We start from the raw sequence: 66,802 nt of genomic DNA on the forward strand, positions 1-66,802 counted from the left end.
GTCCCTTGCAGCACTGCAGAGAAATGGAAGAAACAAGGCACTGATGGGGAAACATCAGCTGTCTCGGATTCCAGCTGAAGCCAAGGGGAACGTCTCAGCTCTCAAACAAGATCCAACATTGCACTTCATCAGGCTGGAGCAGGAATCTAGACTTCTGATTTTGTAAACTTATTTTTAAAATTGCAAAAAACGTCCCTGTTCTGCTTAATTAAGGACTGGAAATGTTCACCTTTATTTTATTATTTTATTTTATTTTATTTTATTTTTTATTTTATTTTATTTATTTTATTTTATTTTATTTTATTTTATTTTATTTTATTTTTATTTTTTATTTTATTTTATTTTTTTTTATTTTTTTCCCATGGGAAATGAAGGAGAGATACAATACCTCAAGCATGTTAATCACCTGCTAGAAGAGGAGTGCTTTTCTAATGATCTAACATTCAAAATCCTCTTTTTATATATATATATAAAATAAATATATATATATAATAAATATTATAATATAATATATATATTATATATTATATATTATATATTATATAATATTATGATATAATATATTATAATATATAATAAATATTATATTTATATTAAATTAATTTTGGTAAATGATGAATAAGCTGAATTTCCAGCCTGGCCTGGGGAAGGATGCTCCTTCACTGAGCAAAAAGCATCTCTTGCCTGGCTCTGCGGCTGGTGGAGCCATGAGCTAGCTCATGGCTCCCTCTTGTGGGAGGCTTGAGTGGGAAGAGATAGAAAAGGTCTTGTGGGGCAGGGCTTGCTCAGGCTGACAGGGAGCTGCCCGCCTCCTTTCTCTGTCTTTTGCATTGCTAATTTAGAGGAAACATCTGATGATCTTTAATAGGTCTGGAGAGCAGGGAAGAGGTTTGGTTTCAGACACCGAGCTTGATGGAGTGAGTGCCCCACGTTCAGGACAAATATACAACTATAATCTTAACTTGTTATAGCTTTATATAACTTTATATAGCATATAATTACATAAAACCATGTAACTACAGTAATAATGGGAGCTCTGCTGCTCAGTGCACAGGTAGGCACCTTTCTTGCAGGCACATTCAGATGTCTAAGGCAGAATCCCACCCCAGCAGATGTTCCCCTAGCACTTCGTGCCTTGCCAATCAATTATACTTTTTACAGTTGGAAAATGGTCACCACATGATGCCAATTACTTCATTTAAAAATTAAGATCATTTTCAAAAACTTGTATAGGAAGGGTTTCGGACAGTGTTTTGCTCAGATTTATTTTTTTCATATAAGAGCATTTCCGTATAGACTTGCACCCTACCATTTGGACTAGATCTTGGAGGTCTTTTCCAACCCTAATGATTCTAGGATTAGCCCAGGTGAGAATACTGGGATTTGTTACCCCACAATTATCCGTTAATAGAAATCTGATAAAATTCAGCAGCACTCTTTTCCTCCTAATTAATATTATTTATCTACTGCATTTATACACAGTACATACAGACTATGGACAAGAAACTCATTGACTATACAAGTCAAGCAAACTGCTTTAAGCATAGTTAGATAACTATATCCATTGCAGAAAATTTATGTGTCTATTAAACTATCACTTATAACATTCCAGTAGCTTTGGGGTTAATTTTTATTTGCTTTTATGACCTTTCTCTCATTATTTTATCCTCATTCATCAAGGATTTACTGAAATGAGTCATTCTTAATAGCTGTGATAAATACTGCACTCAAAGAGTTTATTTTCTTTAGAAAGAAAAATAAATACTAGTAGCAGTGTCAGAGCTCTCATTCGAAGGTTGTTAACATGAGCTCATGGCAAGTAAGAACTGACTGCAAAGATGTCAGAATTTTTGACATTAGGCTGAAGGCAGAGTGATGGGAAATGATACAAGTGGAGCAAAACACAGATGGGTTGAACAGGAAACAGCACACTTTGAAAGAGAAAGGGTATGGGAATGGGAAAGACAGAGGTGCTGGTGCTGCTGCCCTGCCTCTATCCAGTCCTCAAGTAGGTTCAGATGAAAAAGGACATATAAAAAGGATGTCATACTTGTTATAATTGAGAAAAATGCCTGATGGATTTCTGATATAAAAAGGTCATATTGTTGGCAGAAGACATGACAAAGAAAAGGGAGGGGGGCAGAGCCAAGGCAAAGCCCAAGTTTGGTTACCCAACACTTCCAGAGGAACACCCGGGCAGCCTGATCCCCACCATTTCCACCATGGCAAGGCCATGGGCACGATATTAGGTCAAAATAGGCAAGAATCAGCCCTGCAGTCTCCTGATCCCAGCCAGGTGTTGTCCATCACACCACCAGACCACTCTGCCCATGGTCACCTCGGGGAGGACACCGGCACCACCCCGACCACATTACGTGCCAGGGAGCCCCAGACCAACACCCTGACCTCGTGGCGCAAGGGCAGCGCGTCTGACTCCAGATCAGAAGGTTGTGTGTTCGAATCACATCGGGGTCAGCCCTGGGCAATGCTCCTCACCCTCTCTATTGCCTCCGCTTTTAGGGACGCCTGCTCGTCCCAGGGGGGACGTCTCCCCTAACTCCTGGGCAACCCAGGAGCTGTGCTGGCCTGGCAGAGCAGCGTGGGGCAGCACCGGCAGGGCCGGGCAGGTCTGAGGGGCTGAGGGCGATGTCCCCAAGGAGGATCATGGCAGTGGGGAGAGGTGGTTTTATCCCAGTGTCTCCTCTTCACCAGGATTAAGGGGGAGGATGTGGGGAGCTCTAGGCTGCTCAGCTTTACCTCAGAGAGTCCATGAACAGTGTGGGGTCCCAAAAGCCATGTCCACATGCAGCAAGGGCATGAAGACAGCTATGAAGAGTCGCCATGGATTTCCCAAGGGCAGACCCATCCTGGCCAATGCGGCAGGTTTCTTTGAGAGGAGACTTCTGCAGCAGGCAAGAGGGGACAGGGGAAGCTCGGTTCATCCTCATCTCTCACAGGATGGCCCCATAGCGGCACAGCCTTGAAGCAGAACCATGAGGCGGCCGGACGGGGTCATGGGCAGTGCCTGGGGGCCCAGCAGACGTTCCTACGTGCCTGACACTCCTTGGAAAGCTGCTGAAGGGCCTGGTGACGGGCACCGAGGGGGTTTTACACCGTGAGGGACACTGGGCGGCCCAGCGGGAGCATGGCGCTGGTGAAAGGCCGGGGCCAGTGGCGCAATGGACAACGCGCCTGACTACGGATCAGGAGACTGCAGGTTCGACTCCTGCCTGGCTCGGCACTTTTACTCCGCTCGTGGTGCCCCCACTCCTTCCATCGGGGTCTTCCTCCCGCTGCCTCTCATCCAGCCTCGTGGGCTTCTTCTCTGCAGGGTAAAAGCAATGCAGCAGCCTCCTGCCCTGCAGGCCCTTATGGCAGAGCTGGGCATCCCAAAAGGAGAAGAGCTGGGTCCAACCTAGTGCAAGGGACGCCACAACAAATCCCACAGCAAAATGTAGATCCCTCCTTAACTCTTCCCCTTCAGGCTGAACTGATGCAGCACTCTGACCTGGTAGATGACATGCTCTAGGCCCTGTCTGCCTTTCCATCTCACCTCCATCTTGCTGCATTTGTCAGCACCTTGCCAAGTCCTGCCTGCAGCACAGATGGGGCCCGCAGGGAGCATGGGCAGGCCACCTGCCCACAGGGACACCCCAAGTCCAACCCTGGTGTGACTCAGCCACCAGCCTCACCTGGGTGCCAATGTGCTGCCCTTGTGCCACCAGGTCAGGATGCAAGGACCCAAGCATATCAGAGCCCTCACCCCTTGCCCACAGTTACTCGTTAGCCTTCAGCTAGCTTTTGCTCAGCAGTGCTCAGTGGGAGAGTGGAGCTCATGAGGAAAACAGACCCTCAGAGATCTCAGCAGAAATCCTACCATCCCACAGTACCAGTAAATTGCTTTTCCAGGCCTAAAGTGCCCTGAGGAGTGGTGGCTCTTGAAGCACGTGGCACACTCGCAGCTTTGACACGGTAAATTACAAGATGATGCTCCCATGGTACCAATGCCAGAGAGATGGGCAAAAGGCCTGAAGGAGGAAGGACCTCAGGAGGAGAGCTGCCCCCTTGCACCTCCAGGACAGCCAGGCCCTTTCAGGGTGAGCCAGGCAGGAGTCGAACCTGCAGTCTCCTGATCCGTAGTCAGGCGCGTTGTCCATTGCGCCACTGGCCCTTGTCCCCAGCCCAAACTGTGCCCCCACCGTGTTTTCTGCACTGCCTGTTGGTGGCTGGAGGGAACGGGGAAGACTAGCTCCTTCCATCTCCACCCATGATAGCCTTGCCTTACCCACCTATGAGGGTGAGGACAGCTCCCATCCTGCCATGGTGTCTGTGCTGAATCCTCCCCCTGGGAGGCCAGGCAGCAAGGGAAGATGGTGGCCCCAGCTCCTCAGCTGCTCTGGTGGGTCAGAGGGGACATCCCTGCTGCCCCATGGGAGGTCCGTCTGTGATTGCCAGTCAATGAAGCGCTTGGAGCATCCCAGGGCTCAGCAGAGCTGTGATTCCTAGCTGAGCCCAAAGCAGCATGGTCTGTCCTCCTCTTCCTCCTGCCTTGGAGCCTCCTGCCTCCTAGCCATGGGTAGTGAGATCTTACAGATGGCCAATTCATTTGCTTTTAGTTCTCACCACTCCAGTCTGTTAGCAATAGGTACTAAATTACATTAATCTCCCTTATGCTGAATCTGTTTTGCCTGGGATGGTAATGGATGAGTGATCTCCCTGTCCTTATCTCAACCCATGAACCTTTTATTTTCATTGCATTTTCTACCCTTGTTCTTGTGGCCCAGAGAAAAGAGCGAAAAGCCAGGAGAAGGCAGACCACAAAGGAGAAAGCAGTGCCTGTCACCATCATCACGGCCAGGATATGGAGAAAAGGAAAATGCCGAGCCAGGCAGGAGTCGAACCTGCAATCTCCTGATCCGTAGTCAGGCGCGTTGTCCATTGCGCCACTGGCCCTGGTCCTGCTGGGGTCCTGGGACCCCCATCCTTGCAGGGGCTCTGAAGGGGGCTGGGGATGGAACAGGGCTCAGGGAGAGCCAGTCAGCCCCTACTGAGCACCACTGAGTGAAAGCTAGCTGAAGGCTGATGAGTAACTGGGCAAGGGGTGCTTGGAAAACAGGCTGGGATGTGGTGCTTGAGGGGGTATGGTCAGGGACTGGGATGGGATAGTGCCATGCATACCACAGGCTGGGTGACTGTCCGAAATCCCCGGACATACAGGGTCCTGGAGAACAACCACTTGGACAGGAACCATCAGTGTGTCCTTCCACCTCTGAAGGCCAACTCCATGCTGGTCTGGGCTGTAAGGAGCAGTGCCCCAAGTTACCTCCATCCACCAACACACGCAGATGGTGCAGAAAACATAGTGGGGGCACAATTTGGGCTGGGGGCAAGGGCCAGTGGTGCAATGGACAACGCTCCTGACTACGGATCAGGAGACTGCAGGTTCGACTCCTGCCTGGCTCACCCTGAAAGGGCCTGGCTGTCCTGGAGGTGCAATGGGGCAGGTCTCCTCCTGAGGTCCTTCCTCCTTCAGGCCTTTTGCCCATCTCTCTGGCATTGGTACCATGGGAGCATCATCTTGTAACTTATCGTGTCAAAGCTGCGAGTGTGCCATGTGCTTCAAGAGCCATCACTCCTTGGGGAACTTTAGGCCTGGAAAAGTGAGTTCCTGGGACTGTGGGATGGCAGAATTTCCGCTGAGATCTCTGAGGGCCTGTTTTCCTCATAAGATCTGCTCTCCCACTGAGCATCACTGAGCGAAAGCTAGCTGAAGGCTAACGAGTAACTGTGGGCAAGGAGTGCTTGGAAAAAAGGCTGGGACATTGTGTTTGAGGGGTTATGGTCAGGGACTGGAAGTGCACAAGGTGGCTAATGGCTCCTACTGCTCCTCAGGGATCAGTGCTGACACTGATGCTGTTGAACATCTTCACTGACACAGAAACGGGGTGGGATGAGCTCATGACTGACACCAACAGGAACGACTGTCATTCAGAGTGACCTGGACAGGGAGAAGGAGTTCAGTAAAGGCAAATGAGATGTCCTGCACCTGGGATGGGATAATGCCATGCAGTATTGCAGGCTGGGTGACATACAGGGTCCTGGAGAACAACCACTTGAACAGGAGCCATCAGTGTGTCCCTTCACGTCTGAAGGGCAACTCCATGCTGGGCTGGCAGTTAAAAGCAGTGCCCCCAGCTCAAGATGAGGTGTTATTGATCCCTTCTAGCACTTCACAGACCAATTTCAGGGCGTTGTGTCCAAGACTGGCCTCCTCAGTCCAAGCAAGTACAAGGCACAGACAACAGGGAGCAAGTCTAGCTTTGTGCTTTCCCCTATTTTTCTGCACCTCTTTGAACTTTTCCCCTAACAAATGCTTTTTGAAGCCCCTATCACAGGGATTAACAATACCCTGCAGAGAACAAGCCCACGAGGCTGAACAAGAGGCAGCAGGAGGAAGACCCTCATGGAGGGAGTTGGGGCACCACGAGCAGAGTAAAAGTGCCGAGCCAGGCAGGAGTCGAACCTGCAGTCTCCTGATCCGTAGTCAGGCGCGTTGTCCATTGCGCCACTGGCTCCAGCCCTTCACCAGCCCTGTGCCCCCACTGGGCCGCCCGTGTCCCTCATGGTGTAAAAGCCCCTTCAGCAGCATCCCAAGCAGGGAGGAACATCCACTGGGCCTCCAGGCACTGCCTGTGGCCCCATCCGACCCCACCTCATGGTTCTGCTTCAAGGCTGTGCCGCTGCGTCATGGTGCAGCACTGGGCTGGGGCCATCCTGTGAGAGGTGAAATCCAGTTGAGGAGAACCGAGGTTCCCCTGTCCCCTCTTGCCTGCTGCAGAAGTCTCCTCTCAAAGAAACCTGCCGCATTGGCCAGGATGAGTCTGCCCTTGGGAAATCCATGGCGACTCTTCATAGCTGTCTTCACGCCCTTGCTGCATGTGGACATGGCTTTTGGGACCCCACACTGTTCATGGACTCTCTGAGGTAAAGCTGAGCAGCCTAGAGCTCCCCACATCCTCCCCCCTTAATCCTGGTGAGGAGGAAGCACTGGGTTTTAACCCTGCAGCCAGCCACTTCTCCCCGAGGCTATGATCCTCCTTGGGGACATCACCCTCAGCCCCTCAGACCTGCCCGGCCCTGCCGGTACCACCCCACGTTGCTCTGCCAGGCCAGCACAGCTCCTGGGTTGCCCAGGAGTTAGGGGAGACGTCCCCCCTGGGACGAGCAGGCGTCCCTAAAAGCGGAGGCAATAGAGAGGGTGAGGAGCATTGCCCAGGGCTGACCCCGATGTGATTCGAACACACAACCTTCTGATCTGGAGTCAGACGCGCTGCCCTTGCGCCACGAGGTCAGGGTGTTGGTCTGGGGCTCCCTGGCACGTAATGTGGTCGGGGTGGTGCCGGTGTCCTCCCCGAGGTGACCACAGGCAGGGTGCCCGTGCATCCCTCCGGAAAGCTGCCCCTACCTCTCTGATAGGTCTTGCAGTCTCCTAGAAATCTCAAATGCTGGAGGACATTTGTACAATCAAAGAATTTGCACAATCACAGAATTTGCACAATCACAGAATTTGCACAATCAAAGTGAGGGCTTTAAGCCTTGTGGCTGCGCACTGAGCTCCCAGGAGCCGGGGGGTGGACTGAGTCCAGGGTCTCCTGGCTTTAATGCCACCATCCACCCTGTCCGATGTATGCCAGAAGAGATTTTGGTGTTACAAGGTCCTGCCCTGCTGATCAGTTGGTCTGGGACAGCCTATGTCAGGGCAGTGGCAGAGCCATCCCACTGGCTCTGCAGGAGACACCATGTCTCTCCTAGGAGAGGAGCTGTTCTGGGCAGTGGTCTTGTCATATTTTCATCTTCTTCCTCATTTAAAGCCCTCCTTCCAGGCTTAATAGAGTAGCTGGCAATGATGCTCCCACTCCGTCGTCAGATGGATCCAAAATCCCTTTCCCTAAAGGAGCATTCTTTGGCCATAAAATCAGAGGCATGGAATGAGGTTTGAGGAGGACATCTCTCATCCCTGACCTCGTGGCGCAATGGTAGCGCGTCTGACTCCAGATCAGAAGGCTGTGTGTTCAAATCACACCGGGGTCAGCCTGCCCCACCGCAGTGGGGTAGTGCTGTGGGATGGGCATTCCACAGACAGCTTCTTTTGCTCTCCTGCTCCATATCCCACAGCCCTGGTGGAGGGCAGCAAATGAGCCCTGGCAGAGGTCTGTCCTTGCTGCCTAGGTGTTGGGAAGTATCTGGGTAGCTTTATCCTTCCCTCGCCCTATATCTGTTGGACATCCCAGCCGTGGTGCCATGCCTTGGCACTGATTCTCCTGGCCCTGAAATCCCTACACAAAGACAAGTGCATCTGCCTCCAGATGAGGGCATTTAGAAAAAAAAAAATCATAGAATCACAGAATCATTAAGGTTGGAGGCAAAGGCCTCCAAGATCACCTGGTCCAACCGTCACCCTACCACCAATGTCACCCACTAAACCATGTCCCTGAGCACCACGTCCAACCGTTCCTTGAACACCCCCAAGCCCAGCCTGCAGTCTCCTGAGTCTCCTAAGTCTCCTTAGCAGGACAAGTTAACATTGCAGCACTGGCATTTGCGGTCTTGGCACCCTATGGGAATCTGTCTTGTGGCTGCAATTTTTTATTTTTTGCCTCCTGTCTTGTCAGTGTGCACTCTGAGAAAAGCCTGGGTCTATCTCCCCTATACCCTCCTAGTAGGTGGTTAACGTCCCTTTACCTACTCTTCTTCAGGCTGGACAAACCCAACTCTCTGTTTCTCCCCGTATGTCAGGTGTCCAAGTCCCCCACCACATTGGTGGCTGTCACTGGACTTGCCCCACTGTGTTTTTCTGATGATTGCATCTTTCTGTTGATTCTGTTGAAACATTTGGCTGTGAGGAACCGAAACCCAGCTATCAGGACTAGTCATCAGGAAGGGCAAATCTCTGCCTGCTCCCTGCCTGGTCCCCCATGCACTTTTTGATGAGAAGGACAGAGGGGATAGGGGGCTGGAAAAAAAAAAAAAGAAGACTTGAAGCTGTTGGAAGGCATGCCCATAGTTATAATTCATTAAAAGCAGTTGAACTCTTTTAATGGCTCTTTAAAAGTGAACTTTTAAAGGCATAAACAGGGAACATAATGAAAAGAGACAAAGGAGCACTGAGACAGACAACGAAGGGTAGAGAGAAACAGAAAACACTAATTTCCCCAGCATCCGCAGCAGGTCCAGGCTGCTCTGCCTGTTCCAGGATCAGGCATTTAGCAGAAAGCAAAGTCTGACAATTGTGTGTCCTGCACACAGAGGAGAACATTGACCCCAAAGTCCCCGAGAACAGCACAAGTGTCGGATTCACCTAACAAAGTAGTCTTGAGCTCACACCCCTAATGAACTCAGGAATATTCCTGGTGTTTTGGACAGAACATAATACTGGACTAGCATCTTCAAAAGTTCATGTAGGCACCAAAATGCCCTTTAGTCAGGAAGGAAGGTCAGCCAAGGCAATCTGGCAGGTGGGGTGTCCCAAAAAGGCATTACAAGTTAGCCCTGGTAGGCAGTGCAGCACTGCACAGCCATTCACTCACTTCCCTACCGCCCTCAAAGAGATGGAGGAAGAGGAAAGAAAGAGTAAAAGCAAGAAAAAATATGGATTGAGATAAAAAATGTTTAATAATTGAAGAAAGAGTGGAAGAAGAGAGAAAGACAATGGAATGAAGCAAGACAATCACTCATCACTGTAGACTGATGCCCAGCTAGTTCCTGAGCAAAAGATGGCTAACCCCTAAGCCTCTTCTTGTCCCATTTTATTGCTGAGCATGACGTTATCTGGCATGGAAAGCTTCTTTGGTTAGTTTAAGTCCTCTACCTGGTTGTGTCCCCTCCCAACCTCTTGTGAACCCCCAATCTATTTTTTTGGGGGGGACAATGTGAGAGACAGAGAAGGCTTTGGGGCTGTGCAAACACTGTTTGGTGACTTGGGGGATGGAAGCAGAAGGGAACATAGGAAGTCCTTAAGCTCAGACCACCCCACAGCTGGGCATCACAGCTCTAGAGAGCCCTGGGGCTGCACCAAGCCTGACATTGCTGGGGAATCTCATCCGCAGGCAGAAAACAGAAGAATCAGATGAAAGAAGGATGGCAACCTCCTTCAGAGTGTCTCCACTGTTCCTATCCCTGTTCCAAAAACCTAGAGCGTGCACCCTCCTGTGACTCCCATCCTCATTTTTCTGATGAACCGAGACCTAAAGGCCCCCTGCTCCATGTCCCAAAGCTATCGGTGTGTCACCAATGGGTTGGGTGAGAATTCTTTGGTGGCTGTCCTCCAGATGTCGCTACCTCACTGCTGTTTTATGTCCCTGGCTCTTCCAAGAACAAATGAGCAAGGAAAACACCCAAAGGCAGCAGAGATGGCACCTAGCTGTGGATGGTCTGCATACAGCCGTGCCATGGGGAGAGTGGCAGAGCTGAACACTGTACATGCTAAAACCCGTACATGCTGGCTGCTTTCACTCAGCTGTCATCTCTGCTGAACCAGGAGGGATATTTATGCCACCAATCTGTCTGTAATGTGATTTTCTGTCCTTTTGGCTCTTCTGAATGAAAAGAAACTCAGGTATCTCCTTGTGCAGATCTTCTACAAGTCAAACTGATACAGTACAGGTTGCTAGATGCTTTTGCTGGGAGTGTTAGCACACTTGAATAAATTGTAGCTGCTAGGATGAATTACTCTGGTATACTTCTGGTAAAAAATATATTTTAACTGCAGACAGTTTTTCACTGCAGAACAGTTTTTACATTTCAAACAAATGATGACATTTACAGATTATTCTCATTCTTCAATGGGCTGAACTTTTAAGACTTTTTCAAGTCTTGTTTAAAACAAAAACAAACACAAATGTGATCTGAGTGACTATTTAGGCAAGAGCTCGTTGGTGATGAGGTTTAATCAAGGGGATGGTTTATCAGGCAGTAGAACTTGAGGTCTCCCATGCAAGGGAATGAACTATAGGTTACTTAAAAACCTAATTATTTCATAATATTAAGGGTCTTTGAATTTTTCTAGCTAAAACTCTCTGGCTTGCATGAACAAGGAAATCTTTGAGGTGATATCTGATGAGAAAGTATGAGGCGAAAAAGCTAACAAATATTTTATAAAAATATAAACCCTTGTACCAAATGATGTTTCAGGTTATATCTTCATTTTCCAATGCAAATCCAGTTCTCAGAAAATCATTCCTACTGAGGTCTGCTATTACAAAACAGTTTGCTCTAAATATTGATGTGCAATGAGCTTGTCCGGAGTTGTACATGAAACCTGTGAGCACAAGTCCAACTTTCCTGACTTGGGACCCCTGCTCCCAATACTAGATTGGGTTCAGCTCTGGATTTTCTGTGTCTATGAAAATGATAGTATAGAGACTTGAAATATATTGTCAGGCAGCAAAGATTTTTTCCATCTGTATAAGTATCTGTGCTACTCTTGTGTCACGGGTCTATGCTCAATTCCATCACAACCCCATGACTGCACTGGAAGCTTCATTTTCATTTTCCTCTTTCATTTTCATTTCCCTCCACTCTGTTGACTGAAGACACACGTTTGAGTTGAGGGCAGGGTCAAATCTCCCTGTTAGTGGCCAAGGTCTGGTCATTTTTGTTCTGCTGGACCTTTTCAAGGACAAAGATCCTCCTGATTTTGGAGGGAGGCCAGCTCCTGGGAACAGTGTCACTAACAGCTTCTAAAGCCTCTTTTCTCAGCATCTGAGTACTGCTGGAGAAGTGATGGAGAAGTCTATCAAGATCCAAATCCCAAACTTTGGGTCTCTCGTTTTCCCTTAAAAGGCCAAATAAAGTACAGCTTTAAGTCCCCTACTTTGCAGTAAGCCGAGCTGTGAAGGGGAAGAACTGGATGCCACATTCAGCTCTGGGGATGAGGATGTTCCAAACAATCCCTCCCTGTATGTTTTTGTTTGTTCCCTGCTCACAGTGCCCGAAGATTTCCAAGTCCCTCTGTCCATTTGATAAGGGGCATATTCACAAGGACTCCTGTTCCCATGATGAGTTATTTGGAATAGCCACAGACCAAAGCATTCAACATAACATTCACCCAACCACCACTGGTCATAGGGAGGCTGCATTCAGCTGAATTTATATATTTGTGACGATTTTGCAGCTCTAGCTGCTCAGAAATACCTGCCTTGTTTTCTGTGGATTTTCACAATGACCAGCCAAAATGACAAAGCAATTATTTTTGATTTAAGAAGCTTTGTATTTATTATTTTCTCAGGTGCTGTTTGTTGCATCCTAATACTCACCTGAAAGAGGCCGGTGCCTAAATGTGTGCATTTTTCTCCGCTATTCAGAAAACAAATTCAGAATTACCAGCTCAGGAGCAGAGAGCTAGCAGCCTTCGTTCAGCCAGCGGGATGGAGATGTCCATGGACTTCACTGACGTGTGAAGGAAAGCAGAATTCAGATACCTCCTTACCACCTTTCCCAGCGTGCTGGGTGGGGAACAGAAGACATCAGAGCCATCGTCAGTGGAGCATTAAGGTAAATAGGAGGAAAGATGATGCACACAGTAGATCCAGATCTGAGCAAGAGCAAAGGCAGCTCAGAGGACTTTTCCTTGCAGGTCCCACCTGAGGAGCAGTGATCCGTGGGGCTTGCCCGTGAGGAGGTGTTGTATTTTTTTTCTGTAAGACATGCTTTTTTTCTTTTTATTTTCCTGTAATCCCATACCAAAGCCAAACACCTACGCATGTTCTTTGTACCAACGCCCACGAAGCTGTGTGCAGTGCCCCTCTGAAGGGCCAGAGATGGGGGTGGGTGAAACCATGCCTTACACCCCCAGCAAAGACGTGGGTGTGCAAACTGCACGGGGGGCTTTTGAGCAATGCAGCCCTGCCTGCTGCTAGCAAACCCTGGCCTTCCAAAGGTCATCCATCGCCTGCTGGCGTCTGGGCTCATTACCCAGGAGGAATCCTGTCCTAGGCAGGGGGTTAAGGTGCTGCTGAAGGCTTGGTTTCTCAGCAAAGTCATGCTCAGGGGAGCAGGAGCTGATGGCCGTGGGTGGCTCTGCAGAGACATTGACATGACTGGAAGTGACCCTCTTAGCCACCGTGGTGATGGGGCTGAGTCCCTGCAAACGGCCTCGAGTGTTTTGTTAACTTCAGCTAATGAAAATCAGGTTGGTTTGGCCCGTGGGAGGAAGCAGGAGCAGGGAGAAAAAGAGGGGGCAGCATGGTGGGGAAGCAGCAAGCGTGGATGGGGAGATGAAGGAAGGAGGGAGGCAGAGAGCTGATTTCCACAGCACTCCCAGAGGCTGATAGATGATGGTCTATCCCTATCTCCAGGAGATATGTAGGGGACAGAGAGAGCAGATATCAAGGAAATGGTTAGGGTCCTTTTCCCGGTTTCTAAGAAATAGCATAGTCCTATACTGAGCTATTTTCAACCCACAAAGAGTACAGTTGAAGCAAGAAAGTGACTGAAACTAGCTGCAGTGCCAGAAAATCCTCCCCAAGTCAGCACTCACTGTTTGTCCCCCAACCACAGCCATCACCACGTGGGCACGTAGAGGTATAATGCAACCAGCAGCAGTGGTAAAATTCCCTCTCTGCTTCACCTGGGCTACCACTTTGCACAGAAAGATCTTAAGACAGCAATTGAGAAGCAGACATTTTGGTGATGAAGGCACAAGGACGGAGATCTTGGTCCCCAGGCAGGTGTTCCCCTTTCTTTTCCTGTCCCCAGCAGATACAGCCCACTGGAGAGGGGAAAGCAAATGCTCCATCCAGCCCCTGTGTATGTTATGCAATGCACTGATTTGTTCATTGGAAATTGATTATGTACCTGATCACGTCATGGGTTGCATAACCACGGTTTGCCTCTGACATTGACCTCAGGAGATGTAAGCTGCTTTCCAGGGGACTAGAAATGAAGTAACCAGGTAAAGTGAAGTGAGTAGCTACTTATTCTAAGGGAGTCCTTCATGTGGCTTGTTTTCTTTGTTCCTTGAAGAATTATACTTCAAGGCAGCTTTTCTAACTCCATGGATTTGTTGTCTGTTAGATTGGTAATGATCCTTCACAGTGCCAAAGAAGGGAGGCACAGACCTGAGACACTTGACTTCCAGCACGGGATTTAGATGCCTCTAACAAGCACCTCATCACTGTGATTTTTTTCTTTTGTGACAGTGGCACCCAGGCAGAGACAGGCACAGAGAGAGTGCGCAACTACATAATTTAATCAGGATGCCAATTTGTGTAATAGTCAATTAATCCCAAATTAAGCACAGGAAATATTTCTAGCAGCAAGACGAAGAGGTGTTGCAGACAGCTGAGCTACGGGTAGGAGGAAGGGAGGTGGCTGCTGGAGCAGCTTGTTAAAGCCCCATTTGCAACTGGTAGAAAAATATATATATATATAAAAATAAAGAATACCATCAGTATAATTAGTTGCACATACAGATTGGAAAACCGTACTTCTATACATATAAACAGAGCCTTTTTCTAGGTCCTGAGATCCTATGGTGTGGTGTGGCCATAGTATCACGCACCTTCCTTAGCTGCCAAAACAAGGTTACCACATCAGACTGCCTGCTGGAACAGTTCCTAGCCTGGACCTATCACTGAAACAGCCCAGGAATTTTTGGCAGAGAGCTAGCAGAGGTCAAAACTGTCAGGGCTGTTCCAATAATTTAATATTACGGATGATCAGGTTTCAGTGCTCATGTCCTGACACTATTTAATCTGAGAGTGCAGACACAGACAGGTCAGCTGAATCACTGTCCAGGCTCCACTGACTGTATTAGCTACACCTCAGCAGGTTATAATGAGGTTTTGGACATGGCAGACACAACAGGCTTGTCTATTACCCACGAAAATAACCACACATATGCAGGTGAAGGTCGATGCCACACTGACCTGTCTGATATATGTGACTCCAATTACTGTGGCTACAGCATTAGCAGCTTCCTCCCTAACAAGAGCTCCTGTGGATTTTGTTTTTGATGATGATGGTGCAAAAATGAACAGAAAACCTCCAGGTAGACCAGAGGAGCAGTCTTTTTGGTGCTGCACAGAGAGAAGCATTTAGACACTGTTCACTAATGAAAATGCTTCTGGTGTTTTAGTTTCTAGTCATGTCCACACTAATTCTTAACATGAATGTTTTTGTGCTATTTCTTACAATACCATCCACACAGGATCCTCAGCGCCTCCAGGAATCTCCCTTTTGCACAGACTTTAGGAGCACAGAGGACATTGCATTCACCACACTGATTTTCAGCCCCAGCATGTACGTCTGTTTGATTGACTCACTGTACGGGTTGCAACATGAGGATGTATGCAACGGAGATCAAAGCAACCAAGGGTAGCCAGGCTGCTAACAGATAATAATTGACCATGTTCCCAGATCTCAGCACGTCAGCGTCCTTGAACCTTACGTGCACAGGTGGCTTCCAGCCTCTTCTGCCCACCTCAGATCTGTGCCTTTTCGATGATGCTAGGAACTCTCTCACCCATCAGGATTCTCTATTTTCTCTTTGCTATGCTTTTCTTCCTCTAGAAAGTTTAAGGAAACTCTTTACCGATAAATCACGTGGGAGCATTTTGCTCAAAAGCAAAGTGTATTGAACAGAGTGTTTATATTAATATGGATGAAGCTACACCAGACCTCATGCCCCCATTCTCATCGTGCCCTTAGCAAGACAGTCCCAAAAGGCACCTCAAGGGATGGGAAGCTAATAAATGGACATGCCAGTAGTCATATCTACTCATGGATTTGCAGACTGATCAGTGTGAGCTACTCCTTTCCTGATCTATGAGTTATATGCCTACGTGTAAAGGGATGTAGATCCCTGTAAAGGGATCCAGGTAGAGCTGCAGAGTGGAAATCTCTTAGCACCCTGCACCTGAGGTCACCTGCACTGCCGAGAAGAGAGCTGTAAATTTGATTGACAGTAATGTCCTATGAGGAAAACTGTAAAAGTAGAACAATCAGCCACAGAAGTAGGGAAAACTTAGTGTGTTGGTTGAAATTACCCTATGTGCACATGGTGATGGTGATGAGAGGAACATAAGATCTCAGTCTACGTTCTTTTATCAATTTTTTCTAAGTATTGGAAGCTTCAGATAAAGGTCAAAAAGAACAAAGTATTATCAAAATGCATTAATTTACTTTGTTTTTGACCAATCGACTAAGAAGCACTATAAACGTAAATCACTCTGCATGTACCGTAAGGATTTGTGCTGTAATTAGGAATGTAAGGAGAATACTGAAGTATATGTTAACACAAGCTTGGTGTTAGTGGGTTGTAAGTACATGCTTTTCTAAATAATCACACACCTATGTGGTTTTAAACACATACTCATAGTTAAAATGGCAAAATCAAGACCTACCATTGCCCAAATGCACATACCTCTTTATCAATAACCTCTCCCAAAAGCACCATGGTTCTTAGACCCTAAAAAACCCTCATCCCAACATTTTACTAGTCATTAGCTTCTAAGCTGTGCTTGAGAGGAAACGTTGCTGAAAAAAGCAACCAACACGGTATGTAGTGATTTTAATGAACTACGTTTAGCTGGAGGTAGTCATCCAGGGAAGGAAGAAGACGAGAAAAATACCTGCCTTGCATAAAGGGGGAAAATCTACTCAGTCACTCTGTGTTAGCCTTTATCAGGACAAGACAACGTTTGCAAGAGCTGGCCCCACCAACAATTCAGCTTTTACTTGCAGTGATGCCTCTGTAAAGCTGTGCTGCCAGGGCAAGATTCAGCAAAATTGGATTGAACCTAAATATCCATCCATACCTTATGGATTTACAAAAATAAATCTATTTGTAAATGGAGCAAAATAAAGAGAGCACCCTTCTGAGGTGTTGCTCCCTTCATGAGCACCCAGAGATCTCCATCTGAGGATGCACCATGTCCTTTTGTGCTTAACTGCTGGAGCACAGGTGAAGGAGCTTCTGCTGGGTTAATCTGACCATCTTGCTGATCTCAAAAGCAAAACTAAATGTCTTTAGAATACAATGTTTCTTCCCTTTCTCTCATTAGCTACCAATATTTTTATCAAATTATTTATGTCCTACTTGCCTTGTAGTATTCCTGCATAAGATTATAAGTGAAGTCCCTTCAAACTATTTGCCTAGGCTGATTTCTCTGGGGCAGGCACCTCCCGGAGCTCCCAGCTCGTCTCGGGAAGTTAAAGTTCAACAGAGATCTCTGCGGGGCTCCTTCCTGGCCCTGACTGCCGCGGGGCACAGCTCCGCGCTCACAGCATTGTGTCCCAGCCCCAGGTCGCCGCTGCACACATGGTTCTGCTCTTCGGGCATTTTATACAGGTTTGGCCTGGTTTTAAGCAACCAGCTTGCACCTGTCTTTGTTTTTGCTAGGAGCCAAAGTGGTGGAATTTTCCTACTGAATGACATTCGCAGGCTGTGCCTGCGCTGGCGAGGCTTAAACTGGTGCTCGCTTTCCTGGAGTGCTGCTCTCCTTCTGCAAGAAATAAGGATTTTCAGCAAGATCCATGAATACTCTGGCAATTTGCACCCCTGAAATGTTAACCATTTGACTCCGTAGTAGATTTAGTTTGTTCCACAGGTGGGAAATGGTGCATCCCCGAAAGCAAGTGGAGCTTGTTCAAATGCTGCTCATGGCAGCAAAGAGTTGTCACCACCTTCCCCACTGCCACATTCTGATTTTGTCTGCGGGGAACTTGACTCATCCCTAAAATGAACTCCTGTGGGGAGCAATGAGCGCTCAAAGAACATGCACCCATTTGCTAAGCCTCACAACACTGTCAGCCTCTCCAAATGCAAGACAGACGGGGGAAAACCCATATTTCAACAGGTCTTCCCCATTAAAAAAATCAATAAAAATAAAAGTGGGGGTGAGATTTTGCTGGTTTCTTTGTGTTTATGTTGCAGGTCAGGTGTCTGTCTCTCAGCTGTTATCACAGGGTGTCCTTCACCCACTGACAGCTCGCTGGAAGAGAAAAGGCAGGAGTCGCAAAGCTCAGACCCCTGCTCTCCTCTCCAGTAGAAACGTGGAAAGCTGGAGGGTTGCTGGCCAAAAAGGGGTAATATCCAAAGCAGTGGTATGCAAAAAGAACGTTCTGGAGTGTTTGGCAGTTCCTGGTGATTAGATTTGATGGGTGAAAGAGCAAAATCAGTGTTTATTTTATTGCTATTCTCTGCATTAGGAGGTAACTCACCTTGCTGCTACCTTCTTAGCTTGCTAGTTAGCATGTAGGTTAAACGTAGTCATCAGTAAAGTATTCAACATACTGATCAGCCTTAGACCAAACGTGCCATTAACTTCCACTTAAATCTAATAAATGGAGCAATAAGGAAGCAAACCGTTGAAGCAGAATGCCAGAAGTAGGAACTGAAGGAACATCTGGGCTTTGATGGGTATTAACCTACTTACGCGTGACGGTGTATGGACAAAGGGTAGGGTCCCATGGCTGCAAAGCTGCTGCAGTAGTTTGGCATCTACAAGCCCAGGATTTCATGAAGAAGCTTCAGTGCTTTGATCCCCAAAACCATGCTTCTCAAAAAATTCACAGCCCCTGTGATCAGGCTCTGAAGTGAAGCCCAAGCCCTTGCACTTCTGGGCTTTCTGTCTGCCCATTTCACCAAACCTCAGCATTTTAAAAGTCAGTGGCAGACCTGCACCTCTCATACAGCAAACTCAGCTTTGCCAGGGCTAAAGGTAGCCACTGAAAGGTCCTCCAGGAACTCGGAATCAGTCAGTGCCTCGAACAGCTGCTAACATTTCACTTTGAATCTGGAAATCACCTTCCCTTCACTGCAAGGAGAGCCAGCCCATCCGTATCAGCCATGCAGCTCTTGTGCATCCAGCCCATTCTCCCAACCTTTTGGGGCAATTAGGGAGGAAACAAAAGGGGACATCAAAAGCTGGTAAAAGTGCAAAGCACTCAAGGTGGGATACGAGTGGGAACTAAAAGAGGAAGAGACCTTCATGTCAGCTCTCTGCAGTGGGTAAGGGCACCTTGGATCTTGTATAAAAAGTGGGGAAGCAAAACCACATCAAAACTCAAACGTTTCCCAATGCTTTTCTCCAGTAACAGGGCTGGGGAGACAAAATGCTCCATGACTAGCCAGCAAATGACAGACCCAGAGTCAGTGCTGGGGCTGGGCTCTGGCAGTGCCTGGCTCCCAAGAGACTGCACGACCCATCCCTGTGCCTTTGGTGCAAACAGGTTTGCAAAAGCTAAGTGAATTGGTGCAGCCTGGTGGGGCTTGGCTGGTGGTCCCATTACACAGCCGGCCGACACGGGCAGTGGAAATTCACTGCTGCAGGTTGCGACATTTTTGCTGCACATTTCGCTGCAGCTTGTGATAAGGGGGATAGCCAAACTGCTTGCCAGGAGGCTGGGTGAAGTTACTTATTGACAAAGGGCTCAGCCATCAACATTTCACAGCCTGTTCATGGGCCCTATAAATACGGGCTGCCTTCCCTTGCCTCTTCCTCAGACAAACTTCATCCCCTATCAGTCTTTGAGGAGCTTCGCACAGGCACGCAGTCCACAGCCAAGCCATGAGGATCCTTTACCTGCTCTTTGCTGTTCTCCTCCTCCTCTTCCAGGCTGCTCCAGGTGAGATGCAAGCTAAATCCTACCAAGAACGAAAAGGGGATGCAAGCAGAAAAGTGTGTGTAGCAGAAAAAGCAACGATTGGCAAAATGTGATGCTGTTGGACTGGTGCCCAACATCCCAAGACCATCCATGCTCATCAGAGCTCTCCTCCTTAAAATGAATGATTTATTGCATATTTATCCTTACCGTTTTAAACAAAAACCTGAGATGCTAACGTCCTCCTCTTCCCACAGGTTCTGCCGATGCGCCTTTTGCTGACACCACGGCGTGCAGGAGCCGGGGGAATTTCTGCCGCGTCGGGGCATGCCCACCCACATTTGCCGCCTCGGGATCGTGCCACGGGGGGCTGCTGAAATGCTGTTCCAAGTACGTGCGGCAGGGCCGAGGGGTGTCAGGGGGCATTTTTCTCCTGCCATTTCTCCTCCTGTTTCCTTGAGCAGGATGTGAGTTTCTGTGGGTCTTGCAGGGCAGCTGTTTGAGAGAAATTTGGAGTCAGGGTGGCCATGTATATGTATGTTTAAGGAGACAATTAATTTTCATGGAAGTTATATACGAGGGTAAAACTCCAGTTGGGCCAACATTTCCCAGAACTCAGTATTTTTTACTTTATTTTTATTCATTCTTTTATTTTGAATTTTGATGGGAAAAAATAACTTTTTAAAGGAGCTTATTAGGAAAATATCTCACAGCATTTTCACTTATCAGAGGGAAAAATGTGTCCTCCATCTCTCTGTTCTTTTCATTTCCAAAATGACCTAGAAATTCAATTTGAAATACAAAAACTCTCTCTCCTTCCTCCCACAACTGTGCACCTCTTAGGTGACGATCAGTGAATTTGTGAGTGGATGGAGACAATTGCATGGGTATTTCACTTCTTACTTTGGAGACCAGTTTCTAATAAGGTCTGGAGTTTCCCTGATTTAAATCCTTTTAAATATGCATTTGGGGAGTGCAGTTTAGCTTAGGATAAAACATACTCCTTGGGCATTTTAGTTCTTAGAATAGTTCTGTTTAATTCATTGCCATGTGATGATCATTGACCACTGCAGCAATTATCCCACAAACTGAATTCAGTGGCAAATTAGGAAAGGTTCCTGTGTCTTTTGACAAAATGAACAGTTAGGGACTCACATCCTTATTTTTCTGAGTTTTTCAGGGTTCCTTATTCTGTTATTTACAGACTTGCCAGGATTTAAAGGTTCCCAGTAACTGAAGAAAGTGCGATGAGATGGCGCCAGGGAACAGCTTTCATAGCATTTGCTCAGCAGATGGAGGTCCTCAGTTGTTAGGTTAGCACAAGTTTGCTCAGACGACAGGCTCAGTGGTTTCAAGGAACCCAAGTCACACCAATATTAGGGCATGTTCAGTGCTGTGACTTCAGTGATAAGGAAGGAATTCACTTAGGAATTCAGGAGAATAAATGGTGCAGATGCAACCTACTAGTAGATGGTTTTACAAAAGAATGACTCGATCCCTCCGTCTCCATGAAAGCTTGTTCCCTTTAGGAAATAATTTCTACTGATATCAAACAGACTGGTAAGAGCAGATGGGGGATTCCCAACCCTGAATATCTGTAAGAACATCTGATCCAAGGAGAACTGGGGCTGGGAAAGGAACCTCCTGAGTTTGCTTTCAGGTGTAATTTTTCTGCAGAAATTCTCTTTCTGGGAAGAATGTCCCATATGTGATATCAAGGGATGCTAATGTTCAGGATTAAATATCTTCCGATCGTGCTGTTAGATTTACAGCTGGGCTGATTCACTGCAGTGGCCATCAGGGTATTCTGAGATACATCATGTTTTTTCTAGCTGAAGGTTCAACCTACTAGGAAAGAAATCTTTGAAGTGGGACACAAAAGGTTTGACTCAGTAGACTAAATTGTGGTGTTTAGTGGCATTTGAGGTGCCCTGGAGTATTTAAACCACATTTATAGGTCTGGCTGATATAGCTCATGACTGAACCCACCCCATACATTTATTCTGAAAGATAATTAGCAGCTATTGAGTCTTTTAGAGATTGATCTTGGATTCCACTTCAGCAAAACAACAAGAGCCTTTGCATCTTTACAGGATTTTGGCAGAGTAAGAAGAGAAGGCTGGGTCAGCGCCCTCATACCAGCAACATCTCCACTGCCTTGAGGAGGTGATTTTGATGGATTCCTCCTCCGTCTAAACCTGCAAATGAGCATTCCAAGAAGCTTCCAGAGGGCACATCCTGTTAGCGCACTGCTTCTGGAGATCCAGGTGTTTCCTTGCTGAAGTCACTCCCTTTTTTTGCTTTTAATCAATACACAAGCCACTTTGTCACCTTGGCCACCTATTCCAGCCTACCTCACAAGGATGTTTGGTTGTTCAATCTGTTCAGGTTCCTGCAGCTCTTGGAGCATGTGAAGCAAAAAATATGTTATTATTTTATTCACACACAAAAATAAATGTCTTCTTAAACCAGTAACTATGATCCTATGATCTCTTATTGTTGCTAGCAGCAATTTTCTTTGTGTTTTTAACTTTTTTTTTTTAATCGAGGCTTGTAGAGTCTGGCAATGTCTTTAAACAAATCAGCCCATGAACTTTCACATATTCTGAAGTGGATTGGAAAAGGTGACAGCTAAAACAGAAACCAGGTTTGATAGTGGAACCAAAGTTGTTGAGAGGACAAGACTGAAAGCTGAGTGTGAGGAACTGTACAAGCATCTCTTGATAGTGGGTGGATGACAAAATGGCAATCAAGAAGCTCTTATGCTGTTGCAAACATGAAATATGTATAGTCCTGACTGTACAAACACAGTGATGGGGTCTGAACTATCACTACACAGAAAAAAGGTTTTACATGATATATAAATCGTTTTCAGAAATATCAGACCTGTATTCAGCAGTGGTCATAAAAGAAAATTAAAGGAAAGTTACTCTTAAGAAGAGTGATAGGAAAAAAATAACCTAATATAATGATGCCATGTATAAACACATGGTGCATCAACGAATGATGACTTTCATGAAAATCAGGTTTCTCCATCTCATAAAGTTTGCAGTAGACCTCACTGTGGTCCTTCAGTACTTAAAGAGGGCTTGTAAAAAAGATGGAAAGCAACTGTTTACATGGGCTGATAATGGTAGGACAAGGGGGGATGGCTTCTAGATAAAAGAGGGGAGGTTTATATCAGACATTAGGAAGAAATGGTTTACCATGAGGGTGGCGAGGCCCTGGCACAGGCTGCCCCGAGGAGCTGTGGGTGCCCCATCCCTGGCAGTGCCCAAGGCCAGGCTGGATGGGGCTGGGGGCAGCCTGGGCTGGGGGCAGGGGTCGTGCCCATGGCAGGGGGCTGGAACCAGGCGGGCTTTAAGGTCTCTGCCAGCCCAAACCATCCTGTGATTGTATCCTGTAGGAAACATGATTAAACACAAAAAAAAAAAAAGTGATTAAGCACCCCGTCAGTCAGAAAAGCAAAGCTTTGAGAGACACCATGGCAGGAAAGATTTCTTTTTTGGGAAAAAAAAAAAATGTCTTCTGGAAGAAGAAATGTGGCTTGGAGAATGTTACGAGGGGAGAGTTATCCCGTGCCTTTTCCTACACAGGAAGAAGGAGGTATAAAATGTAGGAGAGACTTCAAAGAAATAAGCTCTCACAAGGAGCTCCGTCCCTCCAACACACACACAAAAAGAGAATTGTTGCCATGGGCTTTGCGTATGCTAAAATGACAATTTTTTAGCACAGTCCCCAGCAACTTTTGGCCTGGACAACAGCTACTGATCCAAGCAATTCCCATACATAATTCAAGGGAGAGTTCATATGTCGGACCTACCCAGTAGGTATTTTGGATATGGTTTCTCTGTGTTTTTGGAAGAGGGGGGAAATACAGATATAACCACGAGATCTATAACGCTAGAGTGCAAAACCAAGGTATTTTTTTCACTGCATCCTCCTACAGTTACAGACTCACAATCAACTTCTTTACTCCCACCATGACTAGTCATAGAAGCAAGAAGTCAATTATTTTGGAGTCAATTTCTTATATCTATCTTAAAAGGATGATAGGGTAACACAAGGCTGATTTCACCCAGGTGCATTAGGATTAAAATAAATAAAAAGGAGTTTCCACAAGGCACTGGAGTCTACTTTTAGGCAATTTACTTGACCTCCATGTCTCTGAATCTCGGTTGATAACCAGCCAAAGAGATTGTTCTTTCCCTACAACTGTAGCCTTTTTTTGGGGGGTGGAAATAGGGTTGAGGTGGGTAGGTGGGGGAGGATTTAAATAGTCTAAAAAGAACTCCAATCAGAAACACAGAGGAAATGCAGAAATCAGAAAAGGTCAAATTAACACGGAGGTTGTGTGTCTGTTTATTTCCTTCCTCTTGTCTTAACTTCCCCATCAAACAATCCTGTCTTGTAAGCCTGAAGAGGACAGCACATCCAACTTTTCCCCATTACTTTGCAAAGATACTGTACGAGACTTCTTATTCAATAAAATAAATAAATAAATAAATCAGATTAAATAAAAACAACCTCTTGATTTCTGCAGCTCTGGATCTGTCACATGAGGTTAGACCCCTTCTGAATTAACATCAGCAACGGGACTGTGCTCTGTAACACCATAGGGCTACACATCGCACTTATTTCTGTGGCTTATTAAACAGAAAAGGCTCAAGAACATAGCAGTAACCCATGTTTGAATCCACCTCAAGTACTTTTTCTGGTTGGGATAACCTTACAGAATATCCAACCAATCTTCAGGCAACTTTATTATTATCATTTTTTCTCCAGGACCCACTCACCTCTATTTTTAGATAAGATGGTATAAAGAAATTACAGTCTCCTTCTCAGCTGCTTTACAGGACCTCAAAAAATCTCTTGTTTGACTACCTGAAGGATGGACCCATTTTCAAAATACTGATTGTGATAAAGACTTCCCCAAAATCTGCTGATGGGTGACTTCTCCCCCTCACAGCTCTCTTCCATGGTAGGGAGCCAGATTGGAGATGCTCCCGTGGCTGATCTTGGGCAGGCACTTGGCGCAGTGGCCTGGATACCCCCACTGAAACCTGGTTTCATGCATGAGCAGCCTCTATCGAGTGCTCCATGAAGGGGAACGAACATCCTGTACCTTCCGCCCACGGCCACCTCCTCTGTGCCTGCCTGTGTCCGTGACACTTGCTGTCATTTCTTCCTTGTCCCTTGCTCTGGGACAGGGAAACTCAGCTTGCTGACTGCTTTTTATTTACTCCTAGGCTGTAAAAGATTTTGTCTAAACTGATTTTGCCCTTCTGCTCTGGCAGATTAATTGCCCATCAGTTGTGATTCAAAGCAGAGACTATTTTGGGTCTGGAGACATTTGCACTCCTTGTCCTACAGCTCATAAAACAGAATAAAAGCGGAAAATTCCCAAGATGAAAATAAAAAACAACAAACCTACCAAGTCCACGAAGGAATGGTGAGTCAAAAGGATGAAGTTACTTTTTCTGGGTGTTGAATTTGCCTTTTTTTTTCACAAGGGCAGGTCCTGTGCATACTCCTCTGCCTGCTCCTTTGCTACCAGGTCAAATATTAACCCTAATGCACACCTCGGGAACGACAGCTTCCTATCAGTAGCAGCCCCACTGCTTTCCCTGTGTGCTGGGGGCTGCTTGCCAGCACCTTACCCTGGTGCCAAGGAGAAGGAAGAAGCAAGGCACCTCGCCTAAGTTCCCTTTCCCTGTCCTGAGCCACTTTTGGGGGGCTTTTATGGCCCCAGTGTATTTACCTTCCAGAAGAAGGAGCTAGGACTCAGGACAAGCACTGCTGGGGCTCTCCAGCAGGAGTTGGGGGAGAGCGGTGAGGAAGATGGAGCTGTTCCCCCTTTCCTTCCCTCTCCTGATATTTTTTTGGGTCCAAAGAGCGTTGAATAGCGTGTAACATGCCAACACCAGCAGGGTTGGTTCAGCAGCATCTCTCCCCCAAAACCAACACCCCTGGAACAGACAGGAGGAAATTTATTCAAGTGCATTTTCCTTCTCCATTAAGCCTGTGCAAATGTGATGGCAAGCAGCTTCACCCTTGGGGGTCTTGCTTTTTGCTGGCCATGTTCTATGAGCATGGACGGCCCCTTTCTTTCCCTCTTGTCTGATGCTCTGCTTTCAGAGATGGAGCCGTGTGTGCGCGAAACCTTGAGCGGGTGCACAGTATTTTGTGTTGTGGGGCTGCATTTGTGCCCTAGCTCACGGAGCAGAAATCAGAGGGCTGGTCAGTGCTTGCTCAAAAAAAAAAAAAAACTATTTCAAGACATAGCGTGTGAGTGTTTTAACATAAAAGACCATCTTTGAGGAAAACATAGGAGAAATAACAGAGGATTCCTTCCTGATCTCCTTCCTGTAGGAAAAAAAAAAAAAAAAAAAAAAAAAAAAAGGAGGCACTGCAAAGAGGGGGACATAATGTCACTTCATGTACCTCTCATCTCCATGGATGGGACCGTGAAGGCAACAGCCCGTTTAGGAACCTGTGCCTCTGCCTCAGCCACTGCTCTGGGCAGTGTGTGCAGACATATGTGCCCTTTCCATAGACCATCACTGCCCACCCCAATTCTCACAGCTCCTGGCAGAGGTCTGGAGCTCTGTTTCCTCGTCGTGTTCCCCCAAAACATCACTACAGCAATGTATGGGGTCAACCCACCACTGTCAGTCCAGGGGGTGCGAAGGGAAGGAAATGTAAGCTTGATATCCCCAAGCATCTTCTGGGTGCTGTGCCCTTCACATGAGACAGGAAGATTTGAGGCTCCCCTTCCTTTCCTTAGACCTCATGGGGTCATGCCAGTGCTGTCAGTCCTACCTGTCCCACCAGCATTACATAATTTCCCAGTCTGTTGGGCAGGGACAACAGCTCATGAAGCAATTAAGAGAATTTGTCCACTTTGCCACTTGCCTCTTCTTTTTTCTCCTCAACTTCCTCATCTGCCATCCACTGTAAAGAAGAATTTTGCTTGTTTCTAAAATCCTAGTCCTGACGTAGAAAACCAATGCATTTTTTCACAAGCTGAAGCACCCACTTCATGCCTGACACCCAATTTGTGGCAGCTGGTTTCCCAGACACAGAAGTCCATGTCCTCTGTGCTCAGACATAGCTGAATTCCTGCTGTTTATTCCCAATTGTTTCAGTTTGCTGCTCACACAGAAGCAGTAAAAAATTAAGCACCCTCATGACTTCATTTCATTAATGATTCTTGGCTTATGATGTTTGCAAAAAAAAAACCACACGTGCAGTTCTCATATGCCTCAGGAGTGGCAATTCTTGTAGACAAGCACAAATATTGAGAGTGCTGTACAACAGTCTGGTGACACTTCCTCTGGTCCATCCTATAGACGGATGGTCCTTCACAGGCATGAGAAAAAAAAAAAAAAGATGAGATTTTATTTATTTTTCAGATATAGGAAAACGTTACAAAGTGATAAGAGATGTGAAGACATCACACACAATTAGACACAAGCAGACCTGGTATGCTGAATCTAAGGAACCGGCCAGAGAGATGTGATTCTGTTTATAACCACATCAGGAAGGTGACTAGCTGCAAGGGAAAATGTTATTAAACTGAAGTCATTTGGGGCAGAGAATGAGTAGGTTTGAGGTCTCCACAGAGGCTTTGGAAGAAGGTTGAAACTGTCAGTGGGGTACAGGAATTCAATGCTGGTAGCAGCAGTGAGGCACATAACCTCACCGTTTTCAAGATACAGTTGGGTGCTGAAAGGGATTTGGGATGCAGTCTCCCATAATAAGGTGGCACAATGCACAGTGGTCTTCCTTCTAGGCCTTTCTGTCTAATGACTTCATTTTCCAGGTTCCTTAAAAATTAATGGTTAAGGTCTGAAATATAAGATGTAGATAACTGAGCTTTGAACCATGCAAGGAGAAAATCTGGGAGAACAGAGGTATTACCATGCTGAGATTTCACAGGCAGGGAGGGGGAATGTCCACAATCCTTTCACTCCCAGTTCCTCCAGTTGCAGCCCTACAACTCCTATCCCAGTGAGGACTGAAGCTCTGACCCACTCCTCCATAAAAAGAGGAGGGTCCATTGCCTCCCACTTCCATGCAGCCTTGCTATGCTAGCAGTGCCATGGGGCTGGGAAGGGGACAGTCTGTCACAACACCATGGCCAAGAGCCACGGGGCATCAGCAAATCTGCATGGTTTACAGCGTTGTGGGTCATGGAAACCCACCTCTCTCCTCCTCCAATCCTGTGTCCTGCCCGGGTGCAGCCCACCAGCTGGCACCAGGCATGCGAGCACAGGGTGTTTTGGCTCCTCAGGTCAGCTAACATGGTTTGGTCATCATTCAGGTCAGGCATCTTCGAATGTGTCGGGTTGCAACATCTTCATACATCACCAATCTCTATAGTGATAGGGCAATGAACTCTCTGTTCTACAGACAACCACTCCTCCACCCCCTAATTGTCTGCACTGCTCAGTCCCAGAGCGTTTATAAGTACGGGGAGTAACCATCTTCTGCCTCATTCATCAGCTTCCGTCCATCTTCAGGTATCTTCACGCCTGCAAAGACTATCACTAGCTGGCAATCATGAGAATCCTTTTCTTCCTTGTCGCTCTTCTCTTCTTCATCTTCCAGGCTGCTCCAGGTAAGACAGAAAATATGTGAGATGGAGGCTAATGTGCAGAGAAGTCCTAACCTCTCTGCTCTTGGGCTCTGACTGACATACTATAAGTCCCCTTCCTAGTTGTAGCCCTAATCTTTAACCTATTGAGTCAAGGTCCTTGATAGTCTTGCTGGTGGTCTCTTTCTAGCCTTATCCATCCTGTGTCCAGTTGTCTGACAGCATGATAGCAAAAAGATGGTCCTCCTGTGTATTCAGGCAGCTCTGTAGGCTGATACTTAAGATGTAACAATGCATTTCACGCTGCAATGTGGGAGCTTTCTCTTCTCACATTCACACCTGCACCTTGTCAGTGTGTGTTCTAGACTAGTAGGCCTCTATTTTGGGGAAAGAAAAAAAAAGTAGTTGAGACTGTGGTGCTTTGCCTGAACTCTATTGTCCATGTGCATTAAATGGGTTTCGAGCACATGCATCATTCCAGACTGTTATGGGGTCTTCAGAGAAGTTTAATCTTTCTCCACTGTTTGCAGTAGACTCAAATTTGTACTTACTTTCCTAGACCAGCAAATGCCAGTCTACTCAGAGAAGGGATGTAGAATTGCTTAGACCAAGAGCAGGCACTTGTAGGAGATCCATTTAAGGAATATAAAAAGAACACAAATTGAATTTCTGCCTGAACATGCCAGTCGGAACAAGTAATGTTTAACCTGGAAACTCTCTGAACCCACGCTTGGGGCTAGCACTTTATCTGGGATAAGCCCAGGCAGTTGCACCGATGAAGATGGAGATGCAGAGTTTGACATCACCCGAGCATTTGGTTCTTCAGTTCTGAACATATCAAGCATGGTAAAAACAGCATGACATCTAGCTAAAACCATGTACAACACTAGTGACAATAGTAACAGGCTTTATTTTATAGTACATACGTAACTGCATCAAAAATTCTAGTTGGGAATTCTAGTCTCACAGGTTTGGCTGTGATTAAGATTTACCTTTTATGATTTTTTTGCCAACTGTTTTAACTTTACCATATCTTATTTGGCAACACAGTGCACAGCTTTCCTGTGAGCATGCAGAAAGCTATTGAAAGCAGCAGATAATGATAATGAATCATAAACATGCTTTGCATTTGCTGAAAAAGCCTGAAAAAGTCAAGTTAAGACATTTTAATTTGAATGACATCACATTTTTAGGGTAATATGAGATTCATTTTAAGGTAATTTTTTTTTCTGTGTTTCCTATGGCTTTTTCACATACTGTAGCATTACTGTGTGTAACTGGAATGACAAGTACATGTCTCCAGCAGGAATGCTAAGGAAGCTAGTGTCTTTGTGTCATTGAGAGCTTGTCTCTGTGTCATTGAGAGCTAGTGTCTCTGTGTCATTGCTAATCAGGTAGATTCTCCCTCCAGACATTACAGCCCACTGTTCTAACTAGTTTGCATTTCATATGGATGTAAAGACCTGTTACCCCAATCACAAACCTGCATGCCAAGCGCTATGTCATGATATCACATACCATGCCTGGTTAAATTGATGCTGCAACTCTCCTTATCCTCTGCCTTGACAAGTGAACATGAATTTTCCCTTGAATTTTTTTGCAGCTTACAGCCAAGAAGCTGCTGACACCTTAGCATGCCGGCAAAACCGTGGCTCCTGCTCTTTTATTGCATGCTCTGGTTCTCTGGTTGACATTGGGACCTGCCGTGGTGGGAAGCTGAAATGCTGCAAATGGTAAGATGAATTCCTCCAGTGCAATGCTCATGCAAGTACAAATAGATTTACTAGGCTTTTCTTTCTCTTTGGCATGCAGAAGGACACCTCCTCCTGCTTCTTATGTCCTCCAAAAAGTAGAAATAATAATAAAAAAAAAAACAACCAACCAAAAAAATCAACACTCTAATTCCTGGGCATTTGGCTGATAACCGAAAACAGAGCCTTGTGGAATTAAACAGAATATTTGCTGCTCAGGCAGCACACAGTTCCATGGAGCTGATGCTGGATTAGCCTCTGAACCCCTAGGAAATTTAGTTTCAAAGGAGTGTCCTGTCCTGCCTCCTTCATCTTTGAAGCCCATGGGCATTCTGTATTATTTGGTCCCTGGTGCACCAAACGGCTTCAGGTTTCAGACAATATAAAACATAACCAAAGTGAATGTTATGTTACCTGTAGGAGGCTAGAGGAAAGAAAAATGCCAGTCTGCTTTCTCTGAAAAAGCCACAGGGAGAATTTGGTGATAAGCAGGGAGGGAGCTGGATTTTGCCAGAGCTGGCTGTCTTCGCAGCAAGAGGGCTGTTTTCTCCCCGAGACCATACCTCTCTGTGATACTAATGCAGGTTTGGGCTCACACTCAAGCCTACAGCCTTTGAAATTCCATACTGCTAATAACTTGGTTCTTCTTCCAGCATGAGCCTGGTGCCAGGGCAGAACCAGCTCATGCTCAAAATCTGCCCCTACTAATCAGTGTGGAGACAGCTGGCTTCAGACAGCTCTGAAGACTCCTCTTCAATCCACACAGGCAGTAGCACTGAACTTCACACCACCAAACCCCAAGGTTTTCAGCACAGCATAACCATTAGCAAGTCAGGACTCACACCTGCAATGCAGTTCTCCATCTGGGTTGCTTTATTGGGTCAAAGGGTCAGATATTAAACCAAATTAGACTGTAAGAGATCTTCCACCCTGTAGAAGTCCAACATTTTTTCTTCAGCACCCATGAGAAAGCTTCTGCATGTATTGGAGCTGTACTTGAGGGAGCAATGCTGTAATGTCACAGTCCGACTCTGCCATTGGTGGCATTTCACATCAAAGGAGCTGTAACAGATCCACACACTTTTGGATATTATAAATCTGTTGTTGCTGTAGTTGTTGTTTTGTTTAATTGTTCAATTACTTTTATTTTTAATTATTTGCCTTTATACTTAATTGAATTCGCTTTCTGTGAAACATCATGTTGAAGGATACAACAAAAGTGAGAGGCCTTGTCACACTTCTGAGGGCATGGAAGAAAGGGAGAGGATCAACCATGCTTGCTTTATTCCTAAATTAGTTTTATTCTTAAGCCATATGCCCGTCAGGCATTCTGGGTCATCAGCAGCTGCAGCCAGCAAACTGTGGTGTGTGCTGAGTGGTAACATCCACATCCTCCATTTTATCTGGTTTGTCTTATGGCCCTTCTACTCAGCACCGGTGAAGCTGCACCTGGAGTACTGGGTCCAGTCCTGGGCCCCCAGCACAGAGAGACCTGGGCCCAGCGGGCAGAGCCCAGCCCAGGGCCCCCAGGGTGCTGCCGGGCCCGGAGCCCCCGTGCTGTGAGGAGAGGCTGCGAGAGCTGGGGCTGCTGGGCCTGGAGCAGAGGAGGCTCCGGGGGAGCTCCCCCATGGCCATCAGTACCCGCAGGGAGGTGCGGAGAGGCCGGAGCCGGGCTCTGCTCAGCGGTGCCCAGGGCCAGGCCCAGAGGCCCCGGGCCCAGCCTGGAGCCCCGGCGGCTCCCCCTGCCCCTCAGGCAGCACTGCTGGGCTGGGCGGGTGCCGGAGCCCTGGCACGGGCTGCCCCGAGAGGGGCCGGGGGCTGCTCCTTGGAGAGCTCCCCGAGCCCAGGGATGTCCTGCTGGGGCAGGGGGGGACAGGGGCACCCAGGCGTGTGCCCAGACTCAGCCATGCTGTGATTCTGTGAGCATAGAGCAGAGTTCCAGATCCCGAGGATCTCCTGTTGTCTAACCCCACGTGTTACCAGATTTCTGCACCAGCCTGAGATGGGAAAGCATCATTTACTTGTTTGGACAGAGATAGGCAGAATAGCTAAGCACTTCATTTCTCTTTGCAGGACACCCAGTTCCTAAAACTGATACCTCACTGACCAGGCAGACAAGAGCTCTGGGAACCTGAGACATCTCCAGACTTTTGACATCAATGAATCCCAGCCTTGGTGCAAACCTGAGGAGCCTTTCCCATGGGGTGAAGACTCCTGGGAGGACGAGGAGATCTGAGAAGGAGTTCTTGTAGCCCTGATAGAGATTTGCAGCTTCAATTCTAATAAAAGCAAGTCACTGTGAAACCACATTGCTGACATTTGCTTGTGTATGTCAGGGTGGTTTTTGTTGTTATTGTTGTCTATAAAAAAATCAACCTGTAAATGAAGCTTATTTAACTAAATTAAGTTAATTTAAGCGCATGTGTCATTGAGTCCTGTTAAATCATCCTGCAGAGTGTCTGGGTTGCAGCAGTCTGTGTGTGGCAACATGTTATGTCAGTAAATCATAAACCAGGGTGGGGTTCAGAAGTTCTCCAGTCCTCCATCACCTGCCTGCACACCAAGAACAGCAGAGAACAGCAATGCAGAGAAATCCTAGCATGGCAGAAGGCCAACTTCTTTAGGTCTTGAAACTGCCTCGCCACATCTATGTGATTCTGCTCCTGTTACCTTTATTTGGTCTAGAGGAGCATCACATTAGTGGGATCCTAACGAGCCAAACTATTTACCACAGCGCTGTGCTCTCTGGATGCATGTCCATCACCCTGGAGTCTCAGCACCTGCTGTTATGAGGTACAGAAGTGTCCCTTGCTTCCCCTTCCCATCCCCAGCATCCCAGAACACAGGACCTGTGCTTTCCATCCCATCAGCTGCTATGAGCTGGTTTTGGACTGCCATGTGCCCTGAACATGGCCCCTTTGTTCCATTTTTTTACTAGCCTACTCACAGTGTGTTTGGGGAAGTTATCCCTGACTGTTGCTAGTTAATCTAATAAGGAAGAGGATCAGGCCATGCTCCTGTCTGTATAGGGGTTTGGTTTCCTGGAGAACTTTACCCCATGTCCCACTAACGCTGTCTGAGATGGGATCCAGGTCTTACAGCAAAAACACAAACCAAGACAATTCTTTGCAGGTATAAGGCTCAGACACAAGTCTTCTGGAGCAAGTTTATTAAAATTTGTAGAGATATTTAGACTATGAAATTTGAAAACCTCAGCTGTGCATTCAGCCTCTCCTGGAGACTTTATCTTTCAGTGCTCATCCCATTATTACTACTATTTATTATTATTATTACTATTTATATTTTAAATATAAAAGAAAAACACGAGCATCTGTTCTGGAGGCCAAGGCGAGAACCTGTTCTGCATCCTCTCATGGGGACAGACTTCTGCATGGCAATAATCTGCGCTCTGGGATGCAGTGCAGTTTTGTTAGGAAACTATTTTATTTTAGAAAAAAAGAAAAAGCTTAGTCTTTTCTGGGTGGTCCAAGGATCACTTTTGCAGTCTCTTCAGGCCATTCAGTTTGTTTGTTGAGGTGTTTGTTGTCATTCTTCTGTTGTTTGTGTTTTAGGGTTTATGTGTGTTTGCATGTGTGTGTGTGTGTGTTAAAACCATATTTTTAGCCCCAAATTCCAGATTTTCTAAAGGGAAGACGTCTCTCATAAATTGCCAGGAGATCTGCTTAGCTGGTCTAAGATACTGGCAAACACTAGTCGTACTGCAAAAGAGAAAAGAAACTTTCAGATTTTGTTCTTACAACCAGGAAAATATTTGAATAAAAGGAACTGACTGAGCACCAAGCACTGAGAGCAAAAATATTCCTGGATAATTCAGGAATTCTTAGCAGGGTCTCTACAGTCTTTCTGCTGCTAAATTGTAATCATGTTTGTAATCATGTAATAGAAAACCTTTCTATTTTACTTAATAATGAAATGCAAGGAAGCTTCTGTTCCTGAAGCTTCTTTCGTATCTTGAAGTCTCTGGTATGGAGATATGGAATTTCTCTATATAAATCTGCTGCTCACTCTTTGTTTTTAATGTCTCTGCCATTACTATTGAACAAAGTTTAAATGAGTGTCCAAAACCAAGAGCAACTACAACATCTTGCAGCAAAAAGAAACAGAAAATTAAGTATTAGAAACAGTAGAAGCAGAGTGTACATTTGCTTTTTTTTTTCCTGTTTTGTATTGGCATAAATATGCAGGAGAAACTTTTAAATTCTGCTAAGGAATTAGATTTTTCTTTTTTTCCCTAAAAAGGGGACAATTATAGACAACATGACTTTCAGGTTTTTCTTCTGAACACGAGTGAGTCCTGGTAGACTTTACAATATAAAACATGCAGGTTTCCTATTTACTGGTTCAAAACTTCATGGGTCCCTAGACAATATGCACATCCTATTGAGAAATGTGTCCTCCAAAGCCAATATTACTTGTCATGAGGCATCTGGACCAGGTAATGGGAACTGCAGAGAAAAGATACAATTTCTAGCTAATTACTTATCTCTGCCAAAGACTTTTGACTGTGAACTGTCTTTCCTATAAGGCACTCGAGCTGCATCATTTTTGACCCCAGGGAGCAAGCGAGGAAACCCCTAGGAAATCCTCTGAGTATACAGAGTCCCTTCTCCCTTGGGAGCTTGCACTGGAGGAGTTTCACGTCCCAAGGGCAGACTGGATGTGTTAAAGTGAGTAATGAACCCATTCCCCCATGAAACACCCAGTCTTCATCAAATCCTCAACTCACCACAGTCCGACAGCAAGGGATCCCTTGCTGGCAACGTCCAAAGGCTCTTGTATTGGTTGGGGGGCAGTGGTCTGTGCAACAGGTACCCCCCGCCTGCTTGCATTGCACGGCGTTGTTAGGTGCTCGCATGAAACCTGTGCAAAGAAGCTGAGTCTTGATTTTCCTTCCTAAAGATCAAGTATGAGTCAGGGCTGTAGCATGACAGCAATATCCCAGTCTGCATGTGATCTGGCCACATCCACACCATTAAATTCTCTTCATTTCCAAAGGAGGGTCAACGATCACACACAGAGTGTTTGACTACTACAGAAGTAGCCTGAGATGTAAACCCATTTTATTTCTATTTCTGTTTTACCCTTTCTGTACTCACAAAATCCCCTCAGGGTTTCCTCTGAGTTTATAGACCTCTTACCTAAAGAGCTTTGGAGCACTACGAGGAGCACAGCAAAGAAAAGGTAAATGATCTTCATGTCCAAATGCAGTGGCACAAGGTACAACAGCTACTAGGGAAAAGCACAGGAAAAGGTACATAGGCCATTACTTGACCCAAAATTATGGATGACATATAAGCTGCAATTTGTAAATAAAAGTTGAATAAAAGTTGTCATTTATGCAATTGAGTAAATGTTCTAGAATCAATCTATTGAAATACCACTTTCTGAACAAACATATATTTTAAAGTTCAGTTCATGAGATGAAGGAAATGTATTTTATGCATATAAAATTTAAAAGAATAAAATGAGTATAGCAATTTTCTCTCCATTGCATGCAAAGACAGTCAACATTCCACCTACATTCAAATTTCATAAACCCTGAATATTATAATTTAAAATAAAATAAATATCCTCCACATCTTATCCAATTCTTATAATTTAAGCACGTTTTTCTAGGTGTCTTTTATAACTTATACAACATTGCTACATAAACAAAAGCATCAATACTTCCATTATGGTGTGGTGTTGCATGTTTGTGGCAAGATGATTAATGACAAAAGTGTCCATTTTATTTAATTATCACGTATTTTGATTCAGGGATTTGTAGATAAAGACTTAAACCATTCTAATTTCTCTAGATAATGAACGCTCAGAAACTTTAACTGTAGAAATAATAATGATTTTTGTAGCTTACAAAGCAGTAGCAAGTCCTTGAAAATATCTTTACAGAAAAATCTAAGGAGACATTTATCCCTTCTCTTCATAACACCTCTATAACATACAGCAGCTGAAAGCCTCAAAGCATCTCCCCAGCATCAGCCCTTTTTTCAGGCTCTAATTAAATTTTGCAAATGATACAAACCAATGTAATCATACAGAATCACCACTATTGACTACAATAATAATTCAAATGCATTAATCAAATATCAAATATCAAGTATTATACTTTTCATTGTTCATAAGCTTTTAATTAAGCTGCAGAAGCAGACACCTTGGAATGACAATTTTCATTTTAGATAAGCAAAGGATATTTTCATAGAGATAAGCATTTTTTCTCCTTGCCAATTGTTTTCAGCTCATCCTAGAGGACTTCAGGCATCAGTAGGTAACACGTGGAGAGGGGGGCACTCTGGCTGGTCTGTCCTACCTGGTTCTTCTTAGTGAGGAGCTCAGCTTCACAGGGTGATGCCTTGCCCCAAAACAACAGGGTTTATATATTCCTGCTGATGCCAAAGCTGCCACAGACCGGCCAGCCAATGACTTGGGCTTCTCACAGCATTTCCCAGCAGTTGAAACATCACTTCCCAGCAGCCAACGAGCCAAACATGTTTAGGCCAAAGTGTTCCCCTGTGCTGCCAATACTGGGACAAGATCTTCAGCACATGAATTCACACAAACACACAGAATTATGGAATGGCTGAGGTTGGAGGCCATATCCAGGGTGGGCCACATCCAGGTGGCTTTTGAAGATCTCCAAGGAGGGAGACTCCAAAACCTCCCTGGTCAAGCTGTATCTGTTGTTATATTTGTTGGCAAGCTTACTTTAAATTTCTGAAACAGGGTAATTAAACTAACTGGTATTTTAACCACTGTATATTGTTATTGACTTCAAATATCAGTTTGGCTACTCAAGATCATGAAAGGTATCCATATTTAACCTGTATCTTACTAATTAAACCCAACCTGTACCTTAGTAATTAAATATACACAATCCATGAATTAATATTGTAGACCAGATATACTTTCACAGCTGTACTTCTAATTTACTTTCTTCTCTCCATGATGCTGCAAAGGATGTGTGTAGCACTTAAATTGTGTTCTTCTTTTAATGACTACATGCAGGCACATATATGTCAGAGAACCATAAAATCATAGAACCATAGAATCGTAGCATCATTATTATATTATATATATATAATGTCTGTGTATGTTTATTTCATAATACATAAGTATTCTAACAAATAAAGGCTGATTTTTCTAACCTGCTTTATATTTTATCTTAGCTGAAGAACATACAAATAGGAAAAAAAATCCAGCTATCCCAATCTATGATTTAGTCAATACCAGTCAGGATACTAAGTAATTACTTTCTTATAATGGTGTTATTTCTTACTCTCTCATTTCTCTACAGTCCTCCTAGGACATTCACACTAATATGTATATGTATATGTATATATGTGCATTAAGCCATCTAGTATTTAGAAGAAGAGTCCTTCCATGTGGTCATGCTAACAAAGTTTTAGATATAAATGCTATATATATAAAATATAAATATAAAATATAAATATAAAATCCCAGCTGGCCTGAAACAGATCTTTCTATCACCCAGAATGCCACAGACTCCTGTGCTCTATGAATATTCAGGGATCGATTCGTTTGCTCACACTTAGGCAAGTGCCACATGGGATGTCCTTGTGTGCCTCCTGGCCAGCCAGGCTGCTCCAGCAAGGCTTGGTCTCCTCTTTCCTGAACCTTGTCTGCCAGCCCCATCTCACCCAGAGCACTGCAAATTCCTCTGGATGTTGGGGTGAAGGTCACTGAATTAAGCCCTTTGTTTCTATTTATCATTTGTATCCTGCTGTGGCTTACCTCTGATGTCAAGGAGTCCTCAGACAACTTCAGGCCAAAAGGATCCTCCACCGTCTCTTTGCCATCCTCTTCTCCCAGTGTGCTCTGTGCAAATGACAGGAAGGGATAACAGACCTTTGGTACGATTGCCCAACACTTGTCCTTACGGCACGTCCGCAATTAGCAAGGATAACATGAAATCCAGCTGGGGAAATGTCCTGCTGCCTGTTCAGTGGCCTTGGCTGGCACCGTGGAAACCTGCCCAGACCTGACTTGGCCAAAAGCTGCCTGGAAATCTCATCTGCTGCCTGTTGATTTCTGCCACAGCACTGCATGAGCAGCAGTAATATTTGTCTGTGCTTCAGGCTTCATTACAAAGCCAGGCTTCATGGAGACTTTACCCATGAAGATGGGGCCAAAACATAGATTTAAATAACCTGAAGGTGGGAATCTGAGCTGCCTTTCCTTTCGGTCAACTCAAGCAACTCTAAATCTGATAGCTTTATAGCTGACAAGGGCCAGACCTCCTGCCTGGTGGGACACAGCACAGCACAGTCTGACTGCCAAGCTGGCAGCAGCTGCATGCATCTGGGTCTTCCCACCATCCTTGAACTACAGAAACAAACTTCTCAAGGCATGGGTTATCAAGTCTGAAAGTTATCAAGCATGGCTTCACTTTTTTAAGTTGCTGGTTCATGTACAATGATTTGTTTGACAATTTTTTTTAGGGGTTGAAACTTCTATAGCAGAGAGTAGGATAAGCAAAGGTGCATCCAGAGGAGATGGGGTAACATGGCTGAGTGGGAAAGTCCCAAACAAACAAGGACCAGATAACCTGAGAAATAAATACGAGGCTGGCAGGTATGCTGGTTATCCTGCCGGAGTCTGGGCAGCCTGAGAAAGATTAAGTGGAAGTTTGTATTAGGAAGGACACTGAAACAGCAGAAAAAAAATCAAGAGTAACTCTAAGAAGCAGCAGTAGAAATAGAAATGTGATCCATTATGATTTTGTATGAAAGGTTGTATGCATTTAGGTTAAAATTTCATATACTACTATGCCGTAAACTATTAACTCTGCAGTTAAGAAGCCGAAAACAAAGCAGTGCTCATTCTTTTATTGACATGGACAAAAGAAAACCAGGATAGACGTAAAGGACAAAATGTTACGGAGGCACACAATGGCCATGCTGCTGTTGCAAGCTAGACAATTAAGCTGCACACTGAAGGCAGAACAAAGACCCTGCAGGACCTAGGCAGCAGTCGTTGCATGTTCCCAGGTATTTCACATAACCCTGTGGCCTAACGTCTCTTACAAAAAGTGAAATACTCTTAGATGGATTGCACCAAGATCGGGGGATTTGTGGTCAAAGTAGTTCCAAAACGGAGCCTCCTGTCTCATTGGAAGACACCAAAGTGCAGAACAAAGCTAGCTGGGAAAGGCTTCATTCATTGGCCCATGACTGCTCTGCCAGCAACCCCAAATTTTATATATAGAGGCATGTTTGGGTCTGGGGCATCTGCTGGAGAAGAGAGACAGAAGGCAGTGGTGAGTGATCCTGCACCTCCTCTGCTGGTACCTCCTTCCATGCCTTGTCCTGGACAGGCACCCTCACCTCCTTCCCCTTTTCCACTTCTTTTGCTTTCATTCCTCTTCAGTCCAACGAGTATTCAGCACTCGTTAACCCCTCCCATCTCATTACTGCAGTGAGCGTGGCGATGTGTGCATGTCCTGCAGAACCACGGGTGGCTTGCAGGGACTGCAGGAGGAAGCTGTCTTTGCTGATCTCCAAAGGGAGTGGAGATAGACCCAGAAACATCCACTGTAGGCATCAGAGATTGCCTTTTGAGCTACGTAACTTGCCCAAATTTCAGTCCCATTTTGGCTGAGTTCAAGAGATAAATAAGTCCTTTTCTGACTTTCAGAAGCATGATGGTAGTAGACTCAGTCCCTGAACACTTTGTGAACTACAGTAGGGTTGAAAGTAAAATTCATGGGTCTGTGTTGGTTTCAGAGGAATCTGTCCTGTGTCATACAGGTCTGGAATATCATTTTTCAATGCAAGAAGACCAGGACAATTTAAGTTGAAAGGAACTGTGGGGACTTCTAGTCTGAATCCCTGCTCAAAGAAGATGTGGTTAGGTTGGGTCAGAGCTGCATTTAGGGAGGTTTTGAATGTCTCCAAGCATGCAGTTTCCACTCCATTCTTCATTCAAGTTCACTGTATTTTATAAGCCTCTGGGTTTCGTCATTCAGGACATGTTTTAAGCACTCCCCCAGTCAGGAGGGAGCAGGCCATGCGGTGAATTTTGGTCTTGTGGTCTCTGTTCCTTGCAGATAAGGACTTCACAGCTCAGCAGTGGCCATGAGGATCCTTTACCAGCTCCTGGCTGTCCTCTTCATGGTGCTCCAAGGAGTGGCAGGTAAGCTGTGACCATGGCAGGCTGGAGAGGTGGGCCTACAGGAGTGTCAAGAGGTTCACCGAGGAGACGCCCAAAGTCCTGGGGAGGAACAGGCCCAGCACCAGGACAGGTCAAGGGCACCCAGATAGAAAGCAGCTCTGCAGAAATGGACCTGGGGGGCCTCCTTGGAGAGCTCCCAGAGCTGCCAGGACATGGGGCTGGGCACCCTACAGGGGTAGGGGGGGGACAGGGGTACCCAGGGGTGCCCCCATGCTGCGATTCTGTGATTCTGAGATGTGAAGAGGAATTAGAGAGGAGAGAGAAGGTGCATCCACTTCTGCTCACTTGTGTGGTAAACAACTATTCTTTTTTTTCGCCGTGCAGGTCAGCACTTCTTCCCTAGGCCAGTCGACCCTTGTGTACTCCAAAATGGAATCTGCTTTCCGGGGATATGTCGGCGGCCATATTACTGGGTTGGAACGTGTCATAATGGAGGTTCCTGCTGTGCGAGGTATGTGAAAGTGCAAGGCATCACCTCAGCAGTGACTGAGATCCTCTTGGTATTTTCTCCTGAGTAACATCTGAGAGGCACAGCTGCTGACAACATCTTCTCTCACTTCTCCAACACCAGCTTTGCTGGCACGGAGGGTCCTCAGGGGGCATTCACGTTCCATGGCAGCTTATCTTGTGGTGCCATGACATAAAGCAGAGAGATCCCCCCAAAATAACATCACTGCAGAAAACCTCCTGGTGTGTAAGCTGAGACTGTGTCTTTTTCACCATGCAGGGGGTGGAGGCACTGATGACTCCCTGGATTCTCCTTGGAAATCCTTTCCGCATCTACCTAGTGGCCTCTCAATCACCCTGACCCCATCACTCCTGGTGGCACATCTTGCTCTCACAAGTTTCCTTTGCACTGAAGCAAACAACAGCATCTGTGAAAACATAAATTTGGACCAGGCCTCACCACAGAAACCATTTCTTTCCTCCCTTTAATAAAATTACTTCTGATGGCATTCATATGGTTGAACTTTGGCTGTGTTTGGTGGGGAAGGAGGGGATTTTTCCTAGGAATACTCTCACCATAAGCAGTAACACACAGGTGGGCTGGTGGCTTGTAGAGTCTGGAGAAAAAGAGGCTGAGGGGAAACATCACTCTCTACAATTACATGAAAGGAGGCTGTAGCGAGGTGGGTGACAAGGGCATGAGGAAATCAGCCTCAAATTGTGCCAGGGGAGGTTTGGATTAGATATCAGGAAGAAATTCTTCACAGAAAGAGAGTTTAGGCATTGGAACAGGCTTCCCAGGGAAGTTGTGGTGTCCCCCTCCCTGGAGGTATTTAAGAGATATGGGGATGTAGCGCTTAGGAACATGCTTTAGTGGTGGACCTGGTGGTGTTAGGTGATGGTTGGACTTGGAGATATTTAGGGTCTTTTCCAACATAAATGATTCTATGATTCTATGATCTAACACTTGTGTCCTGCTGCAACCCCAGGGAAAAGGGAGGTCATTTGATCCTCTGCCCCCCAATGGCCACGTTCCTGGAAGACTCTTGCAGTGACCATGGTCAGGAATGAAACCTAGTTTCTCTCTGTGATGGGTGCTATTGTACAACAGGTACATGTTCCAGTAGCTTCAAATCTGCTTTTCCAAGGCATTTTACTATTTTGGACTGAGATGCCAGAGACAGATTTCATGCTTTCTGTCTCTTTTTCTCTGTCATCGTTGCCTAGCAGTGTAGAAAATGCCAAGGTATCTCCAGCCACTTCCTTCAGTGGGCCTGGAGGCGTTTGAGACATTTCGCTCCTGAGGGGACCTCATGAAAGTGAAATACAACAATATTTTGGATGACATCGGACCCCTGACAGGACACCAATTAGAAAAGAGGTACAAAGAGGGGACGAGGACACCAGCAAACACATTCCCACTGTGTGGACCTTACTGCTGGCACAGTAGCACCAAAGGGCTGGACTCTGCTCCTAGCTTGGTACCTTTAGCTGTCAAATCAAAGAGAAGATGGAGTGGGATCTGTCCATGGAGATTTTAACCTCATATTATGATTTCTCCTTGGTTAATCAAGATTACTACGTGATCATTAAATTCATCATCTTGGTTAGATAGTTTTAGTGCACTGATCAAAGTGTATAACCACATATATATGTTACTAACTGAGATGATCTAAACTTGTCTTGAAGCTTTGTCTGTTAGCTGTAATGAAGTACATCCATTACAGATGCACTTATAAATACAGAACACCATCTAAATACCAGCTATCCTACCTTGGGTGGATTTACTTTGGTAGTACAACAGCTGGTAACAGCTTTTGCAGTGAATCTAGAGGAATCTGAATTTCTTTATACTGTACACTCCACAATTGCATTAAAATGCATTCACCTCCTATGCAATGGTTATGCCTTATGGCAAGAATTCAGTTCAACACACATGAAGGAGGTTAAGGGGTGCCATTATCACACAAATGAGGAACAGTGTTCTGGCTGTGCCTGAATACAATGACCTGGAGGTGCCTGGAGCCTTCATTGCAATGAACAAACTGTCCTCTGGAGGTGAGGGGTGGAACAGCAGTCAGGTATTGGTGTAGTAGCATTTTAAATAAGAGATTTATTAAAAATTTTGATAACTTTAATAATAATTTTATTAAATAATTTATTAATAATTAAATAATTCAATAAAAATGATACTATAAAAGACCTTCTTAATATTTTCTACTTTTTTTTTTTTTTTTTTTTTTTTTTTTTTTTTTTTTTTTTTTTTTTTTAACCAGAAAACTATTAGGAGCAAAGTTTGGAATTATCCCTTCATTTTGCTCCTAACTGCCTCAGGTTGAGTAACAATTACGGTTGGTAGGCAAGCTAACCACAAGCTCTTGGCAAGTTGTGAAGCAACTACATATTATGCCATTTTCTTTCCCTCCATTTTCTTGCTTTATGGTCAGAAGTTCATAGACACACCAGAAATTGAACTATCAGTTTTTTATACTGCAAAGAAACCTGTTCATTTTCAAAAATATGTAGAAAATAAAAAGCTACCTCATTCATATCAGGATATGAATTTCAGGGAAATCATTTGTAGGCATATTTTCATATGTATCTCTCTCTATGAGTGTGTGTGCCTGTGCATGTATGCACATATGTTTATGTATGTACACTTATGAAATTGATATCAAAGTATTAAAAAAATTACCATACTAGTAACTAAATTTAGGACTCAATAAGAAATTAAATATTTCAGTTTAGTTTTGAGAATAAATGATCTCTGAGCCATGGTGCCATTTGAAGATGGATTTCGGTCTGTTAAATACACCTGTCATTGAAAATAGCAAATGCATCATAACCTATTATGATATAATTTGAGTGTTATATTAAAATGATACATAAACAATGTTTTGTTGACTGAAGGGAGGTGTAAATTAAAATATGATGTGAAAAAATATTTAGTATTGGTGTCTTTGGATAGCTGCTGGGTACACCAAACTTAACAAGTGACTTGGTGCGATGGAAGATTAGTAAATAGGAAACGATCCACAGACCTTAGAGACTGCTGATGCTCCTCAAATCTTTGTTGTATGGATTTACAGCTTGAGTTTGGATTGGATTTTGCTTTTGAATAGAACCATAAAACCAAGTAAAGTTGAGTGGATGTTTGGAGGCACAGCTGTGCCTTCAGAATAGAGCCAATTTCAAAGATAGATGGGATTGCTTATGGCCTTGTCTATTGAGTTTGAATATCCACAGGTATCAAGATACTACAAATTTGCTGGGACCCTGTTCAAGTGTTTGACAACCCTCATTGTGAGAGGTTTTTAACTTTATATCTAATTGGAATTTCCCCAGCTAAAGTTTGTGTCTGTTACCTCTCATCACTGTGAACCTCAGATAGGAGTGTGGCTCCATCTTCGTTATAGCTACTATTGGGTGGTTATGAACAGTAATTAGATTCCCCTTTAACTATCTTTTTCTCCATGCTGAACAAAGATGGGTCCCTCAGCCTCTCCTCATATTGCTGATCCTCTGGTACAAATTCTCCAGGTTTAAAAGAGAAAGAAATATAGGATGCACGCTACAGGACCTGGCGGTGGTATAGCCCACACTAGGCACTGCAATACCTTCAGAGCACCTTTGGAGCACCTTTAAAGTAAAACGTCTTGTTCACTTTCCTCCTAGGGAATATAGTTTGCATGCATGAAAACCCCTGCGCAACCTGAATCAGCATGAAGACCACCAGGGTATTACTTCAAAACTATACTAATGCAATTTAAAATTTCATTGTGGGTGCTTCTCTAGGAACGTCAGTGTTTACCTATGAACAAACAGGCAAGACAGATGTTTGGAACTGAAAAAAATATATAAATGAAGATGTGGAAACAAAAGAATAAACACAATTAAGCACTATACAAATCCAAGATGCATTTTGGTTATTGCATGAGATTGTAGCTAGACTATTCCCAAAGGCTCTATGTTCTTATATTCTGCATTCATGGAACAGAAAATAAACTAATGGGGAGAGCACACAGATGCTCTGTATTGCAGTGCCTTCTGTTGCTCCCAACCAGGAATGGTTCGACATATGTCCCAAGATGTTTGACAAATACCTCTGTGGTTTAACGCATCTTACACAAACCAGAGTGTCATAAGAGGTATTGCATGGAGAACCTGGGATTTTCCAGGAGCAAATCTTCAGTAGGCTGAGGCAAACCCTGCTTTTTGACTGGGAAGTGAGAAGCAACTTGATTCTGGTTGGATTAGAAGTCACCAAAAAGATGAGTCCCATTTTGATTGGCTCGATGTATACTTGGTGGAAAGAGAAAGCAATCGTCACTACCCATAGCAAAGATGTTATAAAAGACGCTTTCATCTCACAACTAAAGCCCCGTGGAAGGAAGGGACCAAGAAGAGTTCATCTGACCTTTGAGCTCATCTAGTACCTGGTAACTTCTCGGTTCTTTTCAGTCTTTCTTTTAATGTCTTCTCCTGTTATGTATTTTTTTTTCTTTTTTCTTTTTTTTTTTTTTTTACAAACAAAAAAACCCTCTGCATTATTAACCTAAATTTTTAAGTTACTAAAAATGTTAATCTACACAGTTACACAGATTGAGTAAGCAGTTCAAATAAGAGCTAATACCTAGTAGGCTTTGATAAAGATACTCTGCTTATTAACTCCTAGGAAAAAATGGGTCTGGGTCAGGTTGTTTTAAAAAGGACTGAGGTCCAGAGAAGTTGCTGGCTTCTTAGGCAGAAACCAGAATATATTTGGTATCTATGTTAAGAACTTTATTTCATTTTCAGAATTAAGTTAACTTTGTTTATTCATTTCTCCTGATATTTTCAAATATGGAAATATGGAAATAATTTTCAAATATTTGGAGCGGACTTCTGATACTAATTGCAAATCCCCTTTGGGCTACTCTCTGTCATTCTATTTGCAGAAATACAGTATTCCATCACAACCTCGTTTCCCTGCATTGCTTAAGAGAAAATAATTTGTGATGGATCAGAATGTATGGATCAGAAATGATGGATCAGAATATATGATTAAATACCTCCTTTCTATCCAGAAGCCCCCTCTAGGCTAACTTATCCCATTTCACAAATATTAGTTGCATTAATCATTGACTGCTTTAATGAAGTCATTGCACGTTTGTTTTTTAAAATTTCAATCATTCTAGAATAAAACTGATGATTTTGAGCAAGTAGCTTTTAGCTGCTATTTCTTGATAAGTTTTAAAGTTGCAAAATGAACGTTTCTTCTTGTAGTTTGTAAGCTTGTCTGTAGGATCACCTCTTTCTGCTTAGTGTTGTTTATTTATTAGATAAAACATTTAACCAAACCTAAGGTCATGTCTGCATTTTGGCTAAGGGCTATTTGCAAAATGTGAGAGGAAATCTGAATTAAAATAATTTAATAATCACATATCCCGAAAGCATGTTGCCCCATATGTCTTTCCTTTTCCCAGAAATGCTCACACAGCAGTCATGAGGCCACATAGGCATTACTAGGTTTATTGAAAGTTTGAAGAAAAAGTAATATAAGTGCCATTTTGATTAATACAATGTTTGTACAGTTTGGAAGACAGTAAGTTTGAGGGCTGTCTGTCACACCTTTCTTGGTCCTCTTCCCTGTAGTGGCTCAGCAGATCTGCAGCCATGAGGATCCTTTACCTGCTCTTTTCTCTCCTCTTCCTGGTGCTCCAGGTTTCTCCAGGTAAGATGAAAAGAAATGAAAGGATGCTAGGAAGTGATTTTTGTGCACCTGAAGCAAGCTCCCTGGTGCATTTTAAACACTATTAGTTAAAATTAATAGAAACCAAACAGGAGTTAATCAAATACTCAGCTTGGTGCCTGTGCTGTCCACGTCTCCTGTGAAAACTCTTTCAAAGTTGGAGAAATGATGACTGCTGAAAAAAAAAAAATCCTCTTTGCTGGTGTCTTCCTAAAATGTTCATGCTAAATGTTCTGGAGTTAGACACCCGAGACTCTGCCTGTGCTGGCCGTGGTTTTCAAACAACAAAGTGGTGCATATGTGGGCCAAAATGAAGATTGGCCAACTATTTTTGGATAGGAACCAGTAATGAAACCTCTGAGGCATGTCTCTGTTCCATAAGATAAAGGACAAGGAGCCAGGAGCTCTGTATCTTTCCTAACCTGTGCTTTAATGCTAGATATTCTGCCTCCATGACCAAGATACGGGGCTGGGACTCTGGGAGACCTACCCCTAAGTGTTCAGCAATGCCACATAGGCGTTTATCAGTCTGACCTCCTCCCTGAAAATGCTGTCCCTGTGTTGTGGTTGAACCCGGCCGGCAGCTAAACACCACACAGCCGTTCGCTCACCCTCCCCCCTCCCTCTCCGGGATGGGGGAGAGAAACGGGAAAGTGAAGCCTGTGAGTTGAGATAAAGACAGTTTATTAAGACAGGAAAATAATAATAACAATAATAATAATAACAATAATAATAATAATGATAACAGTACTACTACTAATAATGTGTACGAAACAAGTGATGCACAATGCAATTGCTCACCACCCACTGACCGATGCCCAGCCTATCCCCGAGCAGCCGGCCCCCCTCCACCCCGGCTAGCCACCCCTATATATTGTTCAGCATGACGTCAGATGGTATGGAATACCCCTTTGGCCAGTTTGGGTCAGCTGTCCCGGGTCTGTCCCCTCCCAGCTCCTGCTGCACCCCTAGCCTGCCCGCTGGCAGGACAAAGCGAGAAGCTGAAAAGTCCTTGGCTTGGTGTAAGCACTGCTCTACAACAATTAAAACATCAGCATGTTATCAGCGCTCTTCTCATCCTAATCCAAAACACAGCACCCTACCAGCTACTAGGAGGAAAATTAACTCTGTCCTAATTGAAACCAGGACACACTGGAATGCAGAAGAGTCCATGCAAAAATCGATACGCAGGAGGATAAAGCAGGGAAGGATTTGTAAATCTGCTTTGTGAGCTCTGCTCTTACCTGTCCTTTCCACGTGGCCAAATCTGGGCAACAGTCCTTAAGAACAGTTATTGGTGAAGGCAGCTCAACGAATGGGAAATCCTGCTGGCACTGAGACTGCATTCACCCTGCCCTGCAGAATCGGAGGGAAGTAACTTTGTTCTTCTTGTTGCAGGATTGTCTTCACCCCAGCGGGACATGTTTCTCTGTAGGAAAGGGTCCTGCCACTTTGGAAGATGTCCCATCCACCTGGTCAGAGTTGGAAGCTGCTTTGGGTTCCGCTCCTGCTGCAAATCGTGAGTTTGCCATTCAATGAGGTTCATCCATAGCAGACAAATATATTGCCCATGTCCTTAACCCCAAAGTGCCATTGAATGTTCAGACTGGACATAAGAAAAAAAAATAAAATGTCATGAGGACAGTCTGGTCTTGAAGTAGGTTGCTAGCAGAGCTCCGTGGTGCTCTTTCTCCTGAGATGTGCTCCATGATGTGCCTCAGCAAGAAGGGCAAAGTATAGTCAGAGATGTCAGGCATGTGCTGCCCCAGGTCTCTTTGACCACTTTATAACTCCCCTGATGGAGCAAAATATCAGAGTTTAATATTTTCAGAGCTGGGTTGCTGTGGTGTGTGGGGAACAAATGGGAATTCAGTTTTGACTGCAGGGTGAACAGAGATCTGAGTGTTATCGGACATGTGTAAAAAAAAACGCAACTATGTCATAAAAAGAAACTCTCATACCAAAGATAACCTATTCTATTTTCACTCGGGAATGAACGCACTCACCCCAATATCAAGGGACAGCAATTTAATTCCCTGCTTTTCCTGGGGCAATCGGAAAGCACCATTCCCACTCACAGGTGTGAGTGCACAAGGCTGCTCCAGCCTGACTTGCACCTGACATTAGGTATTTGGGAATGTATATACCCAGGAGGAAAATATGCATGGACTGCGAGTAAGTAGGGAAGGAATGCAAATACATTTCTTTTTTCTCTTTGTGCAGGCCATGGGATGTATAAAAACTTCGTGGACTGTCCATTCAAGAGCTATGAAAATTTCTTCCAGGAACTTTCTTTGAATCCCCTTCTGCTACAACCACTGGATCCTGCTACAACAAAGTCTCAAGCACCTCTCGTTTTTAATGCAAAAAGCTTTACGATATAGAGTAAATCCAAAGGTATTCTGCATTGCCTTCCCTCCTTTTGAATAAATTGCCATTGCGTAGCATTCACATTGCTGAAACGTGGGTGTCTGTTGCATGGGCTGAGGGTGACGACTGTACCTGGGGTTTGATACCTAAACTCCAAAGGTTATCAATTTACAGTGCGCCAACTGCTCCTTAATTTGGGTTTTTCTGAGACATGTAGCTGTCAAGGGATAGATAGACATGGACTGAATACCTTACCCTTCAGTACAAAGAGATAAACTGGCTGGAAGAACTCAGCTTCCCTTTGTGGGACGGTACTCAGATGCCAAAATTCTTCAAAACAAACAAAAAAAGCAAAACAAACAAACAAACAAAGACATGCAGAAACCCTTTCTTTTCTTTTGGGAAAGAGGAATAGAAATAACTGAACAAAGAGATACCCACAATCTGTTAAAACATCAGCACATGGGACTCAGTGCTGTGGATGCTGGAAGCTGCCTGGGAGCATTCCTGGAAAGATGTAGGCCTATTTCCTTATTTTTTTTTAATAGTGCAACAGGTTCAGCCACTTCTTTGCTCTCCAGAAGTTGTTTGTCCTGCAGCTTCACAGCAAAAGGTGTAAGTTTTGCCTTTTATTTTTCACCTGTCCCTCTGAGAAGATGCATAAAAGCCAATAGCTGGAGAATTATAGCTTATGCCTGTCTCTCTTCATTAGTTCCTCTGCCACCCCATGACACACTGCCTCCAGTTCTTAACGGTGATTTTGTTTGTGTGCCAAAAACACAGCACTTATATGTCCTGTGACTTTCTTTGCACTTCTTAGGTGGGAACAATCTTATCCTCAGGTGTCCCATCTGATTTCTAATCCTCTGTAGCATAATTTCTTATGTAGTGATATAAAAATTCATATCCTGATTTTTTTCCCCCATCATTTCTGTATCATAGCCAAAGGCAGGGGCTGTCATGCCAAATTCGGGTAGCATGGTGACTAGGGCAACCCTTAAATAGGGCAAGGATTCCTTTCTCCTTTTCCCCCCATTGGCCTTGTAACACGTGCTAGGAAGCAAGTATGGGAAATGAAAAGAAGCAAAAAATTCTCTTTGTCTTGCAACCCCCCCCAAAAAACAAACAAACAAAAAAATGGAGCAGAGGAGAGGGGGAAAATCCCCTCCCTTGCCCTGCTGGCCACGCTGCTGTGGATGAAAGCAAGCCCAGCGCTCTGTATTAACGGGGAAAAAAAGACACCAGAACAGAAACAAAGCTGTGAAACTGTCTGAAAGCATCAGGGTGATTTCAGTAGTCACCATAACAGGTGCTGTGAAATGCAAGAGTGGAAATGAATTGTCTTATAAAAAAAACAGTTTTTACTATTTAACCAGCAGATAAGCAGGATAATTATGCTGTATTCATTATTAGACCAAATACAATATGAAAAAGCAACATCTAGCTTGCTGTTTCTGCTACAACTTCCTACACTAAAGAGCGTTCAACGCTGTTAACACACCATACAGATAAGATTCTTAAACCTTACTTATAACATTTAGAATTACAGGTGTTCAACGGGCAGGACTTGCAAGAGACCTTCACTCTTCTACAACAGTTCAAGAGCAATATCAGATGGCACTAGAAATGTAGGTGTTCAAGCAGTACGTACTGCACAAATCACATTATATTTGGTATTGAAATATTTCTTCTTGGCTTGACCTCTTTCTTCCTCCCTGCAGTTCTGCCTGAACTACATAAGCTTGTCCAAAGTGCTTATATTCTCTTGAGCAGCACTGCTCCACAAGGTAACCTTCTACGGTTAGGTCTGTGGACAAAGCACAAACCGTGAACATGAAGGACAAGAGTTGTGGTTATTTCATAACGCAGGAGGAGTTGGTGGGCAGCCAGGCACCAGCTGTCAAGGTTTCCCTAGAGTTCAATTCGAGCAGAAACTTCTTTTTGGTGATTTTTCGAGCTTCAACCTTCATCTTGAGACAAGTCTGCTTTTTGAGTACAGTAGGAAAGCAGACTCATACATATCATCAAGTACAACATAGAGAAGCACTTCCTTTCCATCTTGACAAGACTGAAAGTCCCTCCTAGGGAAAGTGCCAAGCCCTGGGGCCTCCAGGTACAGGGTTGCCATCTCAGGAGAGACACAGGGAATGGTATGTGCTCGTCCCACCCCTTTACGAGGTTCAGCTGCCTGTTTTCAAAGCCAGAATTCACGTGGAGCTGCTACATGGCATTGAATCACAGTGCTGCATGAGAAACAGCTGTGATAAGCAGGACCCTCCCAAACATCATTGGAGGACTTCTTTTAAGCTTGAGCCCTTTGCCTTGGCCCTTGCTTGAGGGGAGATTTACATTAGAGGTGAGGAGGAAATCCTTCACTCAGAGGATGGTGAGGCACCAGAACAGGTTGCCCAGAGAGGTTGTGGATGCCTCATCCCTGGAGGTGTTCAAGGCCAGGTTGGATGAGGTTGTGAGCAACCTGATCTAGTGGGTGGCATCCCTGCTGATGGCAGGGGGTTGGAACTGGGTGATCTTTAAGGTCCCTTCCAACCTGAGCCATTCTAGGATTGTATGATATTCCCTCCAAGAACTATAAAGGACTCCTTGTGTGCTGCCTGGGGGATCAGACCCCTCCAGAAGGGATGTGGGGCTGAGAGAAGGCTGGGTTCTGTGGGGCTGGCAGCTGATGAGGGAGATGGGGGTCCCATCCTGCTGTGTGGTGGGACCTGTAGGGCCACCAGATGGGGTCAGATGGGCAGCCCTGGGCATGCCCAGCAAGGCACTGCCCTCTGCACGCTGCTGGCACCTGTGGCTGCCTGGGATAAGGGATGCCCATGCTGATCCTCCCCAGCAGGCAGCGCCCACACAGCGCCTTCCTCACCCGCAGCAAACAGCCTGGCCCCACAGGGACTGCCAGCCCCGGTGTCCCCACGGTGCTGGTGGGGAACAGCACCCCTGGGCACCCTCTGGCACAAGGACACGCTCACGCTTCCCACCAGCTGCAATGCCAAACTGCACGCCTTTATTCGAGCGGGGAAAAGCAGCCTCTGGCCAAACGACAGCAGGCCTGGGGCAGGATGTCTCCAGCACACGGGTGCCCTCGCACCCAGCAGGAGCAGTGCTTCCACTCCCACGGGCACTCCACGCGGAGACTGCAGGGGTGGGAAGGGGAGAGGACGTCAGGAGCTGTTTCCAGGAACGAGAAGCAAGGGGGACATCCTGCTTTGAAAGTCCAGCTTTTCAACCGAATAATCTGCAGAAAGAAAGCACGCTTTGAAGTCATCTACTTTTATTCTGTTTTCCTTCTTTTTTTGTCTCCCTGTGCATATCACTTCTCCTGGATAACAATGGTAATGACATATTAAGACTAATCCCAATGCAGATAATCAGCTTGTATTGCAGATGGCTTGTTTGCAACCTTGTTTCCAAGGATTTGCAGAGGAGGGAGTGGTTCCTCAGCTTCACACTACCTACAGGACAGCCTTCATTCTTTTCTAGCCCGGGGAAGGATTTCTGAAAGCCCCCAGGTCAGGCAGCCCCATGGAGCTGAGGGGAACGGGGAAGGTGCTGTCTGACTTATGGCTCCTCCTGCCCCTCACAGGGCACCTTCTCCTTTCCTAGATCCTTCCACCTCCCCTGGTTTCTGCCCTGGAGCATGTATAGCACAAAACCAGCAGCGAGGCTCGGGGCTTAAACACAACAGCAGCTATTTCTGCTATCACAGTCGCAGCCCAACTTCATCTCCAATCCCAAAGCTTACTTTTTGCAGCAAAAGAAAAATCTTGAACATTTCCCTGAGATGCCAAAGGGGAAAGGGCAGTTCAGAAATCCACAGAAGCCCTTTTCTTGATGACATTGCTGCTTGTTTCTTGGAACCAAGGAGGATCCTGCACAGAGCAAAAGTTAAAGAACATGAGTATGGGATACCTATAAAAATTGTGCGTGGGTCTAGAGGGGCTGATACCACCCATGGATCTCAGCCAACCATGTGCACAAAGCATCAAACGCAAAAGCCCAGCCGTTCATCGGAACCCACACCTCCTAATCGTTACCCATCTCTGGCAAATCACTTCCCAGGACATGAAGAACCCCACTCATGGGGGTTCACACCTCACCCCAACTGCCCTCTTCTCTACTCACCTGCAGCACCCTGGACCAAGAGGAGAATGAAGGGGAAGAGCAGGTACAGGATCCGCATGGTTTGCGCCTGTCCCAGGTCTTCACGGAGCTGCAGAAGGGAGACGACAAGGCAACAAAGAAAGGACATGGAGAAGGCTGGGCACACATGGCGTGCCAAACGGCAGAAGCACCATCACCAACAAAAGGAGGTAATAAAGACTCAGCATTACAAGTTCATGGATATTCTTGAAGCATTTGGGGAAGTACCAGCCTGTTGGACAAACTAGAGTTTTTTTCACTGTCTGAGCAATCTGGCCTAGTGGAAGGTGTCCCTGCCCATGGCAGGGGGCTTGGAATTAGATGATCTTTAAGGTCCCTTCCAACCCATTCTATGATTCAATGATTCCTCACAGTTCTTCCTGGTGTTTTCCCCAAAACAGAGACTAGAAGACTCATGGTTAATTGTTGCCATTTTATTCAAAACAGCATCTACTGAAACTCAGATTATAAGGAAAGAAAAATTACTTTTAATATTTATAGTCCCTCAGGACTTTCACAGGGCATGTTTGTCTCCTGAGCAGAATTAAATAATTTTCCTGCGATACAGAATCAAGGGGTGACACGAGATACACTTTCTAGCACAGTCAGCAGGTCAGAAGTACCACTAGTGCATTTGTTCTCTCACTTCTGTCTCTTCTTAATCAAATGCCAAAGCAGAGATGGTTTACACATCAGGAGATGCTTGTGTCAATAGTCAGTGCAATTCCAATAGTTAGGTCAATAAAAGATCCAGGCTCTGGAAGTCAGAGAAACGTTTGCGCCTGGAGATGCCACACTATACGAAGGGCTAGTTGGTGCTATACACCTCAGGTGGTCCACAGCTGGCCACCGAAACCACCCTGCCCTATCACCTCTGCTTCCCAAGGCTCAGGAAGGTCATCCTGGCTCAGTCAGGGACTGTACCACCTCAACTCACATTAATTCCCAGGTTTCTCAGCAATAAGAAAACTCCCCAGCCTCACATTTACTGCCAGCGCTCCATGCAGCCGAGCCCCAGGGAGGAGCAAGAAGGCAGGAAATTCTTGGTGACCAGAAACAGTAACACAATTCAACCTTTTGAGTTGACTGAAGCCTGAGAAGATGGAAAATATATTTTGCTACCTGAACTTTGCCCCGTGAAGTCCCTGCTCCCCCCAGAACAGAAGATGTTGGGTGTCTCCTCCAGCATCAAGGCACCTTACCAGTCTCCCCTGCAGTTAGGAAACCCCAGCTCCAGCTTCCAAATGCTCTGGGCTCCAATACTCATATGAACGTTTATTTTCTTTCCCAGCCTCCTCTAGTTCTTGTTTATATTCACAGATTCTTCCAACAGTTTGCAATTTAGATGGTTCCAGGAAGATGGATTTGCACAGAGAGACTGAATGGCATCTTTCCTGAAAGAGGCCCTGGAATTACTTACCTGATGATGGGTTTGGTTCACCAGGAATTACGTGCATCCAGGGAGTACTGTTTTGCCCCAGACACCCTGGTTTTATAGCAGGTGGGAGCTGGGCTTCTTCGTGCTGCTACCTCTGCCCTTGGCCAATCAGTCAGTGACCCATCGGCATGGGCATGGTGGGGTTGCTCCTCGTCCCTCCCTGCTGTTGAGGTGCCTGCTGGGGGCAATCAACATTGCAACAGCAGTCTTCACCGTTATCCTCATGCAACACGTCTTGTGACACTCTGGTGCACAGCAGACACACGGGCTGCAGTGGCTTGTTGAAATTTTTTCAGGATGTACAAAGCAATTGGTTGGTGCAGACAGCAAGCAGCAGTCTGATCCCAGAAAAAAAAAAAAAAAAAAGAATTCTTCTTTGCCTTCTCCAATGTGATTAACAGTCAGTTCATATGTGATGTGCAAGAACATGCAGAATATTGAAAACCCTCTCACCTGTACGCATTGAAAGAACGCTTTCATCTGTGGCAAGATGTCTGTGCACCTGACATGCCAAAGGTCATACCCCTAACAGTTTCTGTCTAGTGACTATTCAAATAGAGAGTAACGCCAGGATACATGTTAAGGTCAGTAAACCAACCAACCCAGTCCATCTGCATCTGCTCCCAACACATTCCAGGTAAATAAATAAACCACTGATATAGTCATGGCTTCTGCAGCCAAACCTTGGGACAAGTGGCAGCCCTTGCGTGGAAGGAGGGAGCTGTGCTGCACATTCAACTCAGTGATTGCCTCTCAAGGTGTTTGGAAGAGCTTTTCTGGTACCCTGACTCCAAGGGTATACCTATTGGGAGTTTTGGTAGTAGAGGTTGGTCTCTTTGCACACCACAGGGATGTCAAGTCATAAAGGCAAGATAACTGTTAAGGGTGTATAGAGGAGAGTGTCAGTTCCTCTATGGGTAATCATCAAGGCCTTTTCCAATGCAACAAGGGACAATAAGAAAGGGAGGCAGTTGGTTACAGTTGCGGTTGAGGTTGGAAGAAACCTCTGGAGGTTCCTCTCTGCTAAAGCAGGGCCCCCCCAGGCAGGGTGCCCAGCCCCACGTCCCTGGGCTCGGGGAGCTCTCCAAGGAGCAGCCCCCGGCCCCTCTTGGGGCAGCCCGTGCCAGGGCTCCGGCACCCGCCCAGCCCAGCAGTGCTGCCTGAGGGGCAGGGGGAGCCGCCGGGGCTCCAGGCTGGGCCCGGGGCCTCTGGGCCTGGCCCTGGGCACCGCTGAGCAGAGCCCGGCTCCGGCCTCTCCGCACCTCCCTGCGGGTACTGACGGCCATGGGGGAGCTCCCCCGGAGCCTCCTCTGCTCCAGGCCCAGCAGCCCCAGCTCTCGCAGCCTCTCCTCACAGCATGGGGGCTCCGGGCCTGGCAGCACCTTGGTGGTCGTCCATTGAACACTTTTTGTTATTCCTAGGTCTCTCTGGTGCTGAGAATGTGGGAACATTCATTCCAGTAGGGTTATCTGATGGAGGACTTCTAGGCTGAGGGGTAATCACCAGAAACAACCCTCCCAGCCGCACTAATTGGTGGGCTAATGAGCTACGGGCACCACTTCCAGAAAGGCTGAACCTTACTGCTGATAAGGTGTGAGCCAAGGGTCCCTGGGCAAGGGAGAGTGTAGAATCACAGAATCATTAAGGTTGGAAGAGACCTCCAAGATCATCTGGTCCAACCATCCCCCTACCACCAATGTCACCCACTAAACCATGTCCCTAAGCACCACGTCCAACCTTTCCTTGAACACCCCCAGGGACGGTGACGCCACCACCTCCCTGGTCAACCCGTCCCAATGCCTGGCTGCTCTTTCTCAGAAGAAATGTCTCCTCACTTCCAACCTGAACCTCCCCTGGCACAACTTGAGGCCATTCCCTCTAGTCCTATCACTGGTTACCTGTGAGAAGAGACCGACTCCCAGCTCCCCACACCTTCCTTTCAGGCAGTTGCAGAGAGCAATAAGGTCTCCCCTGAGCCTCCTCTTCTCCAGACCAAACACCCCCCGCTCCCTCAGCCGCTCCTCACAGGACTTGTGCTCCAGGCTCTTCACCAGCTTCATAGCCCTGCTCTGGACACGCCCCAGGTCTGCTAAAGTTCCAGGGCCTCCAGTGCAGAAGCTGCAGAGCTCTGCAAAGCCATGGGGTGTGCAGGGGAAGGGGAAATAGGAGATAAAAATGGGGGATAGGGAGAAAAGGGTATAAAAGGGCCAGTTGTGTGTAAATTGGGGCTGGTCAGTACGCTTGTCTGACCAAGCCCTGTGCCTGATCACCGCACTCTGTCCAATCTTCTTATATTTCCTCATTAAATCTTTTCTTAACTCTGTCTGCTTATTTGCACTCTCTCTCTCGTGTGTGTGCGTGCCAGGACTGGTGAGACCTGGGGGTGTGCATGAATGAATTTAGGGCCAGCTACCAGTCAGGTCGCGGGTGCAGGCCCTGTGGTTACTGCGGTGCCAGCTGCTGGAGTCAGAGGGGTCCTGCCATCAGGTCCTGGATCCAGCAGGGCCTGCTACCCCCCACCATGGGGCAGGAGCGGTGTGTGCCCCCAAACCAGCTGCTGGGGGACCGGCGTGAGGGAGGCGAGGGCGGGCTCCACACTGACAGCTGGAGCAGGGCTGTGGGTCACTGAGTGTCTGTGTGTGCCCCACAACAGGTGTGTGGGGGTGCAGGGTGTACTCACCAGCAAACTTTAAGCAAGTGAGTAGATTACCTGTGAAGCAGATTAGCGGTCTAGGCAGGTTCTGGATGGACAGAGGGGCCATGTCCATCAGAAGACCCAGAAGACACAGTTTTGCTAGGACAGCTTCTTAAAGAGTAGATTAAGTTCCTTTTTGTGGTATGGCAGCAGTTTGGTGCCAGTTTCCAAGGACAAAGGACGCAGTGTGTGTATCCCGAGACGTGTCCAGCAAACCACAGCAGCAAACGTCTCTTTCGCAAGGTGGGATGGCACAAGACCCAGGGCTGAAGGCCTGGGAATCCTTCTCAGAGCTGTCAGAGGAGGAAAGCGATTCCTTGTCCTCTCTGACAGGGGGAGGACAGGAAAAAATGTTTCTTGGCCAGATATCCTGAGGTGTCAGCAGCTTCTCCCATAGGCTGCTGTGGGATGGTAGTGGGCATCTCCCATCCAAGTGCCATGAACCTCGCCCAGATTCCCATTGGAAAATTTCCCGTGGCTGTTGAAGAAAGGGGAGGACAGGCAGCCCAAGGGCACAGGAACACCCCTGGGTCCCCAGTGCTGCACTGCTCAGCCTGGGAGCTGATGCTGGAGCAGCAGCAAGCTCATGTCCTCAAAAATCTCGCACCATTGCTGCTGACAGCCCAGCCACTGTCTATACTGTGCAGCAGCACTATCTGTTCTCATGCCAGCCTCATTCCTTCCCTAGGACCCTGGGAACAGGACCCTTGGAACTGCAGGAACTCATCAAGCCCTTGGGGATGAGAAGAGGCTACTGAAAGGCTGGTGGAAGCCTCCAAAACAGCACCAATAAGGTTGAGGGTGAATTTTCAGAGCTCACGCACACAGGGGCAAACACCAGTGTGCAATCTGATCCCTCCTCTTGGAGCACAGTCCACGTCCCCTTGGGCACAGACAGCAACACCACAGCATACAAGATCACTTCTTTCCCACCGAGAAGCAGGACTGTAATTCCTCGGCACTCGTGGAAACATGGGTTGAGCACTCATCCAATGAAGAGACTGCTACACACAACAGAAAGAGATTGACATGGAAGTACACTGCCCAGCACAGCCCTCTACACGCAGCCAGCGCTGCTGGGCCCGTGGCAGCCTGGGACAAGGGACGCCCGTGCCCGGCAGCACCAGCACAGGGCTCCCGCTCGCCCTCCCCAGCAGGCAGCGCCCGCACAGCGACTTCCTCACCCACAGCAAACAGCCCGGCCCCACAGGGACTGCCAGCCCCGGCGTCCCCACGGCGCTGGTGGGGAACAGCACCCCTGGGCACCCTCTGGCACAAGGACACGCTCACGCTTCCCACCAGCTGCAATGCCAAACTGCACGCCTTTATTCGAGCGGGGAAAAGCAGCCTCTGGCCAAACAATTGTAGGTCCGTGGAACAGGACGTCAGGAGCTATTTCCAGGAGCGAGAAGCGAGGGGGACATCCTGCTCACAAAATTCAGGGCATCAACCCCATGTCCTGTACAGAGAAAGCAGACAAGCATGGCACCTCCTTGAAATTTCTCCCTTTTGCCTCTCTCCCACTCTCTCCCACCTCCTCTCCAAGGACAAACGAGTCTTGAGACATAAGAGTCAAATGCCCAGAGGTAAACTCATGGCTGATGGCTTAGAACTGTGCCCTCCTTAGTGCTGGTAGCCCTGACTCCAAGTCTTTGCAGAAGCATCAAGAACAGGACCGTGTCCTTGACCATCTCCAAAAGGTAACCTTAACCCTTTGCCAGCATGGGAGAGTCCTCTGCAAAGGCTGGGCAAGTCTTGTGGGGCTGAGGAGAATGGGGAGGTGCTGGCTAAGCTTAGGGTCCTTCAGCCCCACACAGGGCTGAATCCACACATCCGAACCCACAATCCCCTTCCTTTCTGGGCCTCTCCTGTGGAGCGCATTCTGATGCTGATGGTTAGGTGTGGAATAGGAAGAGTTCTGTAACAATCATTTCAATGGACAAAGGAGGAATCCCTTTCTGCAGCCAGGACCTTACCTGCTGCAGCAAGGAACGATAAGTGAACATCTCCCATTATGCTTTTCAGGGAACCGGCAGCCCCCTGGACGACAAACTCCACCTCTGATTCCACAGAGGGCATAATTTCCTGCTGCAATAGAAAGACATGCACAGAGAAGCCATTGTAAAGATAATTGCAACACGGGTCAGAGCACTGGCACACCTTGCCCAGAGAAGTTATGTAGTCAACCTGCTTGGAAACCTTCAAAAGCCACCTGGCGAGTCTCAAGAAAAGGAGGTTTTGGGAAACTAAGCTGAGAAACCAGGCCTGAACATGGGACAGTTTTGTGTGCCAGCCATTCCACCAAACCAACATCCCCCTTGGGCTCTCTCCCATCCATGCACAGGCCAAAAGGTCCCTATGAAGGCCTTGCTGATGGGAGCTCTTGCAGAGACAAGCGCAGAGGAACAGCTGGACACAGGCTTGTAGCCTGCAGCCAAACCTCTTACAAAGACACTCAGAATGGTTCTTTTCATCAGTCGCTCCTAACCTTTGCATCACTCCAACAAATAACATTGCTTCCCTGGACATGGAGGACCACACTGCCACGGGTCCACACCTCAGCCCATCTCCCTCCTCCCCCTCTCACCTGCAGCACCCTGGAGAAAGAGGAGGAAGAAGGGGAAGAGCAGGAACAGGATCTTCATGGCTGATTCCCGGAGCAGGTCTTCACGGGGCTGCTGCAGAGAAGACAAACCAAGGTGACAAGGACCTTGGGGAGAACCCCAGGTGGTGCTGCAGGAGACTGGGCACAACTTTGGGAAACTCAGACAGGGGCTGCCTGCACCTACAGGAAAAAGATTTTTCCTCAGCCTTTCTCTTCAGAAGAGTTCTGAGGTGTGCACCTACCTGATGAAGGTCTTGGTGCTCAGGCACAAAGAGACCCAACAGGAATCCCTCGTGTCCAGGTGCCCCTGCGGCCAGGGAGTGCTGCTTTGCCCTAAACGTGAGGGTTTTATGCCATTGCTGGTGGGTGGGAGCTGGGCTTCTTCCTGCTGCCGTGTCTGCCCTTGGCCAATAAGTCAGAGACCCATGGGCATGGGCATGGTGGGGTTGCTCCTCGTCCCTCCTGGCTGCTGAGGTGCCTGCTGGTGCTGTTGCAATCGTCACCGTTATCCTCATGCAACACAGCTTGTGACACGCGGGGGCACAGCGGGCATGCACCCTTCAGTGCCTGGAGGGCAATGGCTACACAGGTACCCTGGACGGAGAAGAAGGCTTCCCTCAGGTGTCCTCTCATATTTTTTGAAATGGACAACTAGCATGCGATGCACAAGATCATTGATTTCAGTACAGCTTCTAGTACTGGTTGTCACCAGTGACAGTGAATCCACCACCTCCCTGGGCAACCCATACCAATGCCTGACTGCTCTTTCTGAGAAATGTCTCCTACTTTCTAACCTAAACCTTCCCTGGCACAATGTGAGGCCATTCCCTCTAGTCCTATCACTGGTTATCTGTGAGAAGAGGCCGACCCCCAGCTCCCCACACCTTCCTTTCAGGCAGTTGCAGAGAGCAATAAGGTCTCCCCTGAGCCTCCTCTTCTTCTCCAGGCAAAACACCCCCAGTGCCCTCAGCCGCTCCTCACAGGAATTGTGCTCCAAATAGCCTGGGGGGCATCAGGCCATGCACTGCAGCCGGTCAAGGGAAGGTATTGTCCTGCTCTACTCTGCCTGCTGCCACCTCACCTCGAGCACAGGGGGCGGTTTTGGGCGCCACAGTGTCAGAAGGGCATAAAACTACCAGAGAGTGTCCACAGGAGGGCTACAAAGATGGTGAAGGGTGCGGAGGGGAAGATGTATGAGGAGCAGCTGAGGTGCCTGGGTTTGTTCAGCCCAGAGCAGAGCAGGCCGAGGGGAGGCCTCATGGCGGCCTGCAGCTCCCTCACGAGGGGAGCGGAGGGACAGGCGCAGAGCTCTGCTCTCTGGGGACAGCGACAGGACCCGAGGGAACGGCATGGAGCTGGGACAGGGGAGGGTCAGGCTGGGTGTGAGGGAAAGGTTCTGCACCCAGAGGTGGTTGGGCACCTGGACAGGATCCTGCTGGTGTCCAAGGCTGCTGGAGCCCAAGAAGTGTTGGGACAATTCTGTCAGGCATAGGGACTGATTTTGGGTGGTGCTTTGTAGAGCCAGGATTTGGACTCAGTGGTCCTTGTGGGTCTCTTTGTACCTTTGTGCTGGCTCCCGTGGCTGCCCGGGACACACAGCGCCTTCCTCACCCACAGCAAACAGCCCGGCCCCACAGGGACTGCCAGCCCCGGTGTCCCCACGGCGCTGGTGGGGAACAGCACCCCTGGGCACCCTCTGGCACAAGGACACGCTCACGCTTCCCACCAGCTGCAATGCCAAACTGCACGCCTTTATTCGAGCGGGGAAAAGCAGCCTCTGGCCAAACGACAGCAGGCCTGGGGCAGGATGTCTCCAGCACACGGGTGCCCTCGCACCCAGCAGGAGCAGTGCTTCCACTCCCACGGGCACTCCACGCGGAGACTGCAGGGGCGGGAAGGGGAGAGGACGTCAGGAGCTGTTTCCAGGAGCGAGAAGCGAGGGGGACATCCTGCTCACAGAATTCAGGGCATCAACCCCATGTGCTGTAAGAAGGAAGCAGAAAGCATGTCACTGGCTTGCAACTTATTTCTTCCTTGCTCCCAGTTGCTCCCACCTCCTCTGTTATGAATACCAAATACATGGTGCAAAAGAATCAGCCTCCATGGATGTAAACAGCAGCCCTTTCTGCAGACACCACTGACACGTTATGCTTAGGGGTGGTAGCCCTGCCTCCAAGTCTTTGCATTGTCATCGAGAACAGGGTTGTGGCATTGACCCTTCTCCCAGGGAAAACCTTGACTGTTGTGCAGCAGGGATATGCCCTCTGCAAAGCTGGAAAGGTATCACGGGACTGCGTGGTATCGTTGTTTTGGGGAGTTTGAGCTGTTTCAGCCCCAAAAAGGGCACTTCCAAATCCACGAGGACTCTTCCCTCCCTTCCTGGGACTCTCCCACAGTGCATAAATTCAGCAGAATATTTACCAGGCATTGACTGGAAAGAGTTCCGTAACAACCATTTCAATGAATAAAGGAGGAATTCCTTTCCTCAGCCACGAATCCAGACCTTACCTTTTGCAGCAGGGAATGAAGACTGAACATCTCCCAATCGCTTTGGCCGGGTACAGGCATGTCCCTAAGCTACAGATTCCCCCTCTTTGTGCGCAGTGAATGGCATTTCCTGAAGCCATGGAGAATCATAGAAACAAAAACAGTGGAAGCGATAATTTGGGTGAGCTGTGTGCGCTTGCAGAAACACTGACACTCTCCGTGCATTCCAGACCAACATCTGGGCTCATCATGTTCAAGCTTGCTCTATGCTGGTCGGCTGGGCCCAGAGAGTGGTGTTGAACAGAGTGAAATCCAGCTGGTGACTGGTCACCAGTGGCGTTCCCCAAGGGGTTGGTGTTGGGGCCCATCCTCCTTAATATCTTTATTGATGATTTGGATGAGGGAATTGAGTGCACCCTCAGTAAGTTTGCAGGTGACACCAAACTGGGCTAACTGTCAATCTGCCGGAGGGTAGGAAGGCCCTGCAGAGGGACCTGGACAGGATGGGTCAATGGGCAAACGCCAATGGGATGAGGTTCAACACGGCTGTGCCGCGTTGTGCAGTTTGGCCACAACAATCCCGTGAAGCGCTCTACAGACTTGGGGCAGAGTGGCTGGAAAGCTGAGCAGAGGAAAAGGATCTGGGGGAGCTCATTGATGCTCACCTCAACATGAGCCAGCAGTGTGCCCAGGTGGCCAAGAAGGCCAACAGCATCCTGGTTTGTATCAGGAATTGTGTGGCCAGCAGGCTCAGGGAGGTGATCGTCCCCCTGTACTCTGCTCTAGTGAGGCCGCACCTCGAGTGCTGTGTTCAGCTTTGGGACCCTCACTACAAGAAGGACATCGAGGACCTGGAGTGTGCCCAGAGCAGGGCTACGAAGCTGGTGAAGGGCCTGGAGCACAAGTCCTGTGAGGAGCGGCTGAGGGAACAGGGCGTGTTTGGTCTGGAGAAGAGGAGGCTCAGGGGAGACCTTATTGCTCTCTGCAACTGCCTGAAAGGAAGGTGTGGGGAGCTGGGGTCAGCCTCTTCTCACAGGTAACCAGTGATAGGACTAGAGGGAATGGCCTCAAGTTGTGCCAGGGGAGGTTCAGGTTGGAAGTGAGGAGACATTTCTTCTGAGAAAGAGCAGCCAGGCATTGGGACGGGTTGACCAGGGAGGTGGTGGCGTCACCGTCCCTGGGGGTGTTCAAGGAAAGGTTGGACATGGTGCTTAGGGACATGGTTTAGTGGGTGACATTGGTGGTAGGGGGATGGTTGGACCAGATGATCTTGGAGGTCTCTTCCAACCTTAATGATTCTATGATTCTATGTGGGTCTTCCAACGCAAGGTGTCACACCCAGAAGGGCTCTTTCAAACCCCTACAGGTGCACACAAGAGCAGAGGGGGAGGAAGACCAGCGGGAAGACCAAGGGAGAGGCGTGCTGGCTGTCCAGCTGCGTGTCCAGCTGTGCCTGGACCAGCGGAGCTGTCAAGTGGGGCACTCATCACAGCCCACAGCCCTGTCCAAGCTGCTCCATGAGTTTGAAGGAGCTCTGATGGAAAGTCCTTACCCAGCCCTCACAGGAATTGTGGCTTGAGGGAAGAGGGCTTTGGGACGCTGTGCTGAGACACCAGGCCTCAAAATGTGGCCGCTTTGTGTGCCAGCCTTTCCACCAAGCCAACATCCCCCTTGGGCTCTCTCCCATCCCTGCACAGGCCAAAAGGTCCCTCTGAAGGACGCTGCTGTCCACACCTCAGCCCATCTCTGTCCTTCCCCTCTCACCTGCAGTGCCCTGGAGAAAGAGGAGGAAGAAGGGGAAGAGCAGGAACAGGATCTTCATGGCTGATGCCCGGAGCAGGTCTTCACGGGGCTGCTGCAGAGAAGACAAACCAAGGTGACAAGGACCTGGGGGAGAACCCCAGGTGGTGCTGCAGGAGACTGGGCACAGCTTTCGGGAATCCAAAAATGGACTGCCTCCAACTACAGGAAAAAGATGTTTTCTAGACTCTTCAGAACAGTTCTCAGGTGTGCACCACCCTGCATGCGCTGGGAGCATTTCAGGGTGTCCCAATAATTAAAAGAAATGAGACACCCGGATGGACAGAAAGACACAAATCACAAGGGTTCCCCAGAGGGGTTCGATATCTATGGCCTCACAACTGGCTGTCCCCAGAGCTGATCCCAATCAAGGGATGAAAGAAGACAGGCTTAGAGACAACAGGACATGCTCTTGACAAGTCTCACTGCAAAGCTGCAAAGCCCCTCGTAAGGTTAGGGTCAAGAAAGGATCCAGGCTCTGCAAGTCATGGAAAAGAAGGGCCTGAGGCTACTGTACTGCATGAAGGATTCATCGGTGCTGACAACCACCCCAGACAGCCCTAAGGTGGCCACTGAAACCACCCTGCCCAATCACCTTGTGTTCCCCAGGCTCAGGACAGACCTCCCAGATGGGCTTGGGCATCCCCACCAACAACTCAAGATAACTGCCAGCTCTACCAGCAGCAAGGAACCTCCCTGGCCCCACACTTACTGCCATAGACCTGAGCAGCCCCTCCCCAGACGGGAGCAAGAGTGCAGGGAGGATCTTACAGTTGGTCCTTGCAAGAAGTCTAGGATGATGGACTTGAGCTGAGCAGCTGTACCAGAAGAGACAGGGCCCTGCAGGTCCCTACCTTATGAAGGTCTTGGTGCTCAGGCACAAAGAAAGCCAACAGGAATCCCTCGTGTCCACGTGCCCCTGCGTCCAAGGAGTGCTGCTTTGCCCTAAACGTGAGGGTTTTATGCCATTGCTGGTGGGTGGGAGCTGGGCTTCTTCCTGCTGCCACCCTTGGCCAATCAGCCAGTGACCCATGGGCATGGTGGGGTTGCTCCTCAGCCCTCCTGGCTGCTGAGGTGCCTGCTGGGGCTGTTGCAATCATCACCGTTATCCTCACGCAACACAGCTTGTGACACCCGGGGGCATAGCGGGCACGCAGCCTACGGTGCCTGGGCATGAACCGCCCGCCATGGGCAAAGCAGGTGGGCTGGGGCAGGCAATGGCAGCACGGGCACCCTGCAAGGAGAAGAAGGCTTCCCTCAGGCGTCCTCGCATATTGTTAATGATACAACATCTTGGGATTCCTTGGAGAGGGTTTGGAAGCAGGGGGGTGCGGGCATGGCCTCTGAGAGAAGAGCCCCGCAGCTGCCCCATGTCAGACAAGAGCCAGGTCCAGCCCACTCCAAAAGGAACGCGCTGGTGGCCAGAGCTGAGCTAATGAGCGACACTGGTTGTGCCTCTGTCATAACATGGAATCACCGAATCATTTATGTGGAAAAGAACTCTGAGATCACTAAGTCCAACCCAGAAGCGAGCCCTGCCAAGTCCACCATTTAATCATATAATCATAGAATCATTAAGGTTGGCCAAGACCCTCAAGATCATCTGGTCCAACCATCCCCCTACCACCAATGTCACCCACCAAACCACGTCCCTAAGCACCACGTCCAACCTTTCCTTGAACACCCCCAGGGACAGTGACTCCACCACCTCCCTGGTCAACCCGTTCCAGTGCCTGACCGCTCTTTCTGAGAAGAAATGTCTCCTACTTTCTAACCGGAACCTTCACTGGTGCAACTTGAGGCCATTCCCTCTAGTCCTGTCACTGGTTACCTGTGAGAAGAGGCCGAATCCCAGCTCCCCACACCTTCCTTTCAGGCAGTTGCAGAGAGCAATAAGGTCTCCCCTGAGCCTCCTCTTCTCCATACTAAACAACCCCAGTTCCCTCAGCCACTCCTCACAGGACTTGTGCTCCAAATAACTTGGGGTATATGAGGCCTGGCATGCAGCCAGTCGAGGGAAGGGATTGTCTCACTCTGCTCTGCCTGCTGCCGCCACACCTCAAGCGCTGGGGGCGGTTTTGGGCGCCTCAGTGTCAGAAGGGCATAAAACTGATGGAGAATGTCCAAAGGAGGGCTATGAAGGTGGTGAAGGGTCTGGAGGGGAAGGCGTGTGAGGAGCAGCTGAGGTGCCTTGGTTTGTTTAGCCCAGAGCAGAGCAGGCCGAGGGGAGGCCTCATGGCGGCCTGCAGCTCCCTCACAAGGGGAGCGGAGGGGCAGGCGCTGAGCTCTGCTCTCTGGGGACAGCGACAGGACCCGAGGGAACGGCATGGAGCTGGGACAGGGGAGGGTCAGGCTGGGTGTGAGGGAAAGGTTCTGCACCCAGGGGTGGTCAGGCACCTGGACAGGATCTTGCTGGTGTCCAAGCCTGCTGGAGTCCAAGAAGTGTTGGGACAATGCTCTCAGGCATAGGGATTGGTTTTGGGTGGTGCTTTGTGGAGCCAGGATTTGGACTCAGTGGTCCTTGTGGGTCTCTTTGTACCTTTGTGCTGGCACCCGTGGCTGACCAGGACAATGGCCGCCCGTGCCTGGCAGCACCAGCACAGCGCTCCCGCTTGCCCTCCCCAGCAGGCAGCACCCGCACAACGCCTTCCTCACCCACAGCAAACAGCCCAGTCCCACAGGGACTGCCAGCCCCGACGTCCCCACGGCACTGGTGGGGAACAGCACCCCTGGGCACCCTCTGGCACAAGGACACGCTCACGCTTCCCACCAGCTGCAATGCCAAACTGCACGCCTTTATTCGAGCGGGGAAAAGCAGCCTCTGGCCAAACAATTGTAGGCCCGTGGAACAGGACGTCAGGAGCTATTTCCAGGAGCAAGAAGTGAGGGGGACATCCTGCTCACAAAATT

The 66,802-nt window shown here is 47.2% G+C and overlaps 5 protein-coding genes and 8 non-coding genes across 13 annotated transcripts; 7 read left to right on the forward strand and 6 right to left on the reverse strand.

The window, feature by feature from the left end:
* Nucleotides 1–2,403: 2,403 nt before the first annotated feature.
* Nucleotides 2,404–2,475, forward strand: TRNAW-CCA. The gene has a single exon. It is a non-coding gene; the product is annotated as a tRNA-Trp (tRNA).
* Nucleotides 2,476–3,165: 690 nt separating this feature from the next.
* TRNAR-ACG lies at nucleotides 3,166–3,238 on the forward strand. The gene has a single exon. It is a non-coding gene; the product is annotated as a tRNA-Arg (tRNA).
* Nucleotides 3,239–4,098: 860 nt separating this feature from the next.
* On the reverse strand, nucleotides 4,099–4,171 carry TRNAR-ACG. Its single transcript has one exon. It is a non-coding gene; the product is annotated as a tRNA-Arg (tRNA).
* A 709-nt stretch (nucleotides 4,172–4,880) lies between these two features.
* Nucleotides 4,881–4,953, reverse strand: TRNAR-ACG. Its single transcript has one exon. It is a non-coding gene; the product is annotated as a tRNA-Arg (tRNA).
* A 437-nt stretch (nucleotides 4,954–5,390) lies between these two features.
* On the forward strand, nucleotides 5,391–5,463 carry TRNAR-ACG. Its single transcript has one exon. It is a non-coding gene; the product is annotated as a tRNA-Arg (tRNA).
* A 1,039-nt stretch (nucleotides 5,464–6,502) lies between these two features.
* Nucleotides 6,503–6,575, reverse strand: TRNAR-ACG. Its single transcript has one exon. It is a non-coding gene; the product is annotated as a tRNA-Arg (tRNA).
* A 704-nt stretch (nucleotides 6,576–7,279) lies between these two features.
* On the reverse strand, nucleotides 7,280–7,351 carry TRNAW-CCA. Its single transcript has one exon. It is a non-coding gene; the product is annotated as a tRNA-Trp (tRNA).
* Nucleotides 7,352–8,019: 668 nt separating this feature from the next.
* On the forward strand, nucleotides 8,020–8,091 carry TRNAW-CCA. Its single transcript has one exon. It is a non-coding gene; the product is annotated as a tRNA-Trp (tRNA).
* An 11,341-nt stretch (nucleotides 8,092–19,432) lies between these two features.
* LOC121066881 (gallinacin-10-like) lies at nucleotides 19,433–22,085 on the forward strand. The gene is made up of 3 exons (XM_040550663.1): nucleotides 19,433–19,629; nucleotides 19,863–19,995; nucleotides 21,699–22,085. The coding sequence occupies exons 1-3, from the start codon at nucleotides 19,572–19,574 to the stop codon at nucleotides 21,712–21,714; spliced, it is 207 nt and encodes a 68-aa protein (XP_040406597.1). The 5' UTR covers nucleotides 19,433–19,571; the 3' UTR covers nucleotides 21,715–22,085.
* Nucleotides 22,086–39,685: 17,600 nt separating this feature from the next.
* LOC121068448 (gallinacin-7-like) lies at nucleotides 39,686–41,120 on the forward strand. The gene is made up of 3 exons (XM_040553630.1): nucleotides 39,686–40,125; nucleotides 40,489–40,615; nucleotides 40,892–41,120. The coding sequence occupies exons 1-3, from the start codon at nucleotides 40,068–40,070 to the stop codon at nucleotides 40,905–40,907; spliced, it is 201 nt and encodes a 66-aa protein (XP_040409564.1). The 5' UTR covers nucleotides 39,686–40,067; the 3' UTR covers nucleotides 40,908–41,120.
* Nucleotides 41,121–44,905: 3,785 nt separating this feature from the next.
* LOC121067634 (antimicrobial peptide THP2-like) lies at nucleotides 44,906–48,793 on the forward strand. Its single transcript, XM_040552389.1, is given in 5 exon segments — nucleotides 44,906–45,050; nucleotides 46,246–46,324; nucleotides 47,741–47,865; nucleotides 48,566–48,641; nucleotides 48,644–48,793. Coding segments are annotated over 4 exon segments (342 nt in total). The 5' UTR covers nucleotides 44,906–45,050; nucleotides 46,246–46,266; the 3' UTR covers nucleotides 48,727–48,793.
* Nucleotides 48,794–51,709: 2,916 nt separating this feature from the next.
* Nucleotides 51,710–54,588, reverse strand: LOC121067993 (ostricacin-2-like). The gene is made up of 4 exons (XM_040553018.1): nucleotides 54,288–54,588; nucleotides 52,850–52,937; nucleotides 52,470–52,596; nucleotides 51,710–51,962 (listed from the first exon to the last, which is right to left on the reverse strand). The coding sequence occupies exons 2-4, from the start codon at nucleotides 52,905–52,907 to the stop codon at nucleotides 51,950–51,952; spliced, it is 198 nt and encodes a 65-aa protein (XP_040408952.1). The 5' UTR covers nucleotides 52,908–52,937; nucleotides 54,288–54,588; the 3' UTR covers nucleotides 51,710–51,949.
* LOC121067994 (gallinacin-3-like) lies at nucleotides 51,823–59,921 on the reverse strand. The gene is given in 6 exon segments (XM_040553019.1): nucleotides 51,823–51,899; nucleotides 58,397–58,459; nucleotides 58,977–59,065; nucleotides 59,067–59,085; nucleotides 59,588–59,678; nucleotides 59,848–59,921. Coding segments are annotated over 5 exon segments (240 nt in total). The 5' UTR covers nucleotides 59,646–59,678; nucleotides 59,848–59,921; the 3' UTR covers nucleotides 51,823–51,888.
* Between the last annotated feature and the right edge of the window lie 6,881 nt (nucleotides 59,922–66,802).

This window comes from Cygnus olor, chromosome 3 (assembly GCF_009769625.2).
Source record: "Cygnus olor isolate bCygOlo1 chromosome 3, bCygOlo1.pri.v2, whole genome shotgun sequence".
In the NCBI taxonomy this organism is placed as follows: Eukaryota; Metazoa; Chordata; class Aves; order Anseriformes; family Anatidae; genus Cygnus; species Cygnus olor.

What these genes read in the sequence shown, in the direction of transcription:
- LOC121068448 (XM_040553630.1), top strand. Translation starts at nt 40,068, where the DNA reads ATGAGGATCCTTTACCAGCTCCTGGCTGTCCTCTTCATGGTGCTCCAA. An exon ending in GGTGCTCCAAGGAGTGGCAG is followed by an intron (nt 40,126 to 40,488) that starts GTAAGCTGTGAC and finishes TTCGCCGTGCAG; the next exon opens with GTCAGCACTTCTTCCCTAGG.
- LOC121067993 (XM_040553018.1), bottom strand. Translation starts at nt 52,907, where the DNA reads ATGCGGATCCTGTACCTGCTCTTCCCCTTCATTCTCCTCTTGGTCCAG. An exon ending in CTTGGTCCAGGGTGCTGCAG is followed by an intron (nt 52,597 to 52,849) that starts GTGAGTAGAGAA and finishes TGCTCTGTGCAG; the next exon opens with GATCCTCCTTGGTTCCAAGA.
- LOC121066881 (XM_040550663.1), top strand. Translation starts at nt 19,572, where the DNA reads ATGAGGATCCTTTACCTGCTCTTTGCTGTTCTCCTCCTCCTCTTCCAG. An exon ending in CCTCTTCCAGGCTGCTCCAG is followed by an intron (nt 19,630 to 19,862) that starts GTGAGATGCAAG and finishes CTCTTCCCACAG; the next exon opens with GTTCTGCCGATGCGCCTTTT.